At 38.8% G+C, this 51,750-nt stretch overlaps 3 protein-coding genes across 5 annotated transcripts; 1 reads left to right on the forward strand and 2 right to left on the reverse strand.

Annotated features, from left to right (window-relative positions):
• Nucleotides 1–1,831: 1,831 nt before the first annotated feature.
• PCID2 (PCI domain-containing protein 2) lies at nt 1,832–11,875 on the reverse strand. Its single transcript, XM_071674033.1, has 9 exons — nt 11,459–11,875; nt 10,659–10,700; nt 9,653–9,774; nt 9,036–9,182; nt 8,284–8,403; nt 7,618–7,835; nt 6,353–6,453; nt 4,326–4,525; nt 1,832–2,127 (listed from the first exon to the last, which is right to left on the reverse strand). Exons 1-9 carry the CDS (start codon nt 11,492–11,494, stop codon nt 1,917–1,919), a joined length of 1,197 nt encoding a protein of 398 aa, XP_071530134.1. The 5' UTR covers nt 11,495–11,875; the 3' UTR covers nt 1,832–1,916.
• Nucleotides 11,876–12,022: 147 nt separating this feature from the next.
• mRpL30 (mitochondrial ribosomal protein L30) lies at nt 12,023–20,909 on the forward strand. 2 transcript variants are annotated; one of them, XM_071674036.1, is made up of 5 exons: nt 12,023–12,174; nt 13,431–13,648; nt 16,138–16,264; nt 18,615–18,755; nt 20,183–20,909. In XM_071674036.1, the coding sequence occupies exons 2-5, from the start codon at nt 13,431–13,433 to the stop codon at nt 20,336–20,338; spliced, it is 642 nt and encodes a 213-aa protein (XP_071530137.1). In that variant the 5' UTR covers nt 12,023–12,174; the 3' UTR covers nt 20,339–20,909. The 2 variants fall into 2 exon arrangements, with proteins under 2 accessions (XP_071530137.1, XP_071530136.1); XM_071674035.1 differs by lacking the exon at nt 12,023–12,174 and adding an exon at nt 12,372–12,434.
• Nucleotides 20,910–21,817: 908 nt separating this feature from the next.
• On the reverse strand, nt 21,818–49,072 carry LOC139755562 (carbohydrate sulfotransferase 11-like). Of its 2 annotated transcripts, none has more exons than XM_071674031.1 (7): nt 49,036–49,072; nt 44,591–44,939; nt 31,833–32,050; nt 30,238–30,337; nt 29,780–29,905; nt 28,865–28,944; nt 21,818–25,995 (listed from the first exon to the last, which is right to left on the reverse strand). In XM_071674031.1, exons 2-7 carry the CDS (start codon nt 44,714–44,716, stop codon nt 25,320–25,322), a joined length of 1,326 nt encoding a protein of 441 aa, XP_071530132.1. In that variant the 5' UTR covers nt 44,717–44,939; nt 49,036–49,072; the 3' UTR covers nt 21,818–25,319. The 2 variants fall into 2 exon arrangements, with proteins under 2 accessions (XP_071530132.1, XP_071530133.1); XM_071674032.1 differs by having other exon boundaries at nt 49,029–49,067.
• Nucleotides 49,073–51,750: the final 2,678 nt, after the last annotated feature.

Raw genomic sequence — 51,750 nt, forward strand, 5'->3', positions numbered from 1 at the left:
TTAGTATGAAATACATTTATTATTCTATTAACAAATTTATAATATTTCAAAAATAACTCTTTTCTTGATATATTGAAAATAGTTTTTTTGACTTTATTCATTTTACATATATTATTACAAAAGTCAAGTATTTATAAAATTTACTTCATAAACATTTGGCATTACTCATAATCACAGTCACTTATTTATTCACTTTTAATTTTTTGCATGTGGTTATACCACGTGTGTGAAACATCCAAGATTGAAATAAATGATATAGAGGTTGAGGTTAGATATCATATATCATATCAGATGTTTCTGGCCCCTTGCTTTACTGAAACACATCAAAGTTTTACTGTGTCGGTGAAGAGGAAAATAGGACTTCCATGGTAATATATCTATCCTCTACTAATACTTCAAGTTTAATTTTACCAATAATCAGGAACATGTAAACTACAGGCATAAATCTCCAAAGAAATTGAGATCAGAAATATTTAGCTACTACAACCAGCAATCAAAATTTTTTTAAAGATATGCGACGCACCTTGTTCAGCAGATATCCCCTCATAAATGATGATTCCAGGGGACCCTCTTCCTCTCATAAATTACAGACCTATCTAACTCCTCGAAGTACCAGGAAAAATTTATGACAATGCTAAACTAAAGATTCAGATCATTTCTAGATAAAACTAATTTAAGTTGGGGGTAGGAGGAAGAAGGAAAAGGAAGAGAACTTGGGGAGGTGGATGGCTGGAGCAAAGGTATGGAGCAAGAGCTACCAATTAATCATGTGCATTGTATAGTCTGCTCTGGGTGTGTTGTTACCCATCATCATACCTCACTTGTTCATGTGGCAGGCAATGTTGCAATACTTGTGTAACTATGGAGCTGATTGTTAGAGTTGTTTCCCATTACTTGTTATGATCCATACTAGTATGCAAAGAAATGATCCTCACTGGTAATAACACATATACTGGAGTTCTGTAATGATCAAATATTTCATTAAAAAAATAAGCCTCGAAGAGTGTGAGTGGAAGGGGGAGACAGGGGTGAGGCTGTTTAACACTTCAACTGAGCTGTTGTTGGAATGGCTAATACAAACCCAACTGATTCACCTTACCCGTGAAGCAGAGCTGTACTACATCTCAGCTGATGAATCATCAGCAACAACAGTTGGCATTATGGGGACGAGTTTTTGCAGTGAGAGAGTCTGGCCATACGACTGTACGTATTACAAGAGAACTAGAAATACTGAAACTGCAACGTTGGTATAGAAGGTGGGAGGAAAGTGAATGTCTTTTAAATCGACCTGAAATTGGCAGACAGAGAAAGAACACCCTTATAGATGATCACAGAATCTTGAATGAGGCAATTTCAAGTGGGTAAAACACTTCAATTTCTACAAGTCTTCTCTATCCATAATACATATGCTTCTTTTTTATTCATCAAATATTTTGTAAGAAAACTCTTTACTTCACAAATATATGAATCTACAACAATAATTTCATATTGCATCCCTATAAAGATGATGGCAAACAGGAAAATAAAATGTAAACAGCCTGTATGGTTACCCTTGAAAAGAGTAGGTAGAAAACTTAATCCTGGATATCATAACTGTGCCTCTATAGGTCCATTTCAAAATACTGATGCATTAGTTTAACATATTTGTTGATCTACATTCAGTAAATAATTTCCTGCATATGAAGCACAGTGATAAGAAACCAAGAAAAGTTTTTCTATACATATGTTCTTAACAAACATCTGCAGTTTTTTAGTAAGACTCATGTTTTTTCTTAAAATATACATATTCTGCTCTGTAAAATCACCCAAGGATGAACAGCAAAATAAAAACCATAGTATGTATCCTTTATATTACAAAGAATACATCATTAATCCTGTTAATAATTGAAAAGTAATTGAAAAAGGTAGCAATATCATTAGCAGGATGTTAGGGGTGGGAAAGCATCTTTTTTGCTGACAACCAGTTTACGGTGTGCATGGGAGATGTAACCCTTCATACGCCCATCGTTGATCATATTGGCTAGGATGCACTCTGTTTCATCCAGGTCAACATCCTCGACACACATCCACTTGAGAGATTGCAAGAAAAGGGCTATTTCAATCTGGTGTGTACCACTGATGAGGTAGCTGTTGATAAAAAGAAATTAAAAGTTTTATTTGCATTTCATATATTCAAGCTAATACATATAAACTAAAATAATAGGCTTACATTCCTGAGTTTGTGAAAAGTAATTTTCATTTTCATATAAGATCATTAATATAGAACTCTGAATCTCATATCGGCTATTTTTCATCTTAATAATCATGCTATTTATCTTTCTTCATCTTTTGATCCTTCTCCTGCTTTCAATTCTAGTGACTCACACAACCCCTCCAAAACATTGGCACAACTCACAATTATCTATCTTAATGCCCCCTCACAATACTGCATACCCATCCCTCACCTCAAAACCCACATACTTATCTCCCTCACTGTCCTGTCCATGCACTTCCACCTTCATTTAGAACCACTAACCCTCCTCCCTTGCTACCTGAGCAGCACTTATGCTTTATGCTATCAACAAAAACTCTAGTGTATTTGGCAAATTGCCTACCACACCATATATTCCTATTATCTTCCACAAGGCACACAGCTGTAAACCATATCATACACTTTCTCCAGTTACATAATACCTTACACAAATCCATCTCTTTCTCCAAGTATATCTTACAAAAGTTTTCAAACATACACCCCATCCACACAACCTGTACCACTCCTGAGGCCACACTGCTTTTCCCCAGTCTGATGCTCTGTGCATGCCATCACCCTCTTATACAGCACTCTTATTCACCTTTCCAGGTATACTAAATATACTTATACCACTGTAATTCAAACACTCAGTACTCAAGCACCTCACATCAGGCCATACATGTATGTATAAGAAGCAGTCAGAGGAAACAACAGAAAGATCTGTAGGGCCTGGTTGTGGATAAAGGGCTAGGTTTTGGTGCACTGCACATGACAACCAGAGAATGGATGTGAGCCAATGAAGCCTTTTCTTTATCTGTTTCGGTCACTACATCACTAACAAGGGAAATGCCAAACAAATATGAAAAAACATTATCAATAATGATAATACAGTTGGGTCATGATATAGGACAGTTTGACATAGTGATTTTGATTAAAAGCAGGCATCAACATCTCCCATTTTTCATTATAATACAAGCTGTTGCAGTATACCACAAGACCAGCCAGCAGTGCACCACAAGGTGCTGATGTTTACCACTCATACATTTCTACAAGTTTGCCCACTTGAACCACTCACCACGATGACTAAGCATTCAGTAAGTACTCCTACTACAAGTCAGCCTGTTCAAGATAATGAACTTGAAAGTGGGTCTTATGCTTGAGCAGTTGTTTGCCATTATGGCATTAATGACAGTAACACCTGCCCCATAAAGAAGAAAAGCAAATCCATCATGAAAGCCTTTCCTCAGTCATTTACTTTGAAGATGGCAATGCATCTTGGATGCTAACATATGCAAAGATGGAGAGGGCTCTTCTATTTAAGGCTTTGATATCCATTAAAAATTTTCTCCCTACCCTAAAAATTTGGGAATTTCAGGATTAATGGAAAGTGTTTTTCTTCTTCAAATATTGAAGACTGTATGATTAAAATGCAAAAGACAAATATGAGGGTAAGTTTGGCTCATGCCCGAATGCATACTTACAAGAATAAGTATTACATGATTGTCCAGCACATTCTCCTACACAGCTATGCTCAACATCACCAGATATATGCTTGCTACAAAGTAAACTTTACTTTTTACTATTTTGTTTGACTTTACATGAATTTGCTGCTTTTTCCTTACATATTACACACTGAGTTTTTTGTCTTACAATTCCCACAAAACCACATTGTTCATTGGTTCACAGATTTGAAGGTTATCCTTCTGAGAAAAAGCATGTGTGGACAATATCATCTGAGAAGGGTCACAAGGGTGCATTGATCTAACTTATTGTGCTTCCCATTTTTACCAAAATATTTCATTCTGACATAAGAGAGAAGAAAAATAATATGTTTTTTATTATCACAGCAATAACTTATTGCAAATAATGAATAAAATTCAATCATTTTTTCATAGATTCTTAAGTCTTAGTAAAACAAAGGATTTTTGGTTTATTCATGTGTTACCTAAATCAAATCAGAAAATTCTGTAGGGTCTTTAGTGCAGCTATGTACAGTATATCATTAATTACCAAAATATTTGGAGAAACCTGTATAAATCATCCTACAGAGAATGTGACAAAAGATAAACAAGATGAAAATTCATATGCAACTAACACTCTTTTGAAGAGATTTCTGAAGGCCAAAGTTTTCAGCTTCTCAAGAATAAGGTATATTCCTGCTCCTATGAAAAAGCTCTCATGCTTTGCTAACGTCTCAGAAAGAAGCCGCACATTCCCTTGGCGAACCGATGTTACTACATTACGAAATTCAGGTAAGTTGAACCTTTCTAACACAGACTGCTTTGGTAAGTAACCCTGAAAATGAGAAACAAAGTAAGTACTTTCAAATTAACAAATTCATTCTATATGCTATAACAGAAATTGGGAGAAAAACTAGGTACTATGAACAACGCATAAACACTATTACTAAATATTCTCAGACTATTGTGTGGTAGACCCTATACCTAAAAATGTTAAAGAAATTCTGTTCTACTGTGATTTGGTTCAAAAGCATTAGAAGTATCCACTAATTTATCACTAGGCATAATCTAGAGAAAAGTCTGATTCTTCTATGGTCAGTTTTTAGAAACTACTTTGTTTTTAATGTGAAAACTATTGCATGGAATGATTTAACAGACATCATGACTTGTAATACACGTAGATTTCTGCTTTAATTTCCTTTATCTATTTATAGATGACATGAAGTTCATCTGTCTATGAGTACTTCACTTCCTCTAGCTTCAAAATAAGTTCACAGAAAGGTGGATCTATTCCAAAAGATTTTGTAAATCATATTAACATCTTTCAAAGATAAAACTGAACCTTTGATTAAAAACACAACAAATACGTTTCACTATCCCACATATGCATCAGCTGCAGTGCTCATGGTAAAGTAAATCATCCAGGTTACCTAAGCAAGCAATTGTGTCAGCATCAATACCACATACAAATCCTTGTTTCTCTAAATACTTCTCTTACACATTTTTCAAAGCAAACACCTAATCTACACATCCTTTACAACTCCAGAAACCACCTTGTTCCTATCTAGTCTGATGAAATATATGAAATGCAAATGGACAAAGTGCAGCTTAACTAATGAGTGGCATATAAGGATAAAAACAGTAAAGATTCAGTCTCTGACAAATTCTCTTGAATTTGAGTACTGATAGCATTACTACTAAATGTTTTTGCATTTTCGATGAAAACCTGAAATAAAAAATTAAACAGACTTACTTATCTAGATTCATTAGTCATGTTTTAAAACTGATAAGAGTTGACATATATCTGCATCTTCTGGAAAGAGCAAACAAGATAAAATATTACTCCATGGGGTATAACTAAAGTTGTTCACTACATTATGGCCATGGACAAGTTAACAACTTCATATCTATAACATTGCAATTCCAATTAGGTTGGAACAGCATAACAGGTGCAAGTTTTCAGATCAATCACAGAGGGCTAAATTATCTATCATAATCAGCTCTATTTCCACCTACTGTAAATGAAGACACACGTGCAAGAAGGCATGCATTTATCGTGAGAATAAATTTTCCAAAATGGGGCTTCAAAACCGTCTTGTAAGGACAACAGCACCCATTTACCATGGGAAAATGGTATTCTTCTGATGAAAAAGGATAGTATGCCCAAGGCCATAAGGTGATTGAATGGCTTGATTTGTGTGCTCCAAATAAAGTAACAAAAACAGGACTATCAAGCACTTGCTGTCAAGCTTGGGTATGAAAATCATGAACTAAAAAATTATGATAAAGTACACATGGTAAAGAAAAGTATCTTACCCATTTTGTGCAAAACAATATAACACCAAGGACAAAGGATTTTGAGAAATGCCCATTGGTCTGGCCACACACTGGTAGCCCTGCTTTCATGATATTGTAATATATCAACTGCTTGCAACATTTCCTGTAATTTGCCATAATTACTGTTATTTTGATTTCATACTTCAGTGGAAATAACTATAAAGTGTGGCTACCACAGTTATTAAGATATCTGTCTCATTCTTGCTTACCAACCCAAACAAGATGAGTTGTATTGATCACTTTCAAATTCATCAGACCCATCCGGGAAGATAATTTCTTTTTACTGTGTGTACATGTGCAATCTTCAGAAGTCTTCAAGACTTACCCGCAACATTTTTACAGGAATCAGATAGATCAGAATGCGTCTCTTGTTTTTCCGACTGCCAATGTGGCATCTTTGGAAAGCAAACGACAGTGTTGCATCAGCTGAAAAAAATGAAGGATAAATTTCAACAATACCACAGGCACCAACCTCACCAGCAAAACCAAAATATGAATGACAAACTGCTGGGTAGCTGGTACACTATGAAGAAATAAAAGAAAAATTCATAAATATAGCAAAAGGAAGGAAGGGGGAGTTGACTGACAGATATAGCCTGTTGTGAAGCATAAGATACTTCACGCTTTATTACAAAAAAAATAAAATTGAAGATCAAAAGCCTATTCATGTCAAACGATATTGTACATAATTCCCATAACAAAAGGTCAAACTGCCAGGCATTAATCATCTACTCATCAACTGATTACAACTCACCACTAAGCTATCAAATTAGAATACTCAAAGGAGACAGCTAAAAAGAGAGCAACCAACACTGAACTGAAACAAATTATGGTGGGCTCTATCCATCTGGACTAGAGGATGCAAACAAAGATGGCAAGATATATTTGTTGGTTCTTCTTTTATGTCTGAGGAATTATTCAAAGTTATTGTTTTTAATTCTATCTATATTTCTGATGCCTAATCCCTCCAAGAACTCCCTCAGTGGGGTGGCCATGGCAAAAGTCTCCATTACTGGTGCATCCAATGCAACTTCTTTGCCTCACGTGCCTCACTCTTAAAAGGCTACTGGCAAAGAGTAACTCTAGTGTGGTGTCTCTAATTATTTTCAAATTACAATTATATATGCTCTATTTATCAAATTAATATATTTTCATCTCCATTAAATGAAAATCCATTATATGAGACTTAGTTACAAAAGGTCTCTCTGTATTATGAATCATTAAACAGTTATTCTTACTACCACCACTGGTGCATGCATCTTCTGGAATCACTTATGTCTAGTTAGGCAAAGAGAAGAAAAATTCTTGAAAAAAAGAGAAAAATGCAATTCAAATGACACTAAAGCAATAAAAACAATAGGTAAAGCAATTTAAATAAAAAAGAGCAACGTAAATAACACTAAATATTAAATTTAGTGAAAAATTATATGAAATAGTCAAGTGGATATGATTCTCCTCTGGTAAAATTACAAACTTCTATACACTGTAACATTCTGAGTTTTAATTCCAAATGAGGCATACATAATAAACAGTCTAACATCAGCAGTTATGAAACATTTCACAAAAAAAACTGAAACTACAGTAAAGTACCTGATTTGAAATCTGAATCAAACATGTCCTTCCTGCCTGTGTAGTATTTGTATGTGATGAGCTGAGACAGGGAGAAATGATCTTTAAAAGAAAGAGCCTCGATAGCACGAATCATTGGTTTACAAAGGTTAAGTTTGTTGATTTTAAAGTATATTTTGAAAAACTGATTTACTAGGTACAGCAGGCCCCATCGTTTGGTGCATTCCTCACCAGTGCGTCTGTAAGTAAATAAGTTCATCTAAACAACAATCTTTACAAAAGACTCAATTAGTTCATCTAGAATATAGTATCACCCTAATCAACAGAAGTGAAGAGAATTATTCACTGATACCTCATAATTACAGTGATTAAGACATTATAGCTATCCTAAGGGGCAAAGGCACTAAGAATATAAAAAATCTACCCTCAGAGAGGAGTTACCTGATTCAAAATCAATAATATAATGTTTCATATCCCAAGCCTACCTATATTCTTCAGTCAGTGCCAGCAACTGTGCCTTGATTACTATGAAATGCTGAAGCAGAGTATAATCATTTGAAAATCACACAACCACTGGTAGCTCCTACTGAACTCCAACCTAACGGAATATCAAATTCTGGACTGTTGAGTATGATTCACAAACATGAATGAATATTAAAGCATGATATAATCCAATAACAAACTTACGTATCTGCAGCACACACACGGAAGCAACTCATAAGGGCTTCAGCTGCCTTTTCCAAAGTCTCCCCAGCTTTACTTGTTCCTGAGCGAGTAAGTTCATCATCTGCTCCTAAAGCAAATAACCTGTTGTTGAAACTGGTGGTTAGTTAAGATGTGTGAGTAAATCACTATCAAGGTATTACAACTATATACCTATTCATATCAAATACGTTACCTCTATATTTAGAAAACAATAGTCCATGCCACAACTTTTTAAACTTAGGCTGCAAAAACAGAAAATCCTAGCCAGAGAAGGCAAAAAACTATCAAGTATTCTAATTTTGTAGAGAATGAAACACTAATAATCTAAGCAAAGACATTCTAACTGGCATAGGTTGTATTCCCACACAAACTGTCCAAGCAGCTGGATATTTTAATGTTTTTTCTTTACAAATACAGGTGACACTCTGAGGAGAAGTTATGGATTCCCAGGTATATGAAACTAGTCACAAGCAACACTGTGATGAGGCTAGCTGGCCATGGAACTGCCCATAACAATAAATAACCAGTACCACTGCTTTTCACCAAATATCCCCAGTGCACAAGAGTATCATACAATGTTATTTAACATTACCTAAGTAGAAAACTTGCAATATTCTTTGCAAACTATCTTTAGGCCATTTAAAAATTATCATAGCTTAGAAAAATATATAAGATCTGCTACAACAAAACTTATATTCCAAAGACAAAATGAAATACACTTCAAATTTCTGTACCTTAAGTCAAGACAAGCTGTGTACATGACAGGCAACATCCAATTCTCTTCTTTGTACTCCTGCATGAAACGAGAAACTGCTTGTACCACAACCATCTGGGTCCTCCAGGCTTCCACAGAGTCCCCAGATCCTGCAGCCCAGACAGTCCTATGAAACAATAATATGCTCATAAATTCCTCACTTTGTTTCCTCACTTCTAAGTCTGTATCAAATTGAAATCATGCAAAGATAATAATGACATTAATCTCCTTTCATCCTTGAAGTATCTCTACTTTTATCCTACACTAATGCTTTGTGCTTACCCTCTCAGTGACTCCCAAGAGATAAACAAATCATAGAGATGACAATCCTGAACAACAGATGTAAACAGATGTCACAAAGAATTTATGAAAGCTAAAAAGGCAAATACTGTGTCTAGAAAAAAAGATTTACAATTAGTTTTGAAAAATCACAATCAAGCATTTAAAAGGGAAACTGATGAATTAATTACTATACATTTACTGATCTCAATTTGTTAAACACTGAATATTCAAGCATAACATTAAAATATCACATGCATACAGGCAATATCTTACAACGTTGTGTACAATAACCATAAAAAAAGAAATATTCTGAACCTTAAATGTCCTGCAATGACCTCTGACACTGATGGATCAACACACCGCTCAACATCTCGCTCTGGCTTCTCTAGCATCAAGCGTGAGCTCATAACATGTGGGTCCCGGAAAGATATGAGATCCTGGAAGGAGCAAATCATAGATCACTTATAATCTTCCATTTGGGATCTGATTAGTTAGATGTCACTGATAAAGTGCTGTGGCTTGTAGACTGGACCACAAGGGGACAATGAGAAGTAAAAGCAATGCTCAGTTATGAATATATTTTAATAATCTAAGTACTTACACAATAAAGAGGTAGATTTATCTATTTATATATACATATATATGGGTGAAATGAGTTTCACCATACACTTATCTTACCATACTCTAGAAAGAACTGGCTCTTGACCTGACCCATCATGATACCACTGGCGTATGACCTGACCCTTGTGGGTCAGATCAAAGGCTATATTCACTATACTCTCATCTTCATCATACCCTCATTGTAACCTTCTTACCTTACTTTAACTTGCATTAGCCTTCAATTGCCTACACTCACACAAACCATAAAACACAATTACAACCTTATGCAACTCTTCCTCATTCTCAGTAAACATCACAGTATCATCTGCAAAAAAAGCTTATCACTAGCCAGCATACTTTTATCCATCTCTACATCTCCTTTCCCAAGTTTTGCTTTGATCTCTGTTTTCACTCCATCCATATATATGTTAAAATGCTACATTGACATCATACAACCCTGCCACACACTAACATGTATACCAAAACTTTTGCTTTAACTCCCTTTCCACTCTTACACTTGCATCTGATATTCTATAGAAGGCTTTTGCACCATCTAACACATCCCATAAAGCATTCCTCTTGACTCTGCCATAGCTTTTCTCTTACTCTTCTAAATAACTAATGGGACTATCAAAAAGCAAAGATTTTGATGCAGGCAACATATACTATAGTTACAAAATCTAAAAAAGAAACTAAAACAAAAGATTTGAGCAATACATACTGCAAGGGCATCACCATTTTGATGATAAAGAGCTCCCTGGACCTGTAAATACAAAAAATTACAGCTATCAAATGTAACTGGGGTAAAGGAGAAAGAATTCTACCTCCATATTCCCTGCATGTCATAGAAGGCGACTAAAGGGAGTGGGGGTGGGGGATGGAAAGCCACCCCTCTTGTATTTCAATTTCTATAAGATAGAACAGAAGAAGGAGCCAAGCAGGGACTATTCATCCTCATCGAAGATTTAGACTGGGGTGTCTGATGTGTCTGGATGTAACCAATATGAGAAAACAAGAGAGACACGTAGTATATATGTAAGTAGTTTAAAGGCACCACAAATTCAAATTTGGAATGCGGTATCACTGACTATGTTTAGTAAAGGCAGAATAATTATTAATGATGAACATGGTATGTCCACGTGACCTGTGGGTAAAATGTTGGATTTAAGCAGTCAAACCAATCAACCTTAACTAACCTCAAAACTAGGGATTCTGCCTCCATCCTAACTATGAGGTATACGAGTTTGACTAAATTAGAATCAAGAATAAAATGGCATGAGGAAAAAAAAATGTCAGTACAATAATATCTGATCTGTTAGTGTGAATGTCACATTTATTGGAAATATAAACAGTATCATACCTAAAGAATGTTCCAGTTCATGCTCTGACACTTATCGTTGCTCCATACAATAACTACTTTATCAGTGAATTACAAAACGTATTCATTACATGAATATCTAAAGTTTACGAAATTAGCTTTACAGAATTCTGTGGAGTAACAGGAATTAATTGATACTTTACCCTCTGTAGGTAATCGTTCAACGACATTCCTGCCATGATTAGAGGGTGTAAGCTGATGTAGACGGTATTTAACAGAATTAAACGAACCCCAGCTTCCAGACACTGCACACCATTAGAAGCTGTATGTTCTTATTCCTCTGTGGTTTACACGAATAATCTTTGCATCCGTGTAAGGCACAAAGCTTATATTTATCCCCACAGGTCTTGTTTCGTCCTATCCTGTACTTAGATCTATTTAGTGTATCTTCAACATGTTCTTAGCGTCTTCCTGTGTTTGTTTATGTTTACCACTACATTCAAGACTGTAACATTTTATGTAGATATAAAACACGAATTAAGACGAAACAAGATAGGTATAATTTTTGTTCAATGATATCATTAGTATTTTAAACGTCTTTATTCATGTGAATGTTTTACTTCACTTGACTACTGCTCACTAAACACTTAATATCTTAACTACAAACGTGTGTTTATCATCTTAATAGCGAGCCTAAATTATTTTTCATTATATAATCGGCAGTCTGAACAAGGTACAAAACTCTAAGAATGAGTGGTAAAATAAGGCCATCAATAGCATAAAGCAATGATCTTAATCAATTAGATCCTTCTATGGAGAGGTGGTCATCTCCCTGAACTGCCGCTCGTATCTCCTCAGGCTCTGGCCCCGAAGGATCTCCTGTTGTGTGTTAACTATATCATTACTTTAGTAATAAAAGGTAAAAAGAAAATGAAAGACAAAGCCGGATACAGTGCGATTGTCTGAAGAACAGTCCAAGTGTTGCTTTCCATGCTCTTGAGCTGTACTGAGGGAACCACAGTGCATATTGTGACCAATCTAAAGCTGGACCAGTCATACATTACCATGTAAACAAAAAGTTTACTATGGCCCCATTAAGAGCATTAGCTTTGAAACAACGTCAACCGTACAATGTGTTATAGTCCACAGTTTCTATTTTCATTTATCAATAGAATCAGAGTGAGTGAAGAAAACACATTTCTCATTTGGAAGTTTTTACTGAGAGTTCGTTTGTATCATACAGAAGCTCACAGAGCCAATCATTTGAAGTATTGAAAAGTAACACTTCAAAGCTCATGGAAATCATGATACAAAGCTTATTTTCTGTACCTGATACAAAGAAGGCCGGGGAAGAATAACTGCAGCTGAAATTATATATGCAAGTCAGTTCAGAATCGAATATGAACCTTATCATTTGCTTGTTTTCGTATCTAAAAAGTTTTCGAACCATATTTAGAATGTACTTTAAAATTCAGTTGTCACAATATGCACAGTGTTGACTCTATAACATCTCTATATAGTTACTGACTGCATGCCCATGCGCTAGACCCTTGAAACTGTGTCTTACAAAGAAAATGCAAGATTAACCCACTCATGTAGCCAGGCTTCAGGAAGGTGGAAGCAAAGCAGTTATAGAGACAAACTACTGAATTAAGATGTATGCTCAAATAGTTGACAGTCTTAGAACTATTCAGATATAGTCTTGAATCTCCGGTACAGTATTAATGTGGTTTATTTCAAAAATGTTTTTAGATTGCAATTAGGTTTAGAAATATATTTTTTCTAGATAGCCTTGCTAAGGTTAGGAAAGATATCATAGGGAGCTGGTTAATCTGTTTCCGTAGTATCTCATTCCAGCTTTCTAAAATTTCTTTTTCTTTATTACATTCTTTTTATCATGATCTTAATTAATTTATTTGGAATGGTGCAGGTCTTCACATTTTATGCAACACATACATACTTCTAAGAGCCAGTTATATTACAGTTACACATGGGGTGTCCTGTGCCAGTAATGTCATACCTGACAATGGGCTATCGTTTATAACGGACCATGACAAGCCATGCCTTGGCAAATCTTTACCAACAAGCACACTTACTTGATCAAATTGTGCATAAGTGGTCTCTTCAGAAGCTAGTTATAAGAGTGTATGTGTTAGTGAAATGTTTTCTCTACAGATGTTATGTCATTCAGTACGACGGGTGGTTTGGGCACCCATAACATTGGGGGTGCGTTCAAAGTCATCAAAGGTGCCAGAAATGCAGTCGGTTTCATGGTCAACTGGAGAAGTAACACACCCAGCTCCAATGGATTGTCCCATTGGGAATAAAGGAGAATATCCGCAAAAGCTTCCAGATGGTGGCGTGCAGTATTTTGGATTTCAGTACTATCCAAGGTATAAGCCTGAATTTTTCTTTTCACATTCATAATAGTTTCTTAAATGAATTATTGTAATATATATGCCATCTGAGAGAAACTTTTCTTTTACCGTAGAGAGATATTAGAAAATTACCTGGTCCTTTATCTACTCAGGTTTTCCTTTATGATATTAAGCCATGCATTTTGCCTTTCATGATTCCCCTAATAATTGATTACTTTGTGTGGCAGAAGAGGACCTGTAGCATGATAATCTTTCTAAGCTTAGAAATTAACTGTTTATGTGCCGGAATTGGTTTTTATATGTTTTGATTTGAACACGATTTTTTTCCCTTAGCATTTCACTGTTTATTAACTTTAAAACAGCAGCTAACATCAGCTGATGTTTTATAAGAAATGAAAACCAAAATTGACTGGCATTCTGACTTTTCCTGCCTCTTTATAAATTTTCGGCTGTTGTACGATTTGATCTCTTGTTCATGAATGTCATTAGCAACAGCTGAAAAATATCACACCACAGTAACCCATTGATTATTAAAGTGAGTGTAATTGTGTCATCTTGGCAGAAAGGCATATTTATACACCTACTATCCCAGCAAACTTCTAATAGAAAAACAGTATTTCTTATGGACACCACCCATCTCTCTTGGGGAACCTCACTTATTTTTTATATCTTTAAATTTTAGTTTGTGAATTAGGAAACAGTTTGCTGAAGATGATTGTATAGAAAAAATACAGTTTACCACATTATTTACTGAGAGTAGGATGAACAACCCATACTTGCTGACATTGTATTGCTCATTAGCTGTTTCATCGCTACTGCTCTTTTTTATGAATGTCTAAATTTTTAGTTACTCAATGTAACAACGTACTGAAGAAAACTGGATAAAACGTGAAAAGAAAAATAATTATGGATCTGGAGAAGGCATATGGTAAAATAGATAGAGATGCCTTGTGGGAGGTCTTAAGAGTATATGGTGTGGGAGGTAAGTTACTCGAAGCAGTAAAAAGCTTTTACCAAGGATGTAAGGCTTGTGTATGAGTAGGACGAGAGGAGAGTGATTGGTTTTCAGGGAATGTCGGTCTGTGCAGGGGTGTGTGATGTCCCCATGTTTGTTTGATTTATTTATGGATGGAGTAGTTAGGGAGGTAAATGCAAGAGTTTTGGAGAGAGGGGCGAGTATGCAGTCTGTTGAATGAGAGGGCTTAGGAAGTGAGTCTGTTGTTGTTCGCCAATGATACAGCTCTGGTGGCTGATTCAAGTGAGAAACTGCAGAAGTTTGTGACTGAGTTTGGAAAAGTGTGTGAAAGGATAGAGTTTAGAGTAAATGTGAATAAAGCAAAGTTATTAGGTTCAGTAGGGGTGAGGGACAGGTTAATTGGGATGTAAGTTTGAATGGAGGAAAATTGGAGGAGGTGAAGTGTTTTAGACATCTGGGAGTGGACTTAGCAGCGAATAGAACCATGGAAGTGGAAGTGAGTCACAGGGTGGGGGAGGGGGCAAAGGTTCTGGGAGTGATAAAGAATGTGTGGAAGGAGAGAAAATTACCTCGAAGAGCAAAAATGGGTATGTTTGAAGGAATAGTAGTTCCAACAATGTTATATGGTTGTGAGGCATGGGCTATAGATAGGGTTGTACAGAGAACGGTGGATGTGTTGGAAATGAAATGTTTGAGGACATTGTGGTGTGAGGTGGTTTGATCAAGTAAGTAATGAAAGGATAAGAGAGATGTGTGGAAATAAAAAGAGTGCAGTTGAAAGAGCAGGAGAGGGTGTTTTGAAATGGTTTGGTCATATGAAGAGCATGAGTGAGGAAAGATTAACAAAGAGGATATATGTGTCAGAATTAGAGGGAACAAGAGGCAGGAGACCAAATTGGAGGTGGAAGGATGGAGTTAAAAAGATTTTGAGCAATTGGGGCCTGAACATACAGGAGGGTGAGAGGCGTACAAGAAATAGAGTGAATTGGAACAATTTGGTATACCGGGGTCGACGTGCTGTCAATGGACTGAACCAGGGCACGTGAAGCATGTGGGGTAAACCATGGAATGGTCTGTAGGGCCTGGATGTGGATAGGGAGCTTTGGTTTCGGTGCATTACACCTGACAGCTAGAGACTGAGTGTGAACGAATGTGGCCTTTATGTGTCTTTTCCTGGCGCTACTCATATATATTGCAGCACTGACTGTCAATTTTACATCTTAGATGCTGCCTTACAGTGGCAGTGTGACCGATTGCTTCCAAATGAGTTTTGCATTTCTGTGATCAGGAGTGAGTACTGAATTGTGTTTGCTGCCACTGCAAACATAAGATATTTTTTTCATGTTTTGAACCATATTGGGGAAAGAGGACTTTGTGCCAGCATTCACATGGAAGGAGTTAAAGCCAGTAAACTATTTTAGTCATATATGGTATCAGTTATTCTTTTTATTTTTGTTAATTGCAATGTTTATATGAGAGGGCTATAAAAACAGTGCATGCCAGTAATCATTGTCATATATTTTCTTAGGTTTCCAGATGAAGTAGATCCTCCCTATGATCCAGCACCCCTTCACCTAGTTACTAGAGTAAGGTGTCTCAAGAAAAAGCCATGGTGGGACAAAGAAATTATGAAAAAACTTGGACTTGATGGGAAGGTAAGTATTCAGTGGGTTTCACTGTTTGTTTAACTCATTCATATGCATTGTTTAGCTACTATTCTTTATATTGTTATCTTGCCTCGGTTGAAATTGCTGGGGAGAATATGGTTTGCAACAGCCTTTGCAGTTTTTTACATTTATTGCAGCATAATGGCATTCATGGAGCATTGTCATAAATTCAACCAAACTTGTATGATTTGAAGTAATTCATGTTGGTGTTATATAGTTCTCTCAAAAGAATAGCATCACATGGGAGATAACAGCTGTGAAAAACTGAATGCCTTTTGACCAAATAAGATTAATTCGATGGAAGCAGTTCTTTAAAGAGCTTACAGCATGAAACGATGAGAGTGGGGGAATAAGATAATGCATTGGGATGGGTGAAGAAGGGTAAATATTTCATTACAGAAAATATTATCTAAGAATAAGATAGAAATAACTGTAGGCTGGTTAGAAATGGGAAAAGCCCATGGAGTGGAGTGGAAAATGACATAATTTGGTTGTTTATGGAAAAGAGGGAGGGTGTGAAATGATAGAAAGGAGCATTGAACAAAGGAAAATGTGGTAAGGATGAGTGGTAAATAGAAAGGAGCATTGAGCAAAGGAAAATGTGGTTAGGATGAGTGGAAAAACTACATTGTAAAAAAAATCAATTGACTGGCCATACCAGGTAAGGAATATGCATTATTATTGAAAACGGGATTTTAGGAAGGGTAGAGGATGTGCAGATCACACTGTCTGTGAAGAGGGTAGCAAAGAAGGCATATAGTATATAAATTTGCATGTAACATCTATGGCCCTAGAAAAGGTATATGATAGAGTAGATGGGAATGTATTGTGGGTGATACTGAAAAATCAGTGGGTTAGGAGGTAAGTTCCTGGATGTGCCAATGTATTGTGGGTGATACTGAAAAATCAGTGGGTTAGGAGTAATTTCCTGGATGTGCCAAAGTCATTCTCCAGAACTATTAAAGCATGTTTTAAAGTGGGTGATAGGTATAACAACGGTGATAGTTATGTAATGTTTACTTAGCTCTTCAGTATGTGTATAGATGAGGCTGTGAGAAATATAAAAGAAGACTAAGAGAGGGAGCAGACCCTAAGTTGGAGTGGTCATTTGTAACCAACTTAGTTGCTGATGCTTCAGTGATGCTCTTGAAGAATGCAAAAAATTATGGGAAATAGCAAACGGGTTTTACACACAAAAGAATGAAGCTAAAGGTAAATACTGGTAAGATTAAAGTAATGTTTTTTGAAAGGAATGAGAGCGAAGTAGACTTTGCAGTGCCATTCATAAATCAAGAACATTCATGAGCTAAAGTGCAAGTGTAAGATAGGTCGTGCATTGTTGGAAGAGATTAAAGAATTCAGGTATTTCATTTGTATTTCTGTTAATATGGCATGGTGGAAGAAGTAGAGAGCTTTTAAGGGGAGGATGGTAAATGGATCCTTGGGAAGAATTATGAAAGGAAAGAAATGCAACTGGGAATGAAAAAAAAAGGACAGAGAGCTTAATTCTGTCATCATTAAACAGGCAGATAATTTTAGACTTTAGGATGTTTGAGCTGTTTGATTATTGCTTGCAGTTTTAGCAGATGGGACGGCGTTAGTAGTGAAGTGAATGGGAGATATAGGATGTTAGAGACGAACAGAAATAGGGCTTAGAAAAATATGTTTAGAGAAATAGAGAAAGGAAGACAATTAGCATTCTGGGAGGGAAAGTGAAGGAATATACTTAGGAGAGAGCCCAGGAAGGTATTAGGGGGATGGGCCATGCTAAAGAGTAATATTTATATAAGGAATTAGTTTAGATTAGATACGGTGGGTTGGTGTAGGGGGTTTATTGTTGCTAATGCATCACAAATCATTTTATGGATATCTTGGTAAAAGTGAATTAACTGAAAAGCCATATATTTTAAGATTAATAAGAATTGGGCATACATTCTTTTTTCCAGCCTGTGGGGTTATGACCTTCATTCTGCAAAGTTGATTACCATGAAAAGTGAATCTTTGTATGTGCTGGGTCCTTTGTATTTAAAATGGAAGTGAGCGAATCAAAGTTGACCAAATAACTGTGCGTTAGATCTGTATCAGGAAACAGCAAAAGATTTTATAAGTTGTGCAGTTCCCTTACTAAATCTTTTGATTAATTTATTTATTAATTACTCCGTTTAAGGACCTAATGTTGATGTCAGAAGTATTAGCCGTGATGGCAGACCAAATAAATCATGTGTATGTTTTATTTTTAGGAAATTATCTGAAAAGGAATGATGTATTAATTGTAAAAGTTAATTTGTTGGCTCTAAATGTATTTCGTGCAACATGTATCCTACTTTCATTTTATCAGAGAAGCGATGTTGCAATTGTAAAAAATAATCCGGAAAACAATGCAATGCTGTGGAGAGTGAAGTATCTAGTGAAGATCACACCTTTGAGAATACCTGCAGACCTTCCTGATGATGCAGATCCTCGTTGTTGCTTTTTGAAGGTAAGATTCATGTATCGTCCCCATTGTTTTGGTGTTGGAGTAGCTGTTTTGAATTTTTTACATATATTTTGATCAACTTCAGATATCTAAGGTATCTTGTCAGGTTCTCATCATCCATCATAGCATGTACAAGGTAATACACCTACAGTAATGTATAGTAGAATGTCTTGTTCTTCATCAAATGGCCAAATTTTTGGTATACTTTAGAGTTTTCCCTTTAACTTATACTATCCAACAATATTTTGGTTGTAAAGATTTATTAAATATTAGCAGTGTTCTACTTTTTGGATAAGTTGTTATCCAAATCATATAGTTTGATTTAAGACTATCTTTTGGCTTGATCTCGTGTTCCTCCATTCACCCTGGCATGCAAATGTGTATCGTCTCATTATGATTAAGGTAAATCATAGGCAGCTAGATGTGATTATAGCCATATTTCCTTATTTGCTTATAATTTATGAAATTGTGTGTACATATACTGTATTTTGATTCAAAAGCTTACATGTAGTTGGTACAGTGATATTAGGAAAATCTTCAGAATAGTGAGAATCCAGCACCAAAGAAATTAGGTGTATGTAAGAAAACTTGGAATGAATGCAAATTGAAAGCACAGTGGCTGGTTACTTACAGTCTAGTGAGTTAAAACATGAAATTATGGATGGCCAAGAGATTAAGGGAGAAAAAGAATGGGTGGTAATATATGTAGGGAAATGACAGAGTGGAAATTAAAGAGTGGGAAGTTTTCTGAAAGATGTTTTTTATATTTTTATTAATAACCCCAGGACTCCTTGTATAGGACTCCTGTGGCTTTAAGTTATGATTTTGTATTTGGGAAATGATGGACACCTTTGGAGTAAGATTTACTTTTCATTCAGTGAGGATGATACAATCATGTCAAAGGTGACTTTTCACTTTTAAGTGTAACCACATGCATGTGGAGTCAGGTAAAAGTAGATTAAGTTGTGAAAAATAAAAGCATGAGGTATTAGGTGTTTTGAAGTCTACTGGAAGCAGTGCAGCTCACATACTATGTATACATACGCATGAAAGGAAGAAGTATTGGTATGTAGCAATTATTCAATAAATCAAAAGATCAGTTATGGAACTAATATAGATCTTTGGAGAGGACAGATGTCAAAATAATGACAACAAATGAGTGAGTTAAGCAGGAATATTTACCATTAGAGCAAAGATCAAAAGTATATTGGATGGATCATATCTGATACAGTTGAAAGGAAAATGCTGAAATGTGCAAACGCTGTTTTGAGTGAGTTACTGGATGCATCACTCTGCAATATTATGAGAGAAGGTTTGCTGACAGAAACTTTGGCTGTTTTCAAAATATTCTGATTCCTTTTGAAAAAGAATTGCCCATTTCCCTTTAGAGTTATTTTCATTGTAATTGTAAAATCCATTTTGTTTTTTAGGAGACAGGAGAATTCATATACTCTCCTAGAGTTAAAGTGGAGGATAGTGCTCTTGAAGAGGACCCAAAAATTAGCAAGACCAAGTGGACTAACTTGTTTATTGATAAGCACACCCGGAAGAACTGGGATTATCCATGGCAGTTGAAATTGTGTTAATTTTCTCAGAAAGAAAATCATTATGGTGTTGATAGTTTTGTAAATCTCAAAGTGGGAAAACCTCAGTCACATAATTTTTATTCTTATTTCATCAGTAGTGGAATATGGAATTATGTTTTTCCTTTCATAAGATGGAGGTACAACCCTCAGTAACTTGAAAATTTTTAATCTAAGTGGCAAGTTTTGCTTGTAAAGTTATATAATCTGATCCTGTGTTTAGTAGACATAGCTGAGACAACTCTGTGTGATTGAGTAAATAAATTTGAATATTACTTTATTAGTTTTTATAGGCCAGTAAAACAGCAGAGGTTTATTTTATTTATTTACATTACTTCAGGTTTTCACCAGTGTCATATATCAATATACTATACATTCTGATCCCTTAGAGTTAACTCGAAGTATTGCTGAAACATAGGTATTAAACCTTCACAGAAGGATGATATACCTAAGGTAATATAAACCAATGATGTGGAGTTGTTCACAGGAATGTGAAAATATATCATTTCAAAACCCACAGCTGGAAAATTTGCCTTGTATTCCTACTTTAGTGGATTGTAAAATCATGATCCAGTATGCGTGTTATGTCTTATCCTACCTCATAATACCTATAAAATTCATGTCATGCTTAAGTACACCAGGTAAACATAGGTACACAGTCTCCAAAGGAGACTGGATTAGACTCAATGTAGCAGAGGGTATGTTTATTACCATGCAACTGGTTTCTTTTTTCTCTCTAAATGAATATGGTATTGTGAATTAGATAATTGCAATGATTGTATTCAAATGAAGCAGTCAGGGGAAACCATGAAAAGGTCACTGGGGCCTGGTTGTGGACAGGGGTGTCAGTGCATTATACCTGACAGTGTGTGGATGAGAATGAATGGAGCCTGTTTGTGGACAAGGGTTTCAGTGCATATACCTGACAATGTGTTATACATGACAGAGAGTGGATGAGAGCAAATGAGGACATTTCTTCATCTGTTCCTAGTGCTACCTCACTGATGTAGGAAAGGGCAAACATGTTTGAAAAAAAGATTTATGTATGTGTACCATGGCCAAGAGCATATTGAATGGGAAGGGCGATAGGTTTATTCCCCATGTGCACTTGAGGTATACAGTGTACTAGTATAATAAACTTGCTCAGTAATAATGATTTATATGTGTTGCACAGTTAAGCCTCTAAATCCCTTGAAAGGAGGGGGGATGCTGTTTCCTGTGTGGCAACGGGAATGGATGAAGCAATGGGTTGGAGCAATGTGGTGTGCCGGGGTCGACATGCTGTCGATGGATTGGACCAGGGCGTGTGAGGCGTCTGGGGTGGGCCGTGGAGGGTTCTGTGGGGCCTGGATGTGGAGGGGGAGCTGTGGTTTTGGTGTATTGTGCATGACAGCTGGAGACTGAGTGTGAACGAATGTGGCCTTTGTTGTCTTTTCCTAGCGCTACCTCGCACACATGAGGGGGTAGGGGGTTGTTATTTCATGTGTGGCGAGGTAGCGATGGGAATGAATAAAGGCAGACAGTATGAATTATGTACATGTGTATATATGTATATGTCTGTGTGTGTATATATATGTATACGTTGAGATGTATAGGTATGTATATTTGCGTGTGTGGATGTGTATGTGTATACATGTGTGTGTGGTGGGTTGGGCCATTCTTTCGTCTGTTTCCTTGCGCTACCTCGCAAACGCGGGAGACAGCGACAAAGCAAAATAAAAATAATACATAATGATATATAAACACCCATATACGCACATATACATACATATACATACACATTCGCAGACATATACACATGTACACATTCATACTTGCTTGTCATTATCCATTCCTGTCGCTACCCCACCCTACAGGGAACAGCATTGCTAAAAAAAGAAAAAAAAGCCACTTTCATTCACACTCAGTCTGTAGCTGTCATGTAATGCACTGAAACCACAGGCCCCACAGACCTTTCCATGGTTTACCCCAGATGTTTCACATGCCCTGGTTCAGTCCAGGGCATGTTCTAGTTATATACACTGCTGTCCAATGGAACAACTGTGTCAGTTCACCACTTCCCTAAAACAATGGCATAAATTTATGACAATTTTAGTATTTCCAGGAGCATATTGTTTCATCAAACAAAATTCCCTTCATTATTGATCTTAGTTGTTTATATTATCAAATATCAAAAATATAATTTTATTCAAAAATAGTAGCCAGTCTTACAATAAACTTTTGTACAACAGCAGCATTAAGTTTTGTGGAATCTGACTTTACATTAGTAATGTGATATAGCACCTGAAGAACTTGTGTTTTCACAGCCAAAAAAGGCTTTAATTGTCTCAATCTAACAAGCTACTTAAGGATTGATTAATCTAAATTTACTTGTAGTAATGGACACAAACTCATGGGTAAATGTTTTACCTCAAATAAGGCAGAAGTATTCTTCAACAGGACTGTTAACATATGGCAAGACTTAACAGTTAGATTGGTTGGAAGCAGCATAAAAGATACATTTAGATTAGTTGAAAGCAGTGTAAAAGATACATTTCAGAATAGCATTGATAAATATTTCACTTCAAGTTCGTGACTGATATTGTTTGTACCTTCTTAGTAACATGAACAGTTTGCAGGTTTTTGTTTAAATCATGTGCATGTCTTTGTAATATTACCAAACCAATCTGAGAGTTTGATATCTTCTGTTTTCAGAAACAGCTCTGAAAGGATTCAGTGGTCTGCTACTGTTTGAATTCCTTTGATTTTTAAAAATCTGTTGCTATTGAGCTTTAGTGTCATTTTAAGTCTGTTCCTTAATTTGCAATTACAAAGATCTCTTGCCAACAACAATTTCCAACATACATTCAGACTAATGTATACCATTTTACTAACCACTGCACCAAGTTGTAAGTACCCACAGCTTTCCTTGAGACCATCAAAATTTTATCCATGCATCAAGGTGTGAATTGGCTTTTGGCTGCTTATGGCCCTGCCCAGCCCAGCATTTCTAGGGTGAGGCAAGAGAAGTGTCGTAACCAGGCTGTGTTGCTAAGGCTACCCATAAGATAGCCTTTTTTGTGGCATAGCTAGCTGATGCTTTGTAGGATCATTGATGACATATCGTCATCATATTATTACTTTACAGTTTTATGCATCATTCCTCTGTACATATGTAGCATAAACATGTTTTTGGAAGTATAACATGCTTATTTTTAATCCAGAAGCTTTCATCTTGAAGGTCACTGCCTTCTAGAAACAACTTCATAGGTTGGCAAGAGATCTCTGTATCAATATACTGAAATGTTGCTCTCCGAGCAGTCACTATACAAGGGCCTTGGTACTGCCCTTTTCTTGGGAAGATTATGCTGCTCAGAGAGAAAGGAACTTTATATCACTATGCTTCTCAGGGATGATTTATTTTGTACTGGCCATCTTGGAAAGGATTCTGCCCTTTACTCCCCTTTTTATGGAAAAATCTGAAATGAAATGGTTTTGTTTGGGAAAAAAATGTTATGTGTGGACCTGTTATGGATTAAATTTTCTTATGTATCACCTTTTTTGGAAATATTCATTTACAATTTATCTTTTTCAGAGAAGGTCTCTTTTTCTATTTATCAATATCTCTGATCACAGTTTCTCAAGAAACTCTCATAAAGTGGATGGCCACGGCAAAAGAGTCTCCACTTATCCCTATCCTTACATACTTCCTTTGCATACACGATTCCATGCAATCTTCATTTCTCTCCCTCCAGTACTCTTCCACTCAATTTCCCTATGACACAGGTGGTCCTCCTCTCACACCAACCTCTTTAATTGTGCTATTATACAATCATTAAAACTCTTCATCTTGCATTCTTTTCACATGCCCAAACTGTCTTAAAGTATTACATTTCACCACTACCACTTCACAATTCATTCCCTGCCATTCCAGATCTGTTTAATGAGTATGTAAGGAGGTAGTAGTGTTAAATAATAACCCTAATGACAAGTCAATAGATAGTTGTTTAGTGAGTATGTGGCCTGTAAGTGCCACACATTCTGCAGTCATTCGTTAACATAAAGTACAGTTGAAGCAGTAATCCACAGCCACAAATTAGAAGCTGTCTGTAGTAGATTTTGACAGTTTTCATGAGGTATGCTTAAATGTTAAAGGATAACTCAACCTGACAGTGAGTGTTACGTATTTTTGTACTTCATGAAAAAAAATATACCACCTTGTCTTAAATCTTGTTAGTCTCCCTTTTGAACGTGCATAATGCCTTTATTGAAGTGTTGATACATTTCACTGTTAAGCATTCTTAGGAACATTTACTTCATGAGCATTAGATATACATAAACAACACTGATATTCATTTGTTTAAAAGACAAATTGGTTTAGCCCAGCATTTATAAGCGTTTTAAAGATGAATAAATAATAATATTCCTACGAAGGCTCAGTCATATGTTCTTGACACTACCTCACTAACATGAGAAATGGTGAATATGCATGAAAAAAATTAACAATTAAGATCACAGTACTACACACTTAATGTCTGTGGTAGAAAATATAAGATTACACTTATGAGTTAAAAATGTCACAGTACAGGTAACTGTTAAATACAGTATTACTTGTGTCTTAAAAGTAACCTATTCATGATTAGTATCAAAACAATGTAAGATTATTCCATACAGTCACAGACTGTATTTTTGACACTGAAAATACAATGTAATTATATATAATGATATCAGATACATTTGATAGTATTAATGCATGTTACATAAGAGTGCCTAACTTGCTCAGTTCCCATCTAGTATAATGAATTATGAATCAATTTGCATTACCAAATGTGTCAACTGAGTGGTTAGACTTCACATATATACATTATTAGAATGGCAATTAATACTTGCCAACACAAAAAATCAGAAAATTGCAGACTGCACACCTTTAGGTTTACAGAACTTAGATAATGAGATCTAAAGAGTTCTTCATGTGGATTTCTTCCAAGCAAAAGGATTCATCTATTCATACTTCATTATCAGCTGCCTCAGCCTCAGGGATCTTTCCAGCAGTCTCCTGTGCAGCCTTATTTTCATATTCATTATCAGTATCATTCACATCAACTACCCCTTCTTCAGCTGCTTTCTCTTCTTCTTCATCATCATACTCATCATCCTCATCCTCATAATAATATTCACTTTCTTCATAACCACCTAAACTTATGGAAGAGTTTGCTGTGGGAGGTGTGGCAAGTTTTATGTAAGGCTCAAGTTCGTACTCAAACATTAAGAAATCTATGATATATTTATAATAGAGTTGTTTCACTTCACTCATAGTCAACTGGGAAAAATATGCTTTTGCAACATCAGAAGTCTTTTGTGTCTGGTCTGTTTTGTGAGACCATTCCACATGAACTATATCGGAGAGGCCACGATGGTAGAGGATAAAATCTGCATCTCTAGAGAGGGTCTCTAATTTGGCAATGATATCATACCTAATGTGGCAGGGTGTGCATAGAAGAAAGATTGGTTTCCAGTGCTCATCATATTTTTCTACATCGGTATCAAGAAGATACTGTATGAATTCTCTAAAAGTGGGTTGTATACGTGATTTGTAGTTGGGATCATCATCACGAGTGGAACTTGGTTTGCGGTAGGCTTTGACAATTCTCTTCCCATAAATTGCATGATAGTATCCACCTCTGAAAACAAAAGAATATTAGAAAACAGTCCCTCCTTAGATACTGGATAATATCACTTTATGTATATATGAAATGACAGCTGAAATTATGTTCATGATATATTTACAAACTGTGTTCCTGTACACTGTACATCTTATTGTTTCGGGTTCTTATCACCAATTCATTTTTCCTGAATTGCAGTGCATGGCTTCAACTTAGGTTTTGCATTTACTCAAAGAGCTCATAATCTGGATATCATTTTACTCTTTCAGTCCTTTTACACATACCTGGTATACTTGAGACCAGAGCCCTGCAAGTGTACAAGATACATGCTGATGTTTCTTGTCCCATTTTAGATCTGAAGTAGTCATGAGCCATATATAGATACCATATGCCACTATCTGTAATACTCATAATTCACTAAGAAATTTCACAGCCGTCAGTTACCATACAAATACCATGGTACGACTCATTGGAGTGGGCACCTGGCAGCCTTCAGAGTGATACACATGTATCTGGCAGCCACAAACAATAAACACATGGCGCAATGAAAGAAATAAGATGCAATCTCAGTAGAGAGTAGCGAGTTAAAGGAATGTGATGATGATTATCTTGATATTTTATTTGGACCCTGTGATGATAGTTAAGTGGCAGAAATGGGCTGATGCACTATCACACTGGTGAGGAAACAAAGGGATTCCAGCTGCCACTGAAATATTCTTTTTCTGTTTTGATATTTGTTATTGTCTTTTAACATTGAAGAAATCTATGTGGTGAATTTCTCTTTTTCCAATTTAAAAGCTTTTTCATTTGTTTTCATACATATTCAACATTTTCCACATTAGCAAGGTAGCATTAAGAACCGAGGACTGAGCCTTAGAGGGAATATCCTCACTTGGCTTCCTTCTCTGTTCCTTCTTATGGAAAACTAAAAACTTAAGGTGGATAAATGTAAAATTACACCACATGTAAGACTGAAAGGGTTAACAACCTTTTATTTTGTATCATTTAGCGTTATTATTTTCCAGAATTAACCTTTGGGAGAGAAAAGAATACTGTCCATATATCTAATGTATGTCCTAATGTAAAAGGCATAGAAAAAGAATGGGAGTGGGGGGGGTTGGAAATGTTCGCCTCTAGTATTAACTTTCTGAAAGGGAAACAGAAGGAACCAAGTAGTGATTTTTATCAAAGGTTCAGCTGCCTGTCCCTGAAACATTACCACATTAAAGGTAGTTAAAACTTTGATTTGAAAAGATAAAAAAGAAATAGGATAAATCAGCATGTATTATAGGTGAAACTTTTAGATAAAAGGGCCGAGTAGCTGTTTTCTCAGATTTGGAAATATGCTTATCCCCATTATGAAAACATTTACAGGATGGCCTTAAGTGCAAGTATATTTCCAAACCAATGGCTTTTATTGAGAAATTCTATTTCTGTTTGAGCAAAAATATGATTATTTCCTTAAAGGGTACAGCCAGTCCCCAGCTTATGATGGGGTTACGTTTCAGTGAACTCATTGCAAGTCGAAAATACACTGAATACATTTAATATGGTTGTTTACACTCTTGATAGCGTGGCTGACTGGAAGCTGTGGCTCGCTACCATTGCACAGCTTATCACTAGTCCAGGAAAAGATCAAAATTCAAAATACATTTTCTAATGAATTCATATCGATATCGCACCATTGTAAAGTTGGAAAATCATAAATCAAACCATCATAAGTTGGGGACTATCTTGTTTCATACCTTATATAGTCATACAAATACTTTGTTTATTTGATATATGTATTATTTACTTACGTACATTTTTACTTTGGGAGAACTATATTCGCAAGAACACATGAACCCCTAATTTTATTTTCATCAGAAATACGAAGCCTAACACTAAGAAATTTTTTACCTTTTATAAAACTGATTATAATAGTGGGTAAGCAAATCTGGCATCAGGCCAAGATGATATGTGCCCTATGACGATATGTGGGTAAATGAGATTCATAATATTGTTTTAGTTGTTGCCAGCAGCATCACACGAATCCCCAAAAGGTGCTCCCTTAAGCTGGGCAACTCAAACAATGGCAAGAAAATGATAATTGCATTACCATGCACTGCATTCAAATGTGCTCTTGTTTATTAATGTGCATGACAAGTTAAAGGTGTGAATGGAACAGTGAATGGAACTATGGGGGTTAAAGTAAACGATTGGGTGCATTAAGGAAATTGTGAAAGGAGAAATCAGAATCTTTGAGGGCAAAAATGCTTAGATGGGTGTGTTTGAGGGTAAAGTAATCCCTAAACTGTTATGTAGATGAGAGTCTTGGTCCTTGGATGAAAAAGAAAGGAAGATAGTGGATATGTTGGAGATGAAATGCCTAATGACATAACCTGGCATGAAAGAAGCTGATCATGTAACTAATGGCAGTGTCAGAGAGAGGTTTGGTTCTAAGTCCATTCTGATTGAAAAGGCATATAAAAAGGATGAGCAAAGAAAGACTGACTTTGAAAATCCATGTTTCAGAAGTGGAGGGAACAAGGGGGAGGGGAGACAAAGATGGATGTAGAAGGAAGGGGTGAAGGAAGCTCATGGGTATCATGGTCTAAATATTCATGAGGGCAAAAGACATGCTTTGCTTAGAATGAACTGGATTAGTGTATTATGAAGGGGTAGAGTGACATGCTGTGATTGGCTGAACCAGGGCAAGTGATGTGGTTAAGATAAACTATGGAATGGTCTGTGGGGATTGGCAATGGTGGGTTCTGGTTTCAGTACATTATGCATGAGAGCTAGAAAGGGGATGGATGCAAATCAAGCCATTGTTGGTAGGTTGCTGAATAGTAAATATAATAATGTGTACATCATAAAATGTCAATTTTTTTATTGAAGCTTTTACCTGTCCTTTAAGTCTCGCTCATAATCCTCTAGTTTGTCTCGATAAGCTGATAAAACCCGCTCAAAAGGATGGCGAACAACCTAGAAAAAGGATGATATTATTAGAAATAAAACTGAATTTTTTTCATGACTGGAATGATATAGAGGCTGCCTGCATAAACTAAAATTGCAGTGGCTTTCCACCCAGGGAGTTTGTATCAGGTATCTAAGTAAATTCCTCTGTGATTACCCAAATTTAGCTTCCAGTTAAAAAAGCTGTGTTTCAGATTGCAACAAAGTAACATTTTAAGGTGCTTTTTTATTTCATTTTCTTAATAGGGCTAACCATTTCTTAATTTTTCATCCATTAACATTTTGAGTTCTTTGAGTAGTGTTACTGAACTCAAAGCATCAGCAATATGTATATTGAATAATTTTCATATTTTAACAAAATCTCAATGTATTGGACTAAAACTATTAATGGATCTTCAACATAATGCAGTACTCCAAAGTTTTTAGTCTGCTTCTTACAATTTCCTCGACATGAATAGATATATTGTATTTTATGTGATTTTTATATTGTGAATATGAGGTACTTTACTTTTACCGTGCCATTTTTTACCAGTTACCCATATTTTTACACGTACCATTTAGAGGGAGGTACTTCACACAAACCACCTCTAATAGTAAAACATGAAATATTTTCTCAAGAATTTTGAGTTTTTGTCTGGCTGTTGACTGCATGTTATTGATTACTATCACTAGTAGTAACATGTGAAATGAACTGAACATGCTTGGTTTTAGCATTTTATACAGAAATGGGATGGTGGAAGATCTACAGTAAGTGATGTATGAAGTTTGAGAACATAAATTTAAGCAACAGTGAAAAGAACTATGAAATAAGAAATATTCACATTCATTGATATACAGTACTAACCATAAACTTCATAGTGGTCGGCATAAGACGTTTCAGTAAGGAAGTGGCCAGTAGAGGGTACTTTTCCCTCAATAATGCATGTTTTCCAGCCATGTCCTTGGATGATATGTCTTGTACTCCTCCTAGCTGTAAGGAAGGAATAGGAATTTGTTTTTTAATAGCATATCATGTATTTATGTGGTCCATCCTGTTTCATTTGTTCACAGCAAGAAGATGTCCAAGATATTCCTTCTCAGGCATTCTAGTCAAATATTACTCCATGTAATTTTCTGTTAAAAGAATTTCATATTTTAAGTTAGCTGATTTAAGAAGCTGCAGTATTGTTGCACTGTAAAATTTAAGTCTACATTAAGGAACTGGAATAGTAATCAAAATAGAAAAAGCAAAAAAAGGAAAAAATGATATATCGGACTTAAATATTTGAAAGTCAGTTTGTTAGTATTTATTATAAATCATACCTCAAGGAAGGCATGGAGCCAACTGGTGCTTGCAGCCTTGGGGACCTTACACCATGTGAGGCCATGTTTTTGGTCAACAAACATTTGGTGAAATACTGACCTGAAGAATACACACAAAAAGAAATAAAGTTTTTTTGAGCAATCAGTCAAGATATATCATATGTAGTTATCAGCAAAATCATTGTATCTCTGGAACAAACTTGCAGTCTCCTTTCAACAAACACAACATATTCTTTCAAGATAAAATGAAGTATATTTTTGAACTGGTACAAAAGTGTTTCAGTGGAATATTGTTCTCTTCGCCAAAGACAAGTTTCAAAGGCCAGAGACTCTTAACAAAGATGTTACTGCACTGCACTGTTTTATCAAAAGTTACAGCATAAGAGACACTTGAACACGGTACCTATAATAGTTCATTCTACCACATTACACAAGTAATGCATATCAATACTGTCTTCTTAAGAAATGCTATGATATTGTCTTCATACTATTATCATCATTTTATTGAAATATCTTGGCATTAGGGTTTTTTTTGGTAATTACAGAGGTAATGATGACACAAATACCTAACCAACCCTGTGTTTGCCTGGGCATTTGTTTATTCATACATAATTATGTTAATGAGACATTAATGTATCATCTGTGCACATAGAATAGCTTGAAATGATACTGAAAATACCTAGCATGATGCCAGATATTTGTCATGCTGTGGATGCAAATACATACAAGTGCATTACTACCTTTTTCTTAACCATCACGGATTTATCATTAATTTCTTTCAGCCGTTCATCATATTCTCAACAGTTATGATTTTTAGAAATCATTTGTAATATTTCTCCTATTAAATAAACCATGTTAGAGGTATGGGGGAAGAAGGCAGGAATAGAAGAGAGAATTTAAGTACTTAGGAGCTATCTTGGGTAAGTTTGGTGATATGGAAGGAGAGATAAGGGAGAGAGCAGTATATGGAAGAAGAGTCACTTGGCCCCTTAACAGTATAATGAAGGGTAGTGGTGTAAGAATGGAAGTGAGGAAGGATTAAATGGACAGCATAGTCCTCCCAACTCTGACATAAGCAGCCAAAACGAACATGGAACAAATCATAGTGGTCAAGAAACCATGCTGTGGAAATGAGCTATTTGAGAGGAGCATGTTGTATGACTAGATGGAATGAGGAAAGGAATGAGGGGTGTGTGAGAGATGTGGTATGGCAGGAATGAATTGTGGAGTGGTAGAGTAGGTGAAACATAATACTTTGAGGTGGTTTAGGGATGTGGAAAGATTGCCAGACAGGGACTTTACAAGGAGATTGTATGATAGTACAATTAAAGGGGAGAGGAAGACTGCCTGTGACATGGGAAAATAAAGTGGAAGAGTACTGGAGGGAGAGAAATGATGGATGAATGCATGGAAAGGCATACGTGAGGAAGGCATGCAAGGACAGGGATAAGAGGAGACTCTTTTGCCATAGCCACATCTTTAATTAGAGTTCCTTGAGGAAACAGATGTCAGAGATATAGATAGGTAGATTTAGGTATATCTATTATTTCTTGCCTTCATACTTTGTTTTAGTCTTTAATTAACCAAAATTTTACCTCTTATTCAGTTGCCATAATCTCTCAAGCTGTGACATGGAAAGATCCTTCATATCTTTTGTTATCTCATCTTTCATCTTGTCTCCATTAAACTTCTGGGCAATCCTGAGGAATCTGCCTTTGGTGGTGTGGGCACCCCATGCAGTGCATACATCCTTTAGATGTGTCTTACGTTGTTGGAATTCCACTACTTGGATTTCATCTCCAGGTCGTAAGGGCTTTGTAGGGAAAAACAATGATATTAACAAACAGAAATATATTTTTAAAGAATGTTTACTTGTTCACATCCACAGGGGTCCTGACAGGAAAGGGAAAAGTCAAGGGTTTTAGATGTTTTACATGGTCAAGGAATTATGGAAATGATCCAAGAAACTGGAAATTCTATCACAAAGCCAAATAGTTTTGTAATTATTACCATAACACAATAAAGTATTCAGCAATTAATGTTTAAAAGAAATGAAGAAAAAATAGAATAATAAAAGATAGTTTGGGCTGGTTATTGCAACAACCATGAACAAGTTTTTTAATACTATTTTTACACTTGAAAGCAGAGACACAAATTTTGAGACTGATAAATAGCATTAACAAAATATCATAATTCATCATCACAATTAGAGAAGTACTAACACACATAGATAAGTTGAAAACTAATAAAAGTCCATATCCTGATCATTTCTATCTACAAGTAATTAAAAATGTAAAACATGAAATTGCCAAACTGTTAACCCGTATTTTCAGTGAACCTCTCCAGGATGGGATAGTCCTGCAGGAGTGAGGACTGGCAGTTATCTTTCCTGTATTCAAAAAGGGAAGCTGCCAATTGTTTGGCAATTACCATCCTATTAGCCTCACATCAATTATAAGTAAAGTTCTGAAGTTAATTATCAAAGATAAAACTGTTGCCTACCAAGAACGATACAGTCTGATCAGTAATACACAACATGGCTTTAGAAGGTGCAGATAAAGCTTTACAGACCATTTTGAATTTTATTAGAGACTATTCAGTGCCACTGATATGTCAAAAGCAATGAATATTATATTTTGGGACTTCTATAAAGCATTCAACAAAGTCACCTCATGCTGAACTGGTGCATAAAGTCTAGGTTTTGGGGATTGCTGGTTGCATTGGAAATTGGATAGAAGCTTGGTGACATGACATGAGGCTGAGTCATAATGAATGGTGAATCATCACTGTGGTCACTTGTTACAAGTGGGATCCCCCAGGGATCAGTACTTCGGCCTATACTCTTCATCATTTACATTACCAAAATCTGCAAATGACACAAAGATCAGTTATGCCATATTAACAAGAAGAATAGCGTAGGAAACCATAAGAGGACAGATTGCGAGAATTAAACTTGTTTTCCCCAAGGCAAATTATTGAATGTTTTGAAATACTTAAAGGATTCAACAACTTCGACGTTGAAAATTTCTTTACAATAGTGTCTGCACTACCAATGAGAGAAAATGGTCTACAGCTTAGGTCACCGAATTATTCTGGATTGTACGATATATTTCTTTACCAACATTATTGATGCATGGATAAAGCTCCCACAAAAAAATGTTCAGAGCAATACCCTAAATATCTTCAAATTAAGGCTTGATCATCACTTTGTCACTCTCCGGTACTGAATAATTCATGTAATCAATCATCATATATAGTGGTATATCATGCTACTTTCTCAACTGCCAATCTCTCCCTGGCCATGCTGTGGTAACAGGCCAACATTGATTACCCTATGTTAACTGCTTTGAGAAAGTATGCAAGAATTATGATTATTGTATTGTTCTTCATCATCAGGAATGATACTGACGTGGTAAGCCGAGAGGCTAGAGCTCAAGTTTGTCAAGTTTATAACAAAAAGTGAAGGGATGCATGTTGCTAGCAATAGGATGCATGACATACTCATGTTCATTGTACTTTATGACTTTTCTATGAAAAAAAATTCTATCAGGTATATTATTCCTACAAGGTATTTTTTTCTACCTGTTTTCCATTGGGCATGTTACCGGAAGGAGTGGAGGGTGGGAAGAGAGCCTTTGCTCCGCTATTCTTTTCTCGTAATGCTTTAAGGGGGACTGCATTTTTGTCTTTGGTGTCAAGGTCAGACCACTTCGCTTGAACCTTGGGTCTGTGTAGTCTGTACATATAAGTTATAAAAAGGGTCCTAAAGGCCACTCCTAATTTTTCCTCTATGTCACTCATACGTGGTTAAGTGTAAATTGGGATGACATCGTTAATCTAGTTGTTTCAAGATAATCTAATTCACGGAAAAATAATCAAAACTGCACATACTTCTTGCAACACTGCACGGACAGGGGTTGTGGGTCGGCGTTACTAAGTAAGGGTACATAAGGTCACTGGCTTGGTTTTATAGGGCTAACGGTAGAGGGAGTGGCTGCTGCTGGCGTATGGGAGGGCCATCGCCAGCCTCATATAGAGTAGGGAAGGTCAGTGGCCCCTGCTAGTTTTACTGCTACACCGCTCCGCCACCCCGGGAGGTAGGGGAAAGGGAGGGAGGCGATGGGGAACTAGGCGAGACGAGAATGGGACAGGGAGGGACGTGTGTGTGTGTGTGTGTGTGGTGGGAGGGGGAGACGAGATTCAGATTTCGCATTTCAAAAGTTTTTTTTACAAGAGGGGAAGCAGCAAGAGCTAGGGAGAGAAGTTGTAGGTTCTAATCATTCGCAATGTGCTGTGGACATTCACAATTGCATCACTCGGTTTATTGCACTGATCCACCACTCTTATTAAAAAACAATGACCTTATATTATTTCTAGCCGGAGTCTCGCTTAATTTCATGTTACGAGTGGAGATGAAATAACAGGGGCCTGAGTGACGCGTTATACTTTTTACCTACACGGAACCTGCATGGCGCGTCATCTATGTCCTTGTGACGTAAAATAGGAGGGACCTAGAGCACATGTTACATAGTAGCGTTAGATAACGGGGACCTTCATGATGCGTCACTTGTTACCTAGTGACGTAACATAAGAGGAAACTGAATGGTGCATTACGAAAATTATGTCACGTGGGGAGGGAGGCCAGGGGGGTGTGTGGGACAAAGGTCTGGCTTTGTGTAGAATACAAAAGGAGCGCGCGCGCGCACACCCACCCACCCACCCACACACACACACACCTTACAAAGGAACTCTGACAACCACCAAAGTTGGTCTGGTTCGTGGTGGTGAAATTCATCCCAAGGAAAGGGGAAGTAATGAGGATGGGACATTGTGAGAGAAGGCCTTGGCACACGTATCCTCGAGGGGGAAGTAAGCTGCAGAAACCTGTGTGTGAGTGGGACCTGGGGCATCTAGATGACAGCATCACTAACCTGTTGCCGGTGTTCCACAGTAGAAAATTAGTGGAGACAAACTGTCTGCTGACGGAGACGAACTGTATACTGACGGAGACGAACTGTATACTGACGGAGACGAACTGTATACTGACGGAGAAAATCCGTCTGCTTACGGAGACAAACTGACGGAGACAAACTATACTGACGGAGACAAACTGACGGAGACAATCTGTCTGCTGCCGGAGACAAGCCATACTGACGGAGACAAACTGTCTGCCGAAGGAGCCTAAGTGAACTACGTTACAGGGGAAGGCTTTGAGGCCTTGGATTCTCATCCATGAAGGAAAGAAGAGTAACAGGTGACCGGAACACAACCTATAAACATTTAAACCAAGACGGTGAAGCAGATAGTGAAAACTTCCTCGAAAGTTGCTTAGATAGAACAACCAGAGGCCTTAACATGAAATCAGGCATGAAACTTGTTAGAAAATACGTAAAGAAGTACTTTAATAATATGAAGGTGATAGATGAATGGAATACACTGAATCATGAAACAGTGAATGTGTATAATAAAGTTCAAAATATGGATACCCACAAACGCAGAACTCCCCCCACACATCATCCCCCATCCTACGGTACAAATAGGTAATTACAATCATCACACACACACACACACACACACACACACACACACTCATACACATACATGAAAATATAATACACATGCTGTACCTTAGAGGTGTAGGATGTCCGTTCAACTACAGCATACAAGAGGTGATCCACGTAAGGACATTGTGTATACGACTTATCACTGGTCTCCAGCTCAATATTCATCACCAAGTTCAACAATAACTGGATTACTAAGAAGAAAGGAAACCATTTGTTGTCACTAATATCTTATAAGAAGAGGGGAATGTATCAAACCTATACCAAACTTAATTAACATGGTCGAATATTGCCAGCTTCCCTTACAATAGCAAGTAATATGCCTGAAAAGGCGTAGTCTCAATCTTTCTCCCTCTTCTCTGTCCGTCTCTCTTTTCTGATCTCTACGAGATAGTCCTTACTTAACTCATGGCTTTAACTACAGAGAACTGAGCCTTAGAGGGAATATCCTCACTTGGCACCTTTCTCTGTTCCTTCTTTTGGAAATCAGAAAAAAAAAATGGGAGGCGAGGATTTCCAACCCCCCGCTCCCTCCCCTTTTAGTCGCCTTCTACGACACGCAGGGAATACGTAGGAAGTATTCTTTCATCCCTATCCCCAGGGATAATATATTGTCTTTAATTACCAGTTGTAAAGATTCCTAGCTATGACCTTAATTAGCATAAAGTACGAGAGACAGTAACCAAATAGAATTTATTTTCATTCGTTCCTCTAAAATTCCATGTTTCCGTTTAAGGTATAAGGCATGGGTCTTCTGTCTGTATTCCCTTGGCGACTGTTGGTACAGGAGGGAGGGAGCGGAAGGCAGCAGAGAGCGAGCAGCAGAGAGCGAGAGCGATCTAACTGTTGTTCTACCCAAACTTCATCTATCTAAAACAGCGATGAAGTTAGTTTTATAGTATAAAGTCGTGGATAACTTCACCACTGGTCAATGGGCCGTCTGTTATTCATTTTCTCGACGTATTTGGGTGCGCGCGCTCTGTTGTTTTATCAGCGTTTGTTATCCGGGTTTTTTTTTTTCGTACGTGCTGCGTGGGTTCGTAGGGCTGAGACGCTACTACGGTCTCACGAGGTGTCGACACCTCGCTCGCACTTCCCTGCATTGCCGTTGGCGTGACCTAAATAACCAGCTCGCCGCGCTGGTGATGAACCGGGAGGTAGTAGTTGTTATTTTTAGGTTCTGGTCGGCATTTTTTTTTTTCTTTGTCTCATTTTCCCTATATACCTTTCAATATGCCGTTCTCCGTCTATCTCCCTTTCAGTCTATCATTTAAATATTCATGTATCCTCTTTGTGTGATTCTTTCCTTACGGATAAGAAATTCTTTTCAAGTCCTACGCTCATGGGTAAATAATAAAACATATGTTTACTCATTGAATATTTGAGAAAACCATGTATCACGGTAAGTTTTCTTCTTTAAGTATGTGAGCCTATTTTAATACGTTGATTAAACTTGCACCGAAATCACTTCACTAGACATTCGTTCACAGCATTCATAAGCACATTTAACACTGACCTGAAACATTCCCCCTTACACACACACACACATATATATATATATATATATATATATATATATATATATATATATATATATATATATATATATATATATATATATATAGAGAGAGAGAGAGAGAGAGAGAGAGAGAGAGAGAGAGAAGAAAAATTTCGTCCTAAGATCTCTTGATTATGGAGAACTTCATTCCTAACATCCCACATAATTAGGGACAACTGCGTTCTAATTCACGATTCCTATCCAACGTCTACACACAGGTGAGGACAATTCTGGCCTAAGATCAAGCTATATCTTTGCTCTGAGATTAAGTAGGTACAACTCTCGTCCTAAGATCACTAGGAATACTACATGACCTTTGATCACCCGCTACATTCAACAATATCCAGAAACAACGCAACTCAGTCGCATTGAACCGTACGACATGTCAATGATGTCATCAATGTTCTTTGGCCTCTGTCTTCCAGTCAACGAGGAGGGTATTCGAGCACCCCCCACACCCCACACCATGGATACCATTACTGGCAGAAAGTCTCGCAAAGGGACCCGCTCTTCATTTCCCACCACCCCTTTACTGAGTTAGGAAGCCAGTGTGATTTGAATGTGGTCGTGTTTACAACTGCACTGGTTCAGTTGATGTCGCCAGCCCAACAATGCCATCTCAAAATTCAAACTCTTTCCTTCCTTCAAGAAACCACCAGTCCAGCGACTAAATCATCAGTCTCAAATTCTTACCCTAGAGAGAAGTGTTCCCTAATCAGTGTATATCTTCTTCCCCCTCGAGAGCGGTTCACTGATCTACCGACTCTCATCATCCTTCTCCCTCGGAGAGGTACTGGTTTGAGAACATAAAACCAGTAGGATGCCGTGATGTGTGATGAACCTGGTTAGTATGAGACGTCCCTGGGTTCTGTGGCTCGACCTGAGGGGAGCCCGACCTACCAACCATATAGCACAAAGGGTAACCCGTTATGCCATCACGAAACTCATATAGTACGAGAGAGACCCGAAGACGGACGGTGGAAGGATTGGTGTTAGGAATAGTTAGACTTACTACTAGACTCGTTTTTGTTGACAGCTGCTAGACCTGCTCTTGTTTAGCAGTTGCTAGACCTGCTCTTGTTTAAAAGTTGCTAGACCTGCTCTTGTTTAGCAGTTGCTAGACCTGCTTTCGTCAACAGTTGATAATCATGCTTTCGCTATCAACAGCTAAAAACATGCTTTTATTAACAGTTGCTAGACCCCATTTAGTCACGATCACACACACACACACACACACACACACACACACACACACACAAAGATACGGTCAGGTCTGTAACTTAGTTCAGCGTTTTGGCTTCCGTGTTTTCCTGCCTGCCGTCAGACATGCCAGATGTGTCGCGATATCTCGGTAAAAAAGAAACTCTTCGTGAGATGTATGTGACCGGTAGTGACGTAAGAGTACCTAATATGGCGGAGGCGACTGGGTGTCCCTTCCCTCTAAATTCATTTACAGTAGAAACTAACAAAAACGTCATTAGGTATGCACACGTAGTTCTGTTTTTGACCTAGGTGATAAACGCGTTTGTATGAAGTATCACTAGGAAAAAAATGACCAAAAATAATAGTAAATGAACCAGTTGGACGATGTACAAGTCCAGTCCAGTGGATCTTTTTTTGTTTATATTTCAAGGACGACGTCACGACCTTTGAAGACGAAGTTACGAGCCTCGAAAACGACGCTACGAGCCTCGAGTACGACGCTACGAGCCTCGAGTACGACTCTACGAGCCACGAGTACGACGTTACGAGCCACGAGTACGACGCTACGACCACCGAGTACGACTCTACGACCACCGAGTACGACGCTACGACCCTTGAGCACGATGGCACGATCCTTCACCACGAAGGTACGATCATTAAGGACAACCCTTGAGCACGAAGGCATAGCACATTACGACGATGTTACTTAAATACGCGATGCTTAAGACCCTCGAACCTTTTGAATACGATTCTACAATCCTTGAGTATGATGGTATGACCTTTGACCTCACCTTTAAGGGTCAGGTCAAACATAACACCTATATCATATCTAAAGGTTGAGTATGATGGTGTGATCTCTGACCTCACCTTTAAGGGTCAGGTCAAACATAACACCTATATCATATGTAAAGGTTTTAGTAGGATGGTGTGACCTCTGACCTCACCTTTAAGGGTCAGGTCAAACATAACACCTATATCATATCTAAAGGTTGAGTATGATGGTGTGATCTCTGACCTCACCTTTAAGGGTCAGGTCAAACATAACACCTATATCATATCTAAAAGTCGACCTGTTGTGTTGCTCAAGGGGTCGGCCCTAACGTCTTGTTCAAGATTCGTAAACCGTAAAGTTCACGATTCAATTACCAAAGTCTCTCGAGATCAAGTCACGGTAGAGTTTCTGGTTTTTGTCACGAGAGGAAGCAGATTCCGGTACTCATTCTCCCCCCAGGGGCGTGTCGGCATCAGCGGGGGGCACCGTACAGTCTGTGAATCTCATAACCTGAAGAACAATAGCGAAAACTTGGTTGGTACTGTTGGGTGGGGTGGAAAAGGAAGCGGGTCAGGGAATGTCTTAGCAACGTAACAGTTATCTTCATGAGACTGTGAGGAGGTGATAAAGCAGGTCACGAGAAAGAGACCCCTTCCCTCCCTGCTTTTTAATTAAGTTATCCCAGTCGCTGGAGAGAGAGAGAGAGAGAGAGAGAGAGAGAGAGAGAGAGAGAGAGAGAGAGAGAGAGAGAGAGAGAGAGAGAGAGAGAGAGAGAGAGAGTTACGCTGCAAGCATCAGTAACGAGATAAAGTAACCACCACACGACGCATGCAAAGCAGTGATGATAGATGCATCTATCATGTAGTAGGCGAGGGGTTGCGTAGGACCCATTTGGTCTGCCATCAACAAAAAAAAAGTATGAATGTAAAACCACACAGTTTACGCGCGAGAATTTAACCTTGACGCTTCAGTGCTATGACCCAATCCTTGAGTGCTATGACTTAACGCTTCAGTGCTATGACCCAATCCTTGAGTGCTATGACTTAACGCTTCAGTGCTATGACCCCAATCCTTGAGTGCTATGACTTAACGCTTCAGTGCTATGACCCAATCCTTGAGTGCTATGACTTAACGCTTCGGTGCTATGACCCCAATCCTTGAGTGCTATGACTTAACGCTTCAGTGCTATGACCCCAATCCTTGAGTGCTATGACTTAACGCTTCACTGCTGTGACCTTGAGTGCTATGACTCAACACCCAAGTACTAATGCTAATCACTTCATTATAATGATTTATCATTTGTAATGTAATAATCTTAATCACTTGAATACGTGAGTTTAACTAGATGAGTACAATAATCTAACCCCTAAGTAAAATTAAGCATAGTAATTCAACCTCTTGAGTACATTAATATAACCCCACTAACTACTGCACTCTAACCCCTTTGACTACAATAATCTCAACCGTTGAATAGGATAATCTAAACTCTTTAGTACAATAATCTAAACCCTCGAGTACGATAACCCAACACCTTTGAGTACGGTAGTAATCGTCCAGCGGTCTAACGCTTGAAAGATAACTACTTTGGTTGCGTTGAAATCTCCAATTTCTTTCTCGGGTATAATAACGCTCTGACTTTTCTTAGGGGATCATAGGAGATAATGTAATCCAGGAGAGTATATATTAAGTCAGGCCTTCAATGGAAAGACCGGGAGACCTGAAATTTTGAGAAGACAGGAGAAAAAGTAGAATGCAAGTTTCCGAAAGCGTGAAAAACCTGTTTTTGGCCGCGAAAAAAACCCAGCTCGTTTACCTCCCCCCAATGGAAAGCCACATTCCAAATTCATATGAACTTTATCCAAACTTCTATTCTAAAATTTCTCAGAAAAAATGATTCGTTATTTTGGTCCTATTATCAAGCTGTATGTTGAAGTTTCTCTGGTGGTGCGTGGGGGAATGTACTGCGGTGTGTGGGGGGATGTGCTGGTGGTGTGTAGGGGGATGTAACGGTGGTGTGTGGGGGGATGTAACGGTGGTGTGTGGGGGGGGATGTGCTGGTGGTGTGTGGGGGGAATGTACTGCGGTGTGTGGGAGGATGTGCTGGTGGTGTGTGGGGGGAATGTACTGGTGGTGTGTAGGGGGATGTAACGGTGGTGTGTGGGGGGATGTAACGGTGGTGTGTGGGGGAGGATGTGATGGTGGTGTGTGGGGGGAATGTACTGCGGTGTGTGGGAGGATGTGCTGGTGGTGTGTGGGGGGAATGTACTAGTGGTGTGTGGGGGGAATGTGATGGTGGTGTGTGGGGGGAGTGTACTGCGGTGTGTGGGGGGATGTGCTGGTGGTGTGTGGGGGGAATGTACTAGTGGTGTGTGGGGGGAATGTGATGGTGGTGTGTGGGGGGATGTAATGGTGGTGTGTGGGGGGATGAACTGGTGATGTGTGGGGGGATATACTAGTGGTGTGTAGGGGGGGTGTACTGGTGGATGTGAGAGTGGGGGAAGCTTAAAACTATGATTTCATCTCCAGAAGAACCAGCAGACTCGAGAGTTCCCGCCTACCTAACTGTACACAATTACACAGAAGTTCTCTCACACTCACAGTCTTATAACTGTCCATTATATGACACTAGGGCCAACGATACATCCACGTCAACATTGTTCTATGTTTAACCCAACTTGACTCGAACACAGCCAAAGCCAGCATGACTTAGCAGCTTCACTATCCAGGGTTGCACGATGATCTCGTGGAATGGCTGCGAGAGAGAGCCTGACCTAGGATGAACCTCGAGCGTATGAGCCAACGGCAATACAGCAAACAAGGATCGGAAACAAGTGAAGCGGTTGTCGAACCCTCCCTCGACCTTCCCCCCCCGAAGGCAACCTGGCCAACCTGTAAATTTACCTGTGTGGCCCGTTTCCCAGGGATGTGAATCTGATAACAACACTAATTACAAGAACGATAAAATGATGACAATGATAATGATTCTAACATTGCTATTATCATTTATAGAACAGGAAGGGTGTTTTGGTCCTGGTGATGTGTGTGGGAGGAGAGTTAAGTGTCTGAGGGAAGCAATGGGTGTGCTTGATGGATAACGACTGCCCAAATAGTGGTGTATGGATGTGTCTCGTGTCTACAGTACAAAGAAGAGAGGTAGGTAGATGTCTTGGTAATACAATGCCCAGGAGCAATACGTGGTGTGAGGAGGGCTTGACCGGCTATGTCAGTATAGGAGGGAGGTGTGGTGGTGAGCGCAATGTGACAGAAAGCTGGCCAACGTGTGCTGTGGGGAAGACAAAGGAGGTATCGTGGTTTTAACATTCAGGAGGGTGACAGGCGTGCATGGGATGGGATCGAATGAAGTGAATCAATGTGGTATACAGGTGGTAGGGTTGGGGGGAGGGGGAGGTATCTGATGTCAATGGGTTGAACCAGGGGAAACTATACAGTAATCTCTGGATGGTTGGCTCTGATTTCAGTACAATAAGCATGATAGTTAGAGTGGATACGTGAAAGTGAGGCCGCTGTTCGTCTGTTGCTGAAGCTACCCCGCTTAGGTGGGGAAACAAGGAAAAAGAATATGAATACATAAACATTATTACCGCTATCTTCATCATTAAGCAAGTAACAAGACTCGTCGAGTCTCATTTCCTGTTAAGATGAGGCAGGAAGTTCTGGTTCATACTTTAAATCTCGTTCGTGGGAATAGCATTTTGAGAGAGGTACGCTAGACTGAAGGTTAGCCAGCAACTATTCCCTCCCCGACCCCTCACGCAACCTGTCTCCTTGTGACCTCCTCGTGACCTCGAACACTAGACTGCTCCGACCAGGCAGAAGAGTGTGGGAGAGGGAGGTTTGAGAAAACTGGGGGTATGGTCTTTTTTCACTGAATAATTCCGTTATTTGCTGAAGTGTGATGGTAATAAAGTAATACATAACACGTAGGGACACCTCAGGCTGTGATGTGCCTCAAGACTACATGTAGGTGTATATATTAATTGATTCACCACATTACCAAATGTTGCTAATGTTTTCTTAGAGTAAGTCGCGAGGTGTCACAGATGGTCACCTGAACACAGGCAGGAAGTGTAAGGCAGGAGGGCAGGGAGACTAACCTCTCATACCAGCACCAGTTCTCTGTCTCTACCTGACCTACTTATCCTCTCTCTCTCTCTCTCTCTCTCTCTCTCTCTCTCTCTCTCTCTCTCTCTCTCTCTCTCTGTAGCCTTCTCTGGCTCCTGATTTTCCTCTCTTTTTGCCATGCTCGTTCTATCTCTTTTCCTTTCCCTTTGTACCTTGATCTGTCTTTGTCTCTTTTCCTTACTTTCTCTGGCTCCTCCTCTGTTTTTCATTTTTCAGCGCTTTCTCTGCCTCCTCTCTCCCTCCCTTTACCCCTTTCCGTCCCTCTTTCCATCTTCATGGCTATCATTATCTTTATCTATTTATCTATCATTTACAAACTATGACCCCGCGAACCTGTCGCCTCAGGACTGGAATGACGTCATCACTAAAAGTGATGCTGATGGAGTGTCGGCATCACAACCTACGAAAACATGGAACCCTTCAACAATACTTATTTCGTACAATGTTTCCTTTTCTCTCCATCTCTCAAAACAAGAGGCCAATCCTTTTTTTTTTTTTTTTTTCGTAAATTCTGTGGGAACAATTTCGATCAAGTTTGTCTCAAGGTCAGGTAATGGAATGCCGTAGCGAACAGGTAAGACGGAGAGGTACTAAGGCGAGACGGAGGTCTGGGAAATTCGGGTAACTGAAGCGCTGTCGAGTCGAGTCACAGTGTTTCGAACAAGCGATATTACTCAGCAAAGACAGGGCTAATGCGTAGCATACGGTGAGGGGGGTTCAGATGACTAGTCAGAATTCGGGTAGTCGGAATTTAAAAGATCTCCAAAATACGGGGTTAGTGCAGGTGTCACAGAGCAAGACTCAGACTTGACGATCACAAGTTCCTGATGGGGTCGAGTTTACGCCCGAGTGAACCTAGGAACGTCGGGGGTACAACACAAGTATGGGAGTGAGGAGCAAGACCGAAGATACGATGGGATGAATTCCTGGCATGTCTTAAGCAGGACTCACGGCATCAGCCATGTCTCCTACAGGAATGTATAGGTCCTTGACCTTGTGAAGCTGGGGTTGTCAGTGAAGACCTCCAGTTTCATGTATAATGACTTGTTCTTTTTTTTTACTTTCAAGATTTCCTTTTGCTTTTACGTGTTATAGAAGTCAGAGTTAAACACTTACCAGCTTCTCGAGTCTGAAGACGTCCCTCTTGGTCTCCGACTGTTGGAGGATGTCTGTGGTGAGGGCGATGAAGGCGTACACCACGACGGCATACAGCAACAGCTCTCTCTGCGAGTAGCGACCCATGGTTCCTGCCGGGAGGGTGTCACGGCCGCCCTGGCAGCGTGAGGGCAGCCCAGGGTGAAGAGGATCAGGGATGCCCAGGGTGAGAGGATAACGGGCCTGTCCACGAAGGAGGGAACACTTGACACCAGTCGGCCGACCTCTAGTGCCCAGCCATGATCATCAAGTCTGGTTCGTAGACGATGTAAAGTTCGACACGATCCTCTTCCTCACCAGTCGGTTATAACTACAATATATATATATATATATATATATATATATATATATTTTTTTTTTTTTATACTTTGTCGCTGTCTCCCGCGTCTGCGAGGTAGCGCAAGGAAACAGACGAAAGAAATGGCCCAACCCCCCCCCCCCATACACATGTACATACACATGTCCACACACGTGTATACATACCTACACAGCTTTCCATGGTCCACCCCAGACGCCTCACATGCCTTGATTCACTCCACTGACAGCACGTCAACCCCTGTATACCACATCGCTCCAATTCACTCTATTCCTTGCCCTCCTTACACCCTCCTGCATGTTCAGGCCCCGATCACACAAAATCTTTTTCACTCCATCTTTCCACCTCCAATTTGGTCTCCCTCTTCTCCTCGTTCCCTCCACCTCCGACACATATATCCTCTTGGTCAATCTTTCCTCACTCATTCTCTCCATGTGCCCAAACCATTTCAAAACACCCTCTTCTGCTCTCTCAACCACGCTCTTTTTATTTCCACACATCTCTCTTACCCTTACGTTACTTACTCGATCAAACCACCTCACACCACACATTGTCCTCAAACATCTCATTTCCAGCACATCCATCCTCCTGCGCACAACTCTATCCATAGCCCACGCCTCGCAACCATACAACATTGTTGGAACCACTATTCCTTCAAACATACCCATTTTTGCTTTCCGAGATAATGTTCTCGACTTCCACACATTTTTCAAGGCTCCCAAAATTTTCGCCCCCTCCCCCACCCTATGATCCACTTCCGCTTCCATGGTTCCATCCGCTGACAGATCCACTCCCAGATATCTAAAACACTTCACTTCCTCCAGTTTTTCTCCATTCAAACTTACCTCCCAATTGACTTGACCCTCAACCCTACTGTACCTAATAACCTTGCTCTTATTCACATTTACTCTTAACTTTCTTCTTCCACACACTTTACCAAACTCAGTCACCAGCTTCTGCAGTTTCTCACATGAATCAGCCACCAGCGCTGTATCATCAGCGAACAACAACTGACTCACTTCCCAGGCTCTCTCATCCCCAACAGACTTCATACTTGCCCCTCTTTCCAGGACTCTTGCATTCACCTCCCTAACAACCCCATCCATAAACAAATTAAACAACCATGGAGACATCACACACCCCTGCCGCAAACCTACATTCACTGAGAACCAATCACTTTCCTCTCTTCCTACACGTACACATGCCTTACATCCTCGATAAAAACTTTTCACTGCTTCTAACAACTTGCCTCCCACACCATATATTCTTAATACCTTCCATATATATATATATATATATATATATATATATATATATATACTGCGCGCCTCTGTCTGTACACTCAAAGTCTAAAGTTTCCCTCTGGTATCGAGACCTTACAAAGGGCTAAGTAGCGACCCAGCCTACTACTGGCTCAGTCGGAGGCAACGGCGGGACGGAACATCAAGGAACAGGGAAGAAGGATGGAAGGGAAGGGGTGATACGAGACGCAGGACGGCGAGGGATAAGCGTCGCTCAAGTGGGTGTCAAGGACCAGGAAACGTGTAGGACAAGAGGAGCGGTCAAGTAACCCATAGATCCTGGGCGTGGTGACGTGGAACACATGGATGAACAGGTTATGGATGAACAGGTTATACAACAAGGTCAGTTACCCACAGGAACGAACATCGCCAGCTCTGTTACGTAATTCCCGACTTCGTCGAAAAGATTGCAAATAATTCGAAGGCATGGAAGAGAAAGACGAATGGAATCGTTCCAGTCACCTTTACATTACACTCTAGTACAAAACTGTTATATCAGGAGTCAGTGTGTGTGTGTGTGTGTGTGTGGCCTAAGATGACACAGATATGGATCCACCGTCGCTTAACGAACTGGTTCTGCGGCAAACTGGTTTTGAGGTAAGGCATTTATATGGGAAGCGCGTGTTGCTTCTTCCTCCTGTAGGCCATGAAGATATTGATGGAGAGGCTGCGACTCCATGTGGCATAAAGTAGGGTGCGGGTTCCGGGTAACAAGGGCTGAATATCATGTGTGTCGCTAGCGGATTTGGAACACGAGTTATAGCGACCGGAACTGGTGATGTGTGTGTGTGTGTGTGAGAGAGAGAGAGAGAGAGAGAGAGAGAGAGAATCACTGATGTCTCCACTGTAAACGTTAATGACGAATATCCTAACAATAATAACTTGGGTTGTGACGTGCCAATTTCGGACGTTCATACGTAATATTTTCATGTGAGGAGCATGACATACGATGGGTGCAGGACCCACCTGGGTGACGTGCGTGAGTATACCTGTGTATTCTGGTGGAAGACCAGTGGTATGATACCTCACAGTTCAGATAACACGATATTTTGGGGATAATCTGATGAAAGAGTACAATACAATGTGACTTTACCAACATGTTTGGATAATACGTGTGGTGTTGTGTGGTTGTGGTGGTGCATCATGTGGTTTACTGACTCTATGGTTGTGGTTGTTGTTGTATGTCATGTGGTTGTGGTCAAATAATATTTTGTGGCTGTGGTGTTGAATGTACTGTCACGAATCTGGTTTAGAGCTCGCCATACCTCATCAAACATCTCCGTGTCGAACGCTATAGTTCTAGCAAGCGTAGTTTAAATTCATGTTTCCCTACATCCCTAAGAGTGATCCATCTGCCTATTCTGTTCCCCGTTGATCCTTCCTGTCATACATCTAGATGTATGTACGCATCAAACAGTTCTCAAGTACCTTCTGTTCCGCCCAGTGACTGCAACGCACGCGGAAATTTTGAGGTAAACGCTCCAACGTAAAATCGAACGTGAAAAAAAACAAACATTATATAAGACTTTTGTATGCAAAAAATTAGATACGATTATGCAAGTGTTGACGTTTGGAGGTGGAAATCTGGCATTTAAATTTTTACTTATGGATGCGAAGATGAAAAATATTATAATGACGCTGGATTTTTAAAGTTTGAGAGTCAGAATGTGCTTCGAGTTATTCGGTCGATGAGGATCACACGGAGGGAGTGGGATCAGTAAAAACGAAGCTGCTGAGGGTAAGCCATCAGACCGGTGGGGTGAAGAGAGAAGTGGGTGGGTTGTAGCGAAGAACTGGAAAAGACCGAGATGAAGGAACACCAAAGAATGAGGTCAGGGGTGGGTGATGCAGCACCTCACTTAACAGCCTACACACACACACACACACCACGTCAGCTGCAGTAACGTTCATGTTCTCTTAATATATACACACGCCTATATGCTTTTGCTTTATGTTAACTGCCGACAGATAATTTCATTAACACACGTACTGGTTCGGTCCGTTCATCATCAAATTACCTATATATATATATATATATATATATATATATATATATATATATATAGAGAGAGAGAGAGAGAGAGAGAGAGAGAGAGAGAGAGAGAGAGAGAGAGAGAGAGAGAGAGAGGTGAAATGGTTTGGACTTACAGAAAAAAGGAATGAGATATTGACAAAGAAGATGTATGTGTCAGAAGTGGAGGGAACAAGGAGAACGGTGACACCAAATTGGAGTTAGAAGAATGGAGTGCAAAAGATTTTGAGCGATCGGGGCCTGAACATGCAAGAGGGTGAAATGCGTGCACGGGATAAGATGTATTGGAGCGTTGTAGTATACAGGGGTCGACGTGCTGTCAATGGACTGAATCAAGGCGTGTGAAACGTTCAGGGTAAATCATGGAAAAACTTATGGGCCTGTTCATGGACAGGGTGCTGTGGTTTCGGTGCATTACACATGACAGTTAAACAATGGATGTGAGCAGATACGGCCTGTCTTCGTCTGTTCCAGGCTCTACCTCGCTAACGCGTGAAACGGCGATCTAGTACGAAGGGGGAATATAAATGTGTGTGTGTGTGTGTGTGTGTGTGTGTGTGTGTACATACTACACCACGTTTCCCGGCTCACATAACGTAGTAAACGTCGACTGATGTCACATATACGAACAATATACGAATAATATACAGTTTTCTGTCTGAATGTTCTGTTCTGACTACGCAGTCTTCACTGATATCTCTAAGTCAATAATGATCACAAGTACGACGACACATACACACACACACTCACTGCTTACAATAAGACGGTCGCCCCGACATTGGCACAGATTCACCTGGACTGGGAGGGAGGACGTAGCCGTGTTCATGCTAGTTGCCAGACAGGCTTTTAAGTTGACAGGAAATTGTTGCCCGGAAAAGCATTTTCTTTTAACCAATATCAGGGATGGACGAGTTCATTAATTCCTAGTCACCTAAAATCAGGAATAACCTTAGGAAAAGGTTTAATTTTTCCAAAGAATATAAGCATTACCTTGCAATCATCTCACCGTTAGGTTGAATAGGTACACTCGCAGCCAGCAACAGTGTGAAGAAGACAGGCTGGCCAACCTAAGACGCCAGGGGAAACCAGTCTTAATAGCCAATCATCTAAGGCGTTCATGTTTTTTATTATAAGTATGATGATCAAGTAATTTAGCACATGAGACTATATATAGAGGAGGCAGAATGTACAGACTAAGATCAGCTACTATAGTGACCAGTTTGTGTCATGTTCTACGTAACAACAGCAGTAACATAGATTGTATTGGAGATCATCACTCTAGCCAGTTCGTAAGAGTTATGTAAGACTGGACACACTGAGGTTCAGGGTCTGTATTATTATCATCACTTTCTAGTGACAATACAAGTCCTTTATAGTTACTGCAAGCATTTGGGTACCACTATATTTCACACCTTCGTACACGTCAAGGGAAATCGTGGCATAAAGATGTTTTGGGTGAGACAAATGTTGATCTGAGGATCATATGTCACATACTCATGTGTTTAATACCAGTGTATGATAGGAAATACCCATAAGAATAGGTTACTGTTTTATGCAGGTGTATGATCACGCAATTAAAGATGGAAACAATACTGAAGATGAAGAGACTTATGGTAAACCATCATGGTAGATTATGATTCCCTGACGACCAATCACCCATGTTAGATAGATGCAATAGATTAATGAATACTGATAGATCAGTATCAAGCTACTATCGAAGGCCGGACCTAAATACATCGAACAAATTACATACAATACTATTACTTAGATTTCTGAAACATATCAGTCTTGCTTTAGATCAAATACTGTCGCATTCAGTCACAAATTTACAGGAAATGTGTCAGAAAGACTGAGGATATACATCCAGGCTCTTGCTACTACGGAAGTAACGTACATGAAAATGACCCCCAAGAATAACAGGGTGAAATATACTTTAGGAAAATAGCAAGAAAAATAGAAACAAATATTCCTGGGTATCTAGTTATAAGCGCTGGGGAAAAAGGACAAACGTTTGTATATATATATATATATATATATATATATATATATATATATATATATATATATATATATATACACACACACCTGAGAACCAACGGGGAATTAAAAATGCGTAGAGATATTTCTTCAATTTCATGGTCTAGTGGTTAGCATGGCTTTGGCAATAGATCACAGAACCTAAATTCAAGTCATGGTCCAGGTGGCAGTTCAGCAATCCCAAGCCGTTCATCCTCACCCTTAGAATTAATAGATAATTGAATACTATCATAGGGTAGTATGTATGTATCTATTTACGATTGCTCTAGAACTCCATGATAGGATCATGGATTCATTTACTCCATGACCCCTTTTCCAGCTCCCAGGCTGCGCTACTTCCAGTTGCAGGGAAAGATGGACTATTCTGGAGTGAGAAGTTCTTCAACGAGACTTTCTCTCTGTGGTTAAGTCTCCCCAAAGGTGTATTTGTGCGTGCATGCGTATGTGTGTGTGTGTGTGTGTGTGTGTGTGTGTGTGTGTGTGTGTTGATGATGATCACATAGCTTCCAGAACCTAACAGTGGGCCACCTCACACCACGTCGCCACAGCACTGGATTCATATAACCGTCTCAGCGTTCGTTTGTGTGGCTCCGGCATACCTCTGGTCAGGGTTTCCGGCCAGGTGTCGGCAACTTTTGCTCACTAACATTTGGCCTAAGTGTTTGTGGCGTGTATCTTAGTGATGCCACTGGCTCACGCGACAAGAACTTTTTACAGTGACTGACGAAAAGAGTAGAGAGAGAGAGAGAGAGAGAGAGAGAGAGAGAGAGAGAGAGAGAGAGAGAGAGAGAGAGAGAGAGAGAGTAGGTAGGCTGGGTTTGTTAATCTATCACTGGGTTAGATGTATTTAGGCAATCAGGTTTTCTACACGTACAGTATAACCATTAAGTATTGTCAAGACTACACTGATCTAAACGATTACAGTGTTACCAAACTATCAACCTACCTTCGTGCACGCCATTGCAGTGCAAACAGACAAGCCAACTTTATCACCATCACTGTTACCAACATGGATGGAAATGAGGTTACATGCAATGTACTGTTTCTAAGCAGCGTTTGTTTCGTACATGGCTATGTTTGACGCAACCCGCGACTTTTACCGAACGGTGGTTTGTAACTTCACTATAGATGGCCATTTGTTTAATCATTGTATATATCATCTTTATGGTAAGAGTCTATGAATATTACATATTCTCTCTCACATACAATGTCCATCTCACGCATCACACCTGACATGGAACTCAAACGACTCATTCTACGTAACTTCAGGTTTCCCCGATGAGAAAGCTACGCTCTAGCTTAGCCTCTTTAGTCAAATATTGTCGTAGATACCCATTTGTAGGCATGTAAGTACTCCTCTCCTCAGGTCAGATCCTCCCGTGTGTGTACCTGGTTTCTGAGGTCCACACTTCCATCTGTGTTTACCAAGCACGAA

Source organism: Panulirus ornatus, chromosome 19, assembly GCF_036320965.1.
Source record: "Panulirus ornatus isolate Po-2019 chromosome 19, ASM3632096v1, whole genome shotgun sequence".
NCBI classification, from domain to species: domain Eukaryota; kingdom Metazoa; phylum Arthropoda; class Malacostraca; order Decapoda; family Palinuridae; genus Panulirus; species Panulirus ornatus.

Coding starts and splice junctions, on each gene's coding strand:
- PCID2 (XM_071674033.1), bottom strand. CDS start 11,494: ATGGCAGGAATGTCGTTGAACGATTACCTACAGAGG. Junction 9,183..9,652: donor GTCATTGCAGGACATTTAAG/GTTCAGAATATT, acceptor ATTGTTTCATAG/GACTGTCTGGGCTGCAGGAT. Junction 4,526..6,352: donor TTCCTGTAAAAATGTTGCGG/GTAAGTCTTGAA, acceptor TCTCATTTTCAG/GGTTACTTACCAAAGCAGTC.
- mRpL30 (XM_071674035.1), top strand. CDS start 12,387: ATGTGTTATAGTCCACAGTTTCTATTTTCATTTATCAATAGAATCAGA. Junction 16,265..18,614: donor AACTTGGACTTGATGGGAAG/GTAAGTATTCAG, acceptor TCATTTTATCAG/AGAAGCGATGTTGCAATTGT. Junction 18,756..20,182: donor CTCGTTGTTGCTTTTTGAAG/GTAAGATTCATG, acceptor TTTGTTTTTTAG/GAGACAGGAGAATTCATATA.
- LOC139755562 (XM_071674031.1), bottom strand. CDS start 44,716: ATGGGTCGCTACTCGCAGAGAGAGCTGTTGCTGTATGCCGTCGTGGTG. Junction 29,906..30,237: donor GGCTCCATGCCTTCCTTGAG/GTATGATTTATA, acceptor CCTTCCTTACAG/CTAGGAGGAGTACAAGACAT. Junction 25,996..28,864: donor GAGCGAGACTTAAAGGACAG/GTAAAAGCTTCA, acceptor TTTTGTTTTCAG/AGGTGGATACTATCATGCAA.